Source organism: Lepus europaeus, chromosome 10 (assembly GCF_033115175.1).
Source record: "Lepus europaeus isolate LE1 chromosome 10, mLepTim1.pri, whole genome shotgun sequence".
Lineage (NCBI taxonomy): Eukaryota > Metazoa > Chordata > Mammalia > Lagomorpha > Leporidae > Lepus > Lepus europaeus.
Genome location: NC_084836.1, coordinates 98,929,445 through 98,983,787, shown reverse-complemented (window position 1 = coordinate 98,983,787; position 54,343 = coordinate 98,929,445). Strand labels below are relative to the sequence as shown.

Below are 54,343 nucleotides of genomic sequence, written 5' to 3'. Positions count from 1 at the left end.
AGGCGTGTGCCAGCTCTGTAAGGTAGACGTGGTCACAGAGACTTTGGTCAAGCATCTGTCCTGGTCTTCCAACTCTGGAGGGACAGGCAATCCCAGAGGAAGAGTTCGTTACTCACTCAGCTTCAGGTGTTAGCAGGAAACTTCAGAACCAGGCTGTCGTAGCTGAGAGCACATTTGAAAATCTCCCAAGGGTCGCCAAATGTCTCCCGAGGGTCACCAAAAATCTCCTGAGGGTCACCACAAATTTCTTGCAAGTCGCTACTTTGGTCTTGCACAATCAGAACAAGGAGGAGAGCCCACGATGACAGAAAGGGGATAAGCAAGAGGCCGCACCGAGGGCCCCCAGGGGTCTGCGAAGTGCTGTGACTGTGACCAGGCAGGACACCGCGAGATGGAGTGTCCACACCCCGGTCAGCAGAGACACCGCCGAGGCCCTGTCCTGCTTGCAGTGGGGGGCCCTGGAGGGCCGACTGCTCCCAGAGACCCCAGCCTCCAGGTTGGGCTCCTCCTCAGATGACCCAATGGCACTGAAGGGGCCCGGGGCTTCTCCTACAACCTCCTGTCACCCAGACCTTTCTGTGCTTCTTTGAAATCCATGCGAGGCCTCTCAGCTGTTCCACCCAGGCGCTCATCTGCACCTGGGATATCAGAAACAAAACCCACTCTGCAGTAGCTCTGGGCTAACGTGCTACAAAAGGTGTTCCCTTAAGTCAGAGGTTAGAGGACTGTTTCAGGATATGAATTAAAGGAAGCAGTAGTGGGGGAAGTTGTAGAAAAAGCTCTACGCATGAGAATTCTTGTTGAAAAAGAAGGGTAAGAAAGAAAACTGGGGGCCAGTGCTGTGGTGTAGCAGACCAAGCTGGCACCTGCAGTGCTGGCACCTATATGGGCACTGACTCATGTCCTGGCTGCTCCACTTCTGATCCAGCTCCCTGCTACTGCCGGGGAAGGCAGCAGAAGTGCCTGGGTCACTGCCGCCCACACAGGAGACCCATAAGAAGCTTCTGGCTTCAACCTGGCCCAGCCCTGGCTGTTGTGGCCATTTGGGGAGTGAGCCAGCCAGTGGCAGATCTCTCTCTCTCTCAGATTCTGCCTGTCAAATAAATATTTAAAAAAGAAAGAAAACTCATAAAATGAAGGAACAAGTATGTTGTGAGAGGTTTATGGAAGCTAAATGCTATGGATGGTTAGGAGGATGAGAGTAAAAAAAATAAAGATCAATGGTCTTAAAATTAGTTTTTGTACCTAAAAACGTCTGGAAAATGAGATGGCCTGCTTCTCTGTCTTTGTTCCATGAGCAACGGGAGAATCACTACAGCAACCGGCACCCCTGGTCCCTAACGGCAGTTAGCAATACTGCTTCAGGGAGGGGACCGACAGAGACAGGAGACAGCTGAGATGTAACTCAGGTTACCAAGGGCTCAGATGACTCGCACAGACTGATGTGCAGAGGGAGACTCCTGGAACAAGATGAACCGAAGACAAAACAGGGTGTGTTCACGGCTGGACCGGTCCAGCTGCAGGAGCTGATGCCCCAGCCGCGAGGAGGTCTTTGGTTCCTGACGTGTTTGCAAGACCCTGCACAGCCTCCCCCGCCTCAAGGGCTGTAAACCCCTGGGCAACTTCCCCTGACGGATTCCTGCTCAGGGACCCTTCCATGGTGGGGAGGGGAGCTCTCCTTTGCTTTCTCTTTGCTCAATAAACTGTCCTTCCTGCTTACCCTTCCTTCGTCTGTCTTGGTCATGGGGCACAAACTCGAGCGGCTGGAACCACAGATCCCTGCAACTTTACTTAGCCGTGCTCCATGCTGGGGCTTTGTGTACTTCCTGCCCTTGGTGGGGGGGGGGGCAGGGTGCTCGGCCTTCATCTGCAGGTGCAGAAATGGAGGGCCTGCGGGGCAAATGACGCGCCCAAGGTCAAGCGGCTGGCTGGGTGAGGAGCTGGGATGCAGCCCTGGCTCCATAGGACTTGCTGGCGGGTTTCAGCACCCCCACGCTGGGGCGGAGCTAGGAGCCCCAGAGAGCTCAGGGACGGTTTACCTCTGAGTCTGGCCGTCGGAATGATGGCTCAGCCAGATTTCACACCAGCTGTGCCCAGGGGCGGAGATGGAAGCTGTGCAGAGGCAGCACACAGGATCTCACCTCCACAGCAGGAGGTGCCGTGGCTCAGGCAGCCAGGGCACCACACCTGGGGGCCGCGGAGGGGGCGGGGGGCTCGAGGATGCCTCTCCAAGATGCTAGGTGAAAAAGGCTTCATCCTTATGCAGGGTGTCTACTGCCAGCCTGCAAAATGTCCCGAAAGGATTGCATCTTAACCTTTTCGGGACTTGGTAATCCCTGCCCTGCCGTGGCTTAACACTGAGAAGGCACGAGAAAGCAGCCTGGTGCCCCTTCCTCCCTCGCTACCCCAGGCAGCTCCCCGCCAGCGCTGACCCTGGCTTCCGGTGTGTTTTGCACACACTTGGACCACACGCACGCGTGTGTGCTTTCTCATCCCGACTCCCCCCTCCCCCGGCACCTTCCTGTGCTCTGTTCTCAACCTAACCTTCCCACTAAGGACGCAGCAGCTGCACGGCGTGAGGGTTCTGAGACTGCGTGGGAGCAGACGGCCTCCAGATGGCTTGGCTGTCGCCAGCCCTTTGTGCTTGCATGCGAGGAACAGCCGTAGCCATGGAGCCAGGTACACGTGTCATTGTGCACGTGGGCCAGGCTAAGTGGACAATAAATCCCCAGGCGTAGACTGCTGGGGTGGGAACGTAACTCTGATGGATGTCCCCAGCTCACGTCTGCAGAGACAGCACCGGGTGGCCAGGGGAGAGCACGGCCCAGGCCCCGGGCTTCAAGCTTTGGGCTCTTCGCCAGTGAGACAGGGGAGAGATGGCCGTGCTGTGTGGTGTCGCTGTGGTTTCGCCTGGGTGAGGCTACCGGGCAGGGTTCGAGGCCGCGTGGAGCTCCTCTGCTGGACGAATCATGCTTGCCCTGCAGCAGGGGCTCTGTGCCGGCCCGGACGTCATGTGGTGCGGAGCGGGACGTGCCTCTGGGTACCTGCTCTGGGCGTGGCTGCTCCATGGGGGCAAGGCTTGGGCTCCTGCTCCACCACTTGCCTTCTGAGCTTTGGATTCCTGGTCCATAAAAACTGAGACTAACAATAGGACCCACTTCAGAGGGCTGAACTTCATTTTAAAACGGATTTATTTATTTACTTGAAAGGCAGAGTTACAGATGAGAGAGAGAGAGAGAGAGAGAGAGAGAGGTCTGCTAGCTTACACCTGCTAGTTTACTCCCCAGATGGCCAAAACGGATGGCTAGGGCTGAGCTAGGCTGAAGACAGGAGCCTGGGACTCTATCCAGGCCTCCCATGTGGATAGCAGGGGCCCAAGCACTTGGGCCATCTCCTGCTGCTTTCTCAGGTGCATTGGCAGGGAGATGGACTGGAAGTGGGGCAACCAGGACTCAAACTGGCGCTTCCATACAGGCTGCTGGCATGGCAGGCAGCGTCTTAACCTGTGACACAGTGCTGGCACTTTTTTACACTCGATCTTAGCCAAAAGGCCCAGAAGCGGTGCTGGCAGTTTTTTTTTAATGATAATGCCTGGTACAGTTCCTGGTTCAGACCTAGTCCTTTGGAAGTGTTTGTTGCATGAATAAGTGACATGCATGTAATAATTTTAAAAACCCTTGAGCATTTACTAAGTATCTAAGCCCTTTCTTATGTAGTAACTTCCTTAAACTTTGCAGCAATGCCACTCAGAAAGCTCTTGTGCCTCTTTCTTAGAAGAGGGAAGCTAGGCACTGAGAGAAGTGTGGCATCTGGCCCATCAGCCCTCCCCAGTCTCACAGGTGTAAAACAGCAGCCACTGTAGTCTGCTCGTGGTTTCTTTTTTCTTTCTTTCTTTTTTTTTTTGACAGGTGGAGTGGACAGTGAGAGAGAGAGAGAGACAGAGAGAAAGGTCTTCCTTTTTCCATTGGGTCACCCCCCAGTGGCCGCTGCGGCCAGCGCGCTTCGGCCAGCGCACAGCGCTGATCCGAAGCCAGGAGCCAGGTGCTTCTCCTGGTCTCCCATGTGGGTGCAGGGCCCAAGCACTTGGGCCATCCTCCACTGCCCTCCCGGGCCACAGCAGAGAGCTGGTCTGGAAGAGGAGCAACTGGGACAGAATCCGGTGCCCCGACCGGGACTAGAACCCGGGGTGCTGGCGCCACAGGCGGAGGATTAGCCAAGTGAGCCGTGGTGCCAGCCTGCTCATGGTTTCTGAGGGTCAGGACTTCAGATGGGATGGAGTGGGGAGCCCAGCTCCCAGGCAGCCTTAGCAGGGCAGAGCAGCCGGGACTGTGGCCTCACTTCCCACATGATGAGAATCCACTCACCTCACAGGTGGAAAGGCGGGAGGCGTGGAGCAGGGTTGGGGAGCCAGCAGGCCCCAGGGCCGGTCCCCACTTGGAAGCTGCAGGGTGGGCGCTCACATGGGCAGCCTCCCCTCTGTCTCAGCTCATCGACGCCGCCTCGCCCTTCTGCTCTCAGGGAGCTCCCTGGCCCCTGGAGGCTGCGGCCAGACCTGCTGTCCCTCCTCAAGGGTCCTGTCCCCTCGGGAAGGCCTGTCACACCACTGGGATTGCCCTGTCCACAGAGCAAAGGCTTGGGGTCAGGCCGGGGCCTCATCACCAGCACCCTGCACAGCCCCAGGCGCCCAGCAGACGCCTGGTGTGTGTTTATTGAATGGGCGAGACTGTTGGTTTTCTCGATGGCTTTAACTGGAACTTCAGTCTCTTCTTTTTTTTTTTTTTTTTTTTTTTTTTTGACAGGCAGAGTGGACAGTGAGAGAGAGACAGAGAGAAAGGTCTTCCTTTTTGCCGTTGGTTCACCCTCCAATGGCCACCACGGTAGCGCGCTGCGGCCGGCGCACCGCGCTGATCCAATGGCAGGAGCCAGGTGCTTCTCCTGGTCTCCCATGGGGTGCAGGGCCCAAGCACTTGGGCCATCCTCCACTGCCCTCCCTGGCCACAGCAGAGAGCTGGCCTGGAAGAGGGGCAACCGGGACAGAATCCGGTGCCCCGACCGGGGCGCCCCGACCGGGGCGCGCCGGCCGGAACTTCATTCTCTTCTACAAGGTCGCTGGCGGGAGCCAGAGGAGGTGAAGACGGGGGCAGGTGGGAGGAAGTCGGGAAAGTGTGCACGGAGAACAGCGAAGCCAACAGGATGCCGCCCCCGAGGCTCTGGGCAGTGCCTGGCACCTGCAGGGGCTCCCCAGTGAGCTGACCACAGGGCGCGGCCGTGCCACGCGGAATGAGACATTCCGCAACCCATGCAAGCTTTGTCCGTGCATTTTCCACGGGAACTTTTCGAAGCTCTCCTATTTTCTCGCCATCGCCACCACTGTTTTTGTTATTAGTAGCAGGCACATTTCCTGAGGCCGCGGGACCACCCAGGATGCCGTGACATTTTCTCAAGGGCAAAATGAAGAATGTGATGTCTGCAGAGCTGGGTGAGAAGCCGTTTCCTGGTGACTGGCAGGTTTCCGGTCTGGGCAAGGAAGGGCCTGGCCCCCATCGCCACTGTTGTCACTCAGCCAGAGGCGGGAGACAGCCTCTCCCCAGGTCTCAGCAGTCCCTCTGTTTCAGAAACCATAAGGGACCGGCCTGGCTGCTGCTTGTTCCTGAGTGAGCAGCGCCCTCTGGGGTCTGGATGTGGTAATAACAAGCCAGGCAGTGGCCAGGGTTCAGGCAAGGATGGGGAGAGTGGGGTGTGGTGGTGGGTGGTCTACAGAGAGGACCCTGGTGTGGCCCAGCTGGAAAGGGAGGGAGCAGGAATTCCACCACTGGGGGCAGAATCGTTGTTCTGTCCTCTGGAATAGCATCCAGAGGGCCAGAGCTACTGCAGCCTTCCTCCGGGCTTAGCTCTAATTGTGCAAAAGCTGTGTGACCCCAGCTAGTATCTGAGCTTGTGAACCTCTCTGAGCTCTGCCTGTAAGAGGCAAATAGGTGGTGACCACTGGTCCTCCGGTGAAAGTGGGAGATCCTGGGACTGGGAAGGCTTAGGAACTGGGGAGGCAGCGCCTATGGTCCAAAGCTGAGAGGAGGGGCTTGCATGCTGAGACAATGTTGCCTTTTTTTTTTTTTTAAGATTAATTTTTATTTACTTGAAAGAGTTACAGAGAGAGGAGGGAGGTAGAGACAGAGAGAGGTTTTCCATCTGCTGGTTCACTCCCCAGATGGCCGCAATGGCCAGAGCTGTGCTGATCTGAAGCCAGGAGCCAGAAGCTTCTTCCTGGTCTCCCACGTGGGTGCAGGGGCCCAAGGACTCAGGCCGTCTTCCATTACTTTCCCAGGCCATAGCAGAGAGCTGGATCAGAGGTGGAGCAGCTGGGACTTGAACCAGTGCCGATATGGGATGCTGGCACTGCAGGCCAGGGCTTTAACCTGCTGCGCCACAGCACTGGCCCCTGCAATGTTGTCTTCTAATTTGAAAACGTTAAGAAATCTGTTCACAGCCCCCAGCTGGGGGCAGAAGACCAGGCCTGGAAGGGAAAAAACGTGGCCAGGGAACTGAAGGACTAGAAACTTCTACAGTTACCTTTTAGAAGTGTGGGATCAGAACACCCAGCATCGTGGGATTTGATTCTTAGCAGCGCGCGCGCGCACACACACACACACACACAGCCTTTAAAACTGCATGGCCAATGCATCCTGTGAAAAAACTAAGCACGGGTTGCAAATTTGTTTTTTGCGCCAAAATAAAGCTATCTTTTAATTCTGTTTTCCACGCACTTTTGCAAGTAGCTTCATTTGAAAGGATTGTTGAGCCTTGAGGTCTGAATCAAAATTTAGACTCTGAGATTGGGGGACTGGGAGCCACCAGAGTGCCTTTCCCCCAGCCACTCCTGGCACAAGGGACTCTGTCCTCACCACCAGTCCCCAAACCTGTCCACAACTCACAGGTCTGAGATGGGGCCCTGGAGTTCCCCAGGAGATGCTCTGGGTGGGTCCCAGATTTGGGAGGTGGAGTTCATCCAGCCACGCCTCTTCTTCATCCATCAGATGGAAAAACTTCCATCCAGGACGGGGAAACGGCTGGGCTCAGGTTTCCCAGACACTGCCCAGCAGGCTGGGACTCAAACCTGTGCCTCCCAACACTGGACGACTCTCACTAGAGTTGGGTTCTAGGGTCCCGTGGGACATCCCCGTGGGCTCCTGGCCACTTCCGGGGCCACTTCTGGAGGGGCCTCGGGGCAGGGAGGTGTCCTCTCTGCTTCTGGCAGAGCCCCCTGCTTGAGAGGGGCCTGGATGGGCTGGTGCCCACCCCCTGAGCTGGAGCCCTGCCCGGTTCCTCCGGGGACCCTGCACCTGCTCAGCCCTCACCCTAGATTCTGCTGCTCCAAACTCATCACTGCTCGCATGATGCCCAAAAAGCATTTCCAAGTTTCTTTGTTCTTTTCTCTTTATTAAAAAAACAATTGGGTCAGCAGTGCCTCTCAGAGGCACTAGGCTGGCAGGAGAGAAGCTGGCTCTGCTGTCCTCGGGAGCCGTGGGTGTGCGGACAAGGAGGGGGCCTGGGGGTCACAAGGACTCCCGATGGTCTGCCCAGAAGCAGTGCTGGGGGTCCCCATTTGTCTGGTGTCAGTAGGTTTGAGGGGCCATTCTCTTGGGGGGTGAGGATGGGGTGTTGTACCTCCAGCCCCTCCCCTAGCCTGCGGCCCCTTCAGCCCAAACCACCCTCCTCCTCGGGGCTCAGACTCCTGCCTCTCCTGCTCACTCTGGCTCCGAGTTGCACCTGCAAACCCGGAGGGCCCCTCCTAGGACTTCGGGGAGCAAAGGAAGAAGGGGGTGCTACCATGGTGATGGCTGAGTGACAGGCACCGAGCACCAACCACTTATGCGTCTAAGCTGGAGACTCCTCCCTGTGCTCTCCCTCCCGGGAGGGGGAGGAAGGCTGCAAGGAAACAGGCTGGGGGCGTGGGGGTCGCCTCCCTCTCCTCCCCGTGCAGGTGCAGAACAGGGCAGCCTTCAGAGGGGAGCAGATCTCCAGGCTCCCGGTGTGGCCTTAGGTGAGTCCCTGCCTTCCCATGCCTCAGTTTCCCCATGAGTACAATGGACAGGAGGAGCCCAGGAGGAGACAGAGGGGCCGGAGTCACCCCAGAGTTCCTGTCAGCCTTGATAGCCTCTTTGGGGCTGAGCCACTGGTTTCAGCAGTGGGGAGAGCCCCACCTGAGCCAGCACCTGGGTTGGGGCACAGTTGGGTGGGGCGGCTGGCATGGACAGGTGCACTCATGGGGGCAGCTCCGGGAGTCAGGTCTGGGGGGTTCTCCAGCTAGGGGCCCCTGGTCGCCCCTGTCCTGTGGTTCTAGGAAGCAGGGGGCAGACAAGGTGCTCCGGGCAGGTGCTGGGGTCTCCTGGGGAGAGTGAGGGGCTCACCTGTGCCCTGGCCTTGGGGAACCCCTCTCCTGCAAGGGTCAGGGAAAGGTCTACTTTCTTGAGAGAGAGAGAGAGAGAGAGAGAGAGAGAGAGAGAGAGATCTGTAGGGAGGTCACACACTCACAGTATCTCTTTTTTTATGATTTATTTTATTTATTTGAAAGACAGAGTTACATAGAGAGGTAGAGATGAGAGGTCTTCCATCCACTGGTTCACTCCCCAGATGGCCGCAATGGCCGGAGCTGAGCCGATTTGAAGCCAGGAGCCAGTAGCTTCTTCCTGAGGTCTCCCACGTGGGTGCAGGGGCCATCTTCCACTACTTTCCCAGGCCAGAGCAGAGAGCTGGATCGGAAGAGGAGCAGCCGGGACTCGAACTGGCGCCCATATGCCTGCGGCGCCGGCTTTACCCGCTGCACCACTGCGCAGCCCCTCACAATCTCTCTTAAAGGGTGTGTTGGGGGGCGGCGGAGAACACAGTGAAGAACAGGGTGAGAACAGGAGGGAAGGAAAAGCGAGGGGCAGAGGGAAGGGAAAGAGGAGGGGGCAGAGGAGGGAGGAGTGGAGAACAGAGATGGAAGAAATACCGGGAACACAGGAGGAAGATGGACAGGGCAGACAGGAAGGGGCGGGTGGACGGGAGAGGAGGTGGCGGAGCGCTCGGTCACGGTGGCTGCGGGGCCTCCATCGGCCGCTCTGTCGGCTGCGGCCGGCGGCCCGACTTCTAGTCCGGCCCTCACTTCCGGGCCAGGTACAGGCGCGGCCTTCTGCGGCCCTTCTTCGGGCGGTGACTTTTCCCTGCAAGGAGAGAGCAGACTGTGTCCTCTGAGGCCGGCGGGACAGCTGTGCTGGCCAAGGGTGGCCGCAGGGTCAGCTGCCCCAAGCTGAGCCTTTCTCTTCACTTCTTAGAGTTCCCCTGGGCTGGGCACCTGCTACCGGGGCCCCTGCGGCAGCCTGCCCACCCTGCGCCAGCACCCCAGAGCTTCGGTGCAGGCAGGCGGTGCCTACCCACGCAACCACCTCCTTAGGTGATTTTTTCATCGCGCGAACATCACAGAGGCGGCGTCTCCAGGCTGTATAGTCTTCCGGGACCCACGGTGTGCAGGGGTCGTCATGAGGCTGAGCAGTGGGCGCAGCCCCGTGGCCCGCATTGGACAGGCACAGAGGAGCTCTGGCCTCACCAGCTGCCCTGTTGGGGAGGGGGCTGGGCTTCGAACCCACGGCTAACTCTGACCCTTGGCCCTGCCTGGACCTCAACCATGTGTCTCTCCACCCATCATCACCCTCAGTGGAGCTGCGGTGAATTGTTTTTCAAGAAAGTATTTAGTTATTTCAGAGGCAGAGAGAGAGCGAGAGAGCACACGTGACAGACATCCCATGCTCTGGCTCATCCCCAATTGCCTGCAATGGCCAGGGCTGGGCCAAAGCCAAAGCCAGAATTCGACCCAGACCTCCCATGTGGGTGGCAGGAAACCAATTACTTGGGCCATTAGCACAGCCTCCCAGGGTGTGCACTAGCAGGAAGCTGGAGTCAGGAGCCAGAGCTGGGAATGGAACCCCGGCACCCCAGTGTGGGCCAAACACCCGCCCCTGGACGGAATGCCCAACCCAACACCTGATTAGTCCCATTTCTCTGAGCGGCTGACTGAGGCCCTTCCAGGGGAGCCACCTGCCCAGGGGCACAGCCTGAACTGGGGTTTCTGGAGGGCACTCCTGTGCTTTCTCGTCCAGGAAGCAAAGCTGGAACCGAGGGATGGCGCCAGTGACCGGAATCACGTGGCTGGGAGGGGTGCAGAGTCCCAGCACGCCCTGTGCGGAAGCAGACAAGCCCTGGTGGTCCCCGTGCCCAAACTCCTCTGCCGCCTGGGGCCTCTCCCGGCCTGGCCAACCTCACCTCAGCACCTCCTGTGGCTCATGCCTCGCCCCCACCTCCCCGTCGCAGGACTGGCTGTGCTTGGCCCCGAACCTTAGAGCTCCTCCCAGCTGTCCTCCGTCACCATTATTCACAGGGAAGAAGGCTGGGAGCACGCCAGCCCCACATTTCCACATTACAGGGCGTGTACACAGCGAGGCCCCCATTCGGTCCTCCGCAGCGTCCCGCGCCCGCCCACAGAGCCTCAGCCAGCTGCTGTCCGGGCCACAGTGGGCACGCGGAGGTCTGAGCCCGCCTCCGCAGGGTCCACGGTGCTGTGTCCTGGGAGTCGGCTCCGCTCCTCCCCCAGCTATGCAGACTCAGGCTCATCCCTTAGGCCAGGCTGCCGCCTTGGGGGTTCCCCACGTCCACACCAAGCCTTAAGTGGGCACTGAAGCCAGGTTGGTTCTCTATGCTCAGCAGCTCTATGGCAGGGCAGCCCTCGGGCAAGGACAGCATCTTGGGCCAGGGCCTGGGCCGGGTGCAGCCTGAGAGGCCCTTGGCTTTTTGGAAGGCGGGATGTGGGGGTGGGTGGCTTCGTGTCCCTATCCCCGCCCTACACCTGCCTGGTAACTGCCCATGCACTCATCCGTTTACCCACCCAGACACCCAGCCACCCTCCCGCCCACTATACCCTGGGGCATCCCTCTGAAAGAAGTCAGAGGTTTCTAATAGCCCCAGGGGCACATCTGAGTAGTGGTCTTGGTTGTCAGTGCCCAGGGACAATCCTCTACAAAGAGGGGCTAGCTCCAGTTTACCCAAGACTCTCCGGGCCTGCATTGCCCTCAGGGAACTTGCTCAGAGCGGCACCTGTCTCAGCTCGGAAGGCCAAGTGCTGGTGACCACTTCTGTCCTCCAGCTACTCGTGGTTATCCCTGTGGCATCCATCAGGAGATCAGTTTGGCTGCACTCATTACTGGCCACCATTTGGAAATGGCATCTCGGGTTGGCCACACGGCCGTGTACTGTGCTGCTGACCATGGCCACCGCCTTCGCAGTGACGTCACCTCCTTGGTGCCCTGTGTGTGCAGGGCAGTGACGGTGCCCACGGGTTTCATCTCAGAGCAGTAAGCGGTACGGGGTCACAGGAAGGGGGCTGCGCCACTGGAAGCCGAGAGCTCAGGCTTGCCTGTGTGTCTGGGGCTGGCCCCAGCCAGGACAACCCTCCTCAGCACGACACCAGGCTGTGGCTCATGGGGGACTTTACAGGTGCCGTATTTGGGGCCGAGGCCCGAGGCCCCCGAGAGTCACCCATGGGCCCTGCTTGCTGCGGCCCCGATGCCTGCCTGGCACTCACCTGCAGGACAGGACCTCTGCATGGAACATTTCTTCCATTCGGTCAGCACCTTGCAGGTGGTCACCTCTTGCTCATCCCGGCCGGCCTCTCGTACCCGCGTCTTCAGGCCCCAGCCTGAGCCGCAGGTCTTCCCCTTGCGTGTGCAGCGGCTCCAGCTGCCCCACGACCCATGTTCACACTCCTCTGCGGGGTGAAGGGAGAGCAGACAGACGGGGTCAGCTGGTGGTGCGGGCCCTTCGGCTCCCAGGGCCAGGCGTGAGGAGTTCAGTCCCCTGATGACACCAGCTCCACCTGCCAGGGACTCAGTCTATCACCAGGAGCAGCGAGGAGACCCCTCCAACGCTGACTGCGAGAGCTACACGAAAGCCACAGTGACCACTATGAGCCAGAAGCCAGAGCAAGGGCTTCCTGGAGGAGGTGGCGTGCCAGCCACAGGGGCAAGCACACGCTTGGCAGGTGTGAAAGGCCTGGCTGACAGTGTTCGGGAGGCGGGGGCTGGGGTGGGACGTGAAGGTTCAGGAGAGAGGTACGGATAAGGCTGGAAGGTCGGCAGGGAAGCCTTCAAGACCGGACACAGGTTTTGAACCTGACCGTGCACCTTGATCAAGGCAGAAACCATCCAGTGCAGCTGTAAGGAAAAAGGAGCCCTGCTCAGAGGAGCTCCTAGCAGGCTGGGGCATGTGGCCCGCAGTCAGGACGCCTACGTAACATACGGCAGCGCCAGGCTTCAGTACCCAGACCCTGGTCCCAGCTTCCTGCTAACACAGACCCTGGGAGGCAGCAGAGACGGCTCCGGTAACTGGGTTCCTGCCATCCATGGGAGAGACCCGGATTGAGTCCCAGGTTCCCGGCTTTGGCCTGGGCCAATCCTGGCTGTTGTGGGCATTTGGGGAGGGAACCAGTGGATGGTAGATCTCTCTAATTGTCTCTCTGCTTCTTAAACAAATAAATAAAATTAAAAATAAATTTAAAATAAAAATTCCTTAGGAATAGTTTTTTTAAATTTTTAAAAAGATTTATTTGAAGCCTCTGTGTGAGAGAGAAAGAGAGAGAGGGAGAGAGAGAAACAGAGAGAGAGAGGGAGAGAGAGAGAGAGAGAGAGAGAGAGAGGATCTTCCAACTACTGGTTCACTCCCCAAATGGCCAGATGGGTTTGGGCCAGGTTGAAGCCAGGAGCTGTGACCTCCACCCTGGTCTCCCACATGGGTGTCAGGGCCCCAAGGACTTAGGCCAGTTTCTGCTGCCTTCCCAGGTGCAGCAGCAAGGAGCTGGATGGAAACAGAGCAGCCAGGACCCAAACCACAGAGGTGGCACCACACGCCAGCCCCAGCATCAGGTCATTTTAGAATCTACAATGGTACTTAAATGTTCACGGAGAATGGAATGAAAGGATGCGTTTATTTTGGTGCAAATATATATATATATATGTATATATGCATAGTTTTTTCATAATAATGCATTTCCATGAACTTTAAAAAGACCATGTGTATATACTTTTTTTCCCCATATTTGACCCTTTTAACAGTAGAATAGAGGTAGCTGTGAACACCCCCCTGTCGCAGATCAGGACACTGAGGCCTGCAGCAGCTGAGGGATTTGCTAAGGGAACACAGGAAGGGGCTCGCACAGTGTACACAGCAAGTTCAAGATGCAGGGGCCCAGGATGGAGCTCTCCAGGCCGTGGGGGATCTGGGTGCACTCATCTGCAGGTCAAGGCTGAGCACCTACTGTGTGCCAGGCCTGCCTCCAGGGGTATCCCCTGGAGGTGTCAGGCCGGAGGGCAGGGGCGGAGTGCTTCATGTGGTATTGGGGCAAACACAGGCAGCCGTGGGAGCCCAGAGAAGGCACAGGCCGCAGCCGGGATGACCAGGAAGGCTTCCTGGAGGAGGGGACTCCTGAAGTGAACCTTGAAGTGGGGGGAGGGGCGAGCGAGGGGAGTTAGCCAGGCTCAAAGAGGCGCAGGAGGTGCTCCAGGTGGAAGACATAAAATAACTCCAGCAGAGTTCCCGGGACTCTCAGAGCTGAGCAGGCTGGAGCCTGAACTCACACAGGAGGACACCAATAGTGGGGTGGAGGGACCGGCAGGTGGGGGCCGGGACCTGGGCGGGCGCTGCTGCCCGAGTGGGCAACGGGAGCCACAGCGGCCACAGAAGGGCCCTGAGCAGCAGAGAAAGCAGAGCTCACTGTCACCTGGAAATGATCCCCCTGGCTGCAGGGAGGCCTGGGCCGCAGAGGCCGAGACGGGAGGCAGGGAGAGGGGCAGGAGGCGGCAGTGACGGGCGGGGGAGGCGCGGCTTCATTTTGGCCCCCGTGGTCGGAGGATGCACTACAAATCTACTCTCTGTCTCCTCCGCCTCCCACTGTGCTGTCTGTCTGCGAGAGACAGGGACTTTGTTCACTGCCCCACACCGCAGGGGCACCGCACCGCAGGGCAGCCGCTCTCCCAAGTGCTTGTGGCTGAATGGAGGACGGGTTGCATACAAAGGACAGGGCCGCTGCAGGAAGCTGCGAGGAAGCGCAGGGCTGGGGCTGGGGCTGGGGCTGGGGCAGTGGTGGCTGGAGACAGCGGCCATCCGTGGCCCGGTGCCTATGTCTGGGCGCCCAGAGGGAATGTGTGGGTGGAGACCGTGGCTCAGGTGAACAGGCCAAGGAGCAGCCGACGATCCAGGGCCAGACCGTGGAGAAGGACCTCGGCCAGGGGCAACTGGAAGCGCCGAGCAGGCAGTGCCAGTGGCCGCGTCCGAGCAGCTATAGCGCCAGGGGCTGAGTTAAGCACTTCAAATTGCAGAAATTCATTTAAATCTCATAATAACTTCTCCCCAGGAGATAAGGGAGTCTTGTGTTCTATTGTAACTTGTTTCTGATTTATTAAATTCTTTTTTTTAATTTTTAATTTGAGAGAGAGGAAGAGACAGAGACACAGAGATACAGAGAGGACTTCCTTCCGCTGGGTCTCTCTCCAAACACCTGCCACAGCCAAGTCTGGGCCAGGCTGAAACCAGGAGCCTGGAACTCCATGCAGGTCTCCTGCGTGGGTGACGTCCCCTGCTGCCTCCCAGGGTGACATTAGCAGGAAGCTGGGACTGGAAGAGCCGGTCTCAAGCACAGGCACTTGAGTAGGGAGGTGTGCAGCCCAAGCGGCAGCTTAAGCACCTGGCCAAACGCCTGCCCTGTAACTTTGTGCGCACTTGGAGAAACTGAGGCACAGAGAGGGTGAGTGACTCGCTGAAGGTCACACGTGGGTGAGTTCTAGAGCTGGGACTGGGTCCTGGGAGTGCCTCACTCCCGACCAGGGCTCTGTGCGCCCTGCTGCCTCCCTTGGCCATGACAATGATGCCAGCATCGGTGGTGACAGCGATCACCATTCTGGGATTGCGCTGGCTGTGGCGCACTGAAGGGCTGCTCTGTGCAGGCGCCTGCTGTACCTGGCGTGCGGGGCCTGGGCCGCCCATCCCCCCGTGACGTTCTACCATGAGTTCTTCCGGGTCTCCCACCTCTCGCCAGGAGGGCGAGGAGGCCCCCACTCACCCTTGCACTCCTGTGAGCTCTTCTGGGTCAGGGTGCCAGGCGGGCAGGTGGACAGGCATTTTCCCTTGTGCAGGTAAAAATTGCTTTTGCACTGGATGCAGAAGTCCCGGCTGAAGCAGTTCTCACACGTGGACCGACATTCTGTAATAGAGCCAGTGACAGCCCAGCTGAGGCACTTGCCAGGGAGGGGGTACTGAGGTGGCAAGGGGGGTGGGGCTGAGCTCTGAGCAGTCCCCGGCTCTGTAGCATTGGGTTCAGGCCTCCATCAACACCAAACTGGGCTGCATATGCAGAGAACTCCCTTTTGCATGGGAGTTGAGGCTCAGAGAGAGCAAGTGACCTGCCTGAAGTCACACAGCAAATTTGGGCTGGGAGTGAGGACTTCCTGCTCCTTTTCCATCAGGGCTCAGAGATAGTATGATTTGTCCCAGGTGACAGTGAAAATAGAGGTGGAGTTGGGACTCCTTTCCCATCTGGCCCAGGCCCAGAGAAGGTGAGTAACATGGTCCCGGCTGCACAGCAGACTGCGGCCAAGGTGCAGGTTCCCGGCCCAGGGCTGCACGGCCACCCTGGGACCAAGTGGATATGAGAGTCCTGGCTCAGGCACACACCCGCTTCCTTTCTGGCTGCACTGGGTGAGAGGGTGGGCTGTGGGCCGGCCGAGCCCAGGAGTCCAGGCCAGCACGGGACAAGGGGGAGCCACGTACTTCTGCACTGGTTCAAGTCCTGGCTGCGGACGCCGAAGAAGCCGGGTGGGCAGTCGTGCAGGCACTTGCCGTACTGGCGCATTCCCTCCCGTCTGATGAACAGGAAGAGCCGATGCTGGCAGCTGGAGCAGCCGTTCACCTCGGAGCAGGCGATGCAGCCCGTGCAGTTGCCGAAGCCAGTGTCCACTGCCAGCCAGAGCAGGGTGCGGGGAAGGGAGAGAGAAACGGTCAAAATGTGTGTGAGCAGCTGCACTGTCTCGTGGGGTCAGTAACTGGGCACATGACCACCCAAGAAAGACTACATTTCCCAGCTTCCCTTGCACCTAGGTAGTCATGTGACTGAAATCTGACCAATGGATGCAAAGCAGCATGTGCAACTTCTAGAAGTTTCCTTAAAGACTAGGAGTATGCCCTTTGTCATCCTCATATATATATAAAGAAGGAGAGGGCGGGGCGGTGGGGGGACAGCGAGCTCTCATTCACTGATTCACTGTTCACTTTTCTTGCAATTACAGGGGCTGGGTCATGTCAAAGCTGCAACCAGGAGCTCAAGCCAGATCTCACATGAGTGGCAGGGACCCAACTACTCAAGCCATCACCTGCTGCCTCCCAGAGTGGACATTAGCAGGAAGCTGGAATCTAGAGCACAGCAGGGACTTGGACCCAAGCACTGACACAGGATGCAGGTGACACTGTGGTGTCACATGGCCACCCTACCTCCCATTTTTCTTTTGGGTGGAACGTGCATATGATGGTTGGAGCAGAAGCAGTCATTTTTTATCATGAAGCAGAAACCATGTCCTGGGATGGTGGAATAATAGGACTAAGAAGAACCTGGGTCCCTGCGGAAGGCAGGCCTGCTGTGTGGACTGTTGACACGTGCCAGAAATCGAGGTCTATGGTGCTTGAATCACTGTTCTTTGGAGCTTTCTATCACTCACAGGCAAACTTCATCGTTCCCAAAGCAGTGTGTGTTTTTGGGCATGTGTGGGGTGCCCCCGCAGTAGGGGGAGGGCGAGACTCTGGCCCTCCTGCTGGGTTTCCAGGCTCTCTCCACCCCTTGCTGTCACCTTTGTCGAGGGCTCCCATCACCATGAGACTTCAGCTGAGAGGAGGAACTTCCTGCTCTCCCCGAGCTGGGAAACAGAACCCAGAGCTGGGGAGAAAGAGGCAGACCATGCCGCAGAGTCGGAGCAAGGCCCCCGGCTTCTCCACAGCCCTGACCTCAGGGTCCCTGCTCAAGCCCAAGGGGTGGAGGAGGGAATCGAGGGGTTAGGACTGGCCAGCCGGGGCTGCAGGAACGGGGCTGTGGCTTTTTCCCCATCCCCGCCAACTGAGGCCATGTCAGGGGACCCCCACCCCTTGCAAAGATGGGGGTGCCTACAGGACGGCGCCAGCACTCCGGCTCAGTCTGGACGTGAACTTGTGCCCCTGAAGAGCTGTCAGCTTCCCACATCTCTCCGAGCAGAGGAAGGAAGGACAGCAGGAGCAATCAGGCAAGGCCAGAAGGGGAGACCGCGCCCAAGAGCCCCCGTCTCGGCATGGCGACACAAGGGCGCTCTCGGGGCCATGGCGCTGGTAGGAGGAGCCGGGCCCAGGGGATATTGCTGCTGCCTTTGCCCACGGGAAGGCTGGTCGTTGGCAGGTGTCCCGGCGGGAGGCAGCAGCAGGGCAGAACCACTACAGGTGGGAGGTGGGCAGAGTCAGAAAGTGGCCAGGGGTGGGTGTGGGCACTGTGGCGAAGCGGGTTAAGCTGCCACTTGGGATGCTGGTCTCCCACATCAGAGCGCCAGTTCGTGTCCTAACCACTCTTGCTTCTGATCCAGCTCCCTGCCTGTGTGCCTTGGGAGCAGCAATGGCCAAAGTGCTTGTGACCCTGCCACTCACGTGGGAGACCAGGATGGAGTTCCTGGCTGCTGGCTTCCACCTGGCCCAGCCCTGGCTGTTGCAGGCATCTGGGGAGTGAACCACTGGATGGAAGATCTGCCTCCCACTCTGTCTCTCTGTCTCTCCATCTCTCCCTCTCTCTACCACTCTGTCTTTTAAATAAATAAATATTAAAAGAAAACAACAGAGGACACGACCAGGAGTCACTAAGTGGTGGGCAAGTGCAGGGTAGCTTCTCAGAGATGGCAGCTGAGTTAGGGAAACTGCTTCCTGCTCCCACCCTCATCGGGGTCAGAGTGCAGTGAGCTGGTGACGCCCGTGGCTCCCCTGTTCCTAGCGGGGCCCCGTCGCCCTTGGAGAGGAAGTCTCCATTGTGTGAGCTCCTGGCCTTTCCGCCTGGAACAGAAGCCAAGGAGGCCCATCCCTTCTGCAAGCCCTGGGCACGGCACACAGACACACAGAGGTCGTGGGGGAGGCGGGGCAGGCTTGCCCAGCCCTGGCTGGGGCCTTTCTGTCCCCCTGCTGTCACTTCCCTTAATCTGGATTCTGGGAGCCCCTGTCCCCTCTTGTCGCAGACTTTGGAGGAGGCTCTGTTCCAGGCAGGCCCACGTGGAGGCCCGCAGCAGCTACCACGTGTCCTGGGAGCTTGCCCCCACGTGGTGAGCCAGGACGGCTGTGGCCTGGATTCTCCACAGCAGGAACGAGGGGAAAGGCTTCTGTGTTTGCAAAGTGCTACAGCAGGCAGGGGCTGGAAGGCAAGGAGGAGGCGTGATGGCGGAGGAGGGGTCCCAGGGTGGAGAGAGCAGCGACAGAGGACGGAACAGGGCCCAGACATCTCGCCCACTGGGTAGAAACGTGTAGATTCCCGCCATGCCAAAGGACAAAAGGCATGAGGAGGCACTCACTTTGGATGAATGCACACTTTGGAGAACAACCTAGAAGAATCTAGAAAATTCGAGGGGGTGTCTTTTCTAGACAGCAGTCTGGCTTCTGGTATTGACCTCAGAACAGCAGTTCTCCAGCTCTAGCGCACGTCAGCAGCCCCTGGGGCTCAGCACAGTGCACACCCCTGGGCTCCACCCCATGCCTCTGGGGCCCGAGAATCTGCATTTCTAACCGGCTCTCAGGGGACACTGATGCTGCTGGTCCAGGGACACTTTGAGGGTCACTGGCTTAGAGAAACTCCTGCATGTGGGCTGCTTACTGCATAAGCTTACAGCCGCATAAAGCTAACCTCACAAAAGGAGAGATAAATACATGGGGCAGGCACTTAGTCTAACAGTTACGACGCTCGTTAAGATGTCCATGTCCCATATTGAAAGGTTTGAATTTCATGCTTAGCTCTGTCTCCTGACTCCAGCTACCCCCCAGAGCAGACCCGGGGAGACGGCGCTGATGGCTGAAGTCGCTGGGTTCCTGCCACCCCCGTGGGAGACCTGGCTTTGACTCCAGCCTGTGCCACCCTGACCATCACAGGCATTAGGGGAGTGAACCAGTAGATGGGAGCTCTCTGCCTGTCTTTCTCTCTGATTCTGAGTCTATGTCTGTCTGTCTCGCTCTGCCTCTGATATAGATAGAAATGGATAAACAAATACATTGTGATTTAGTCACATGCCACAGCCATGATAAATGACATAGGCAGAGTTACAGTTGTCATTGTGGATACATCCCAGACTCATGCTGAGTGGAAAAAGCAAGATACACAATGCATCAGAGGTGTACTATGAGCCATTTGCATCAATTTCAAAAGCCTGCAGAACCACAGCTTGCAACACTTATGACACATGCGTGTGTATTAAGAGGAAAGGCCAAGTAAGGGATCGCACACACTGGACTCTGGATGGTGGACTCACCGGGGCCACAGGGTGGGTGAGGGACTGGGGAAGTATCTCTAATACTTAATTTCTTAAAATCTAAAGTAAATATTACAAGGGCAAGATCTGATGGCTGGTGGGCACACACATGCTCAGGATGCTACTGCCAACTTGAGGCAGATCTGAAACAGCTCACAGTGAGAGCAAAGACGGGGTTCACCTCCACTGTGCCCTGGGGTGGGGGACGATGTCCAGCTCCCCTCCCCAGGACTCTGCTTTCCCCAAAGTGAGGTCTTGGGCAGGGAAGCTGAGAAATTCTGGAGACATGGGAGGGGGTTCTGACAGCAGTGGAGACCCATGGCCCTAAGCACCGGGCTGGAAGTACCCGTGTGCATTTACCACTTCATCCTCCATAGTGGAGCCCTGATATTTAGTGGACTTCAGGTGTTCTAAGAAAAGACTACATTTCCCATACTCCTTTGCAGCAACATGTAGTCACATGCACTAGTCTGGCCAATGGGATGTGAGTGGGAGTATCCAGCTCTATTCTCTCTACCTTCCACAGGATGGACTGCAGACTTGTTAGCTGGAGTCATGGCAGATTGAGGTGGCAGCGGGATCTTACATGTGGACAACATGTGCGGCCATGGAGACCGAGGAGTGCCTACCATGGAGTCTTTCACACGAGAGGGAGGAAAACATTGCCCATCTCACTGAGGGTGCTCACACAGGCATGATGGGTGATACTGGGTTTTCAGCCACCCAGGTCAGCACCAGGTGGTATCTGGAGACCAGAGTGCTTTCTGTGTGCCTCCCCACCACATGAGCCTGCTGGCCAGGGACGCAGCCCCACGAAGAGCATTGGGACCCTCCAAGGGCTTGAGGTGTTCTCTGTCACAGGGCAGAATGAGTTCAAATGACGAATTCTGCCCAATGTTAGAAAAATAAAGTGACATTTCCTACAGACCGAGTCTGTGGGCCCAGGCTCACGTCCTGACTGCCTGGGGTTGTCCACTCAGCAGCTGAGGAAGCTGCGGCTCAGGCAGTGGCATGCCATGCCCAGGGCCGACACAACAGGCAGGGGTGGGCGCCCCACTCTGCCTTTCCAGCGCATGCCCCAGGGCCTCTTCTGTGTCAGCCAGCTGGGGCTTCCTCGCAGCTTGGTGGAGGGACTGAAGCCCTCAGAAGTGACAGCAAAGCAGGGTAAGATAAGGCTTCCAAGATGGGGACAAAGCAAGGCTCTGGTAAGGGCCTGACCCCTGCAGTTTTCTGGGAGATCCCAGAACCAGAAGGGGTGGAGTCTTCCCCAAGGTCAGGCAACCAAACCCCAAAGAAGGCCGCGTTAGAGCTACAACACTACGGGTAGAATGATGACTCCACACTCTGGAGGCAAAATAACCCAACAGGGGCCTTCCCCAGACCTGGGGAGCCCCTGCGGACGCCCACGTGAGGGATGCAGGGTGGAAGCAGGATGGAGAGAGGCTTCGCCTACCGCATCCCTGTCCTCAGATGTTAGCTAGGGTGCCCTCTAGTGTCCGTATCTGGTAATGGCACCTCCATCTGGCATTTCATTACATCTCTGTAACTCATTAGAAAGAGCGACGCTATCTCCCCTCCCCCACTAACTCCAAGATCACGGGTGTAGGGACTTGGACGTTTACATTATGAATAATAAGTGATGACAATTAGAGTTTGTACAGAACTACTCTAAAAAGATCGAAACTTACTGGTTCTTAAACTTGACTCTGCATCAGAACCCAGGCAGGCTATAAAGTGTCTGGTTTGGACCCAAGGATGTGAATTCTAAGAAGCCCAAAAATACATGTAGGAGGATTTCAGAAGTGTCTTCCCCAATGACAGTTTCTTTTCCCTGAGAAATGGCGCTGGCAACCACACCGGTACTGTACAACATGGTCCTGGCTGATGGTGGGACTGTCACACCATCTCTCTGGAGAAGTTTGCCTCCGTACTGGCAGAGAATGGGATGGGACGGCCTTTGCCCTAAGGACTCCTGCAGGTGGGGGCCGTGGCGTGAGAAGTCCTGGGGAGGGTGATGAACACGCACAGTCCCTCTTTGCTTACACACACACACACACACACACTGCCCCCTCCCAACTTGCAGGGTCATGTACAGTCCTCTCACCCAGGTGCACTTGACTTGCCGTTGGCCAGTCAGAGCCTCAGTGGGTGCTGGTTCGGAGGCAGAGAGGCAGGCACGCATCCCCATGGCAAGTCTCTGGATTTCTGCTTAAGTCAGTGGACGCCTAGTGTGTGTCCTTGCCCTCTCTTTGGATCCAGGAGGATGCACACCAGAGAGGGTGGGCACCACCGTAGGAAAGAGGAGACCAGACGCATCCCACAGGAGCTGCCTGCACACCTGGATCTACTCCAGGGAGCCATCAATTCTTTCCTCAAGCCACTGTGAGTTAGGTTTTCATCATTTGCAACCGAATGATTCCTGACTCATACAGAAACAGAAAGAGGGAAGAAGGGAGGAAGGGAGGGAGGGAGGGAGAGAGAGAGAGAGAGAGAGAGAGAGAGAGAGAGAGAGAGAATATAAATCATATGCAGACAGGCAGCAACCAGAAACCTCATGGGCTCCAAAATACAGACAGAGTTTCTGACTGCCTTCCAGCCCCCCAAGGCCTGGCTAGTCCCGTAACTCCAGAGAAAGTCACTTTTCCATTTTAGTAAGCTCTCCTCCGCTAACTAACAGATGGGTACAGCTCGCGAGATAGGGCAAAGACCGCAGTGCAGCAGCTCTACTTCAGCCTGGCGCATCTCCTACCCAGCCTGACCTCCACGGTGCCCCAGGGGCCCTGGGCTTCCAGAGAGCGCACTTTGAGAACTCCTGGGTCCTCCACACCACGTGGACCCGGCTGCCGTGGCTCTCGCTCAGCTCAGGCGTGTGTTTCCAACCAGGCATCTGAGCTCTGACTGCAGCTTTCCTGGGGTTTCCTGAAGCATCAGAGCACAAGGTACCCCACGTAAATCCTTTAACAACTACCCCCCGCCATCAAGACCATCCTCCCCTACTCAAGTGCCAGTTGACCCCGGAAATGTGGCCCCAGGTTGCCCCAGTAGCTGGAAAGGCTTGAATGACATCTAAGTCACTTGTCTTTCCCCAGGCACCAGGGGGATGGGCTGACACTTGGATGTCCGTTTACTGAGAATGACAGTGGAATTCATCATGCCAGTCTTGATGGTTTACAAAGCAATACGGGCTTGTGACAACTCTGAATTCACAGGCCAACCCAGGGTTAGTGATCCCTCCTTTTGTTCCCTTGAAATAATTACCAGTCCCTGCTCTGTGTCAGTCCACTAGGGGCTCAGCGTCTGTGAGCTTCCGGGGCAGCTGTGTGACCTGGGCTGCCGGATGCTATCACCCTGGAGCTGCCGCGCACGGGCCGACCTCCCTCGTTCACATGGAAGACAACGAGGGCTCGTGAGAAGCACAGACTGCAGGAACTCCCCCCTGGGGCTGCGCCAGAGCAGGTGCGGTGGTGCCCGAGAATCCCCACCGTTCACCTCACCGATTCCCAGGCAATGCCAACGCGGCTGGCTCTGGGACCACACTTTCATAGCCACCAGTGTGGAGCAGGGCTCCGAGCTAAGCTGCTTGGGTTCAAGTCCCAGTTCTAACTCTTGTCCTTGGCCGTGCGACCTTGAACTAGTGCCCGAACCTCTCTGCACATCCGACTGCCCCTCCTACGGCTCTCACCACCTGCCCTGCCTCCTTCGGTGTTTTGTGATCCTGGACACTGGTTCTGACAACCAGTAAAGAGCTTTTCATTTCAAGGCCAACATTTAGGGGGTAGAATTTCTTCACAACTGGTGTGTGCCCAGGGAATTCAGTCTTGCGTGAGAACATCATTTGTCACGGTGGACTACGGATTTAATGCAGCTGTCTTGGAGTCTCCCCAGGGGGTATGAAGCATGGGCAGGACAGAAGGAGGCCACTGTCCCTGCCCCCAAGACTCACAGACTGAGGGCGGCCTGGCCTGGCCCCGTCCCTGCTCTGTCTTTGGGAAGGTTCCAGAGGCTTGCAGGAGGGCCCCACACAGAGAGAGTTGGGCAGGGCATCTTCTGCCCACCCCCAGCAGTGGAGGACGCATTGTCACCGATGACCAATGGGCATAAACCACATTTGGAGGCCTGCCTGCCCGCTCAGGCCGTCACATATGGGAGGCAGTCGCCACCACTGGAGATTGGCTCTGGGAAGCCGCCGGCACATTCCTGCCTGGGGACAGACTGCACCATCCCCACGAAGCAGCAGGCCCTGGAGACGACTCCCAGCCTGGGGGCTCCCCAGGAGCGTAGAGCTGGAGTCTCCAGGCCACTGGCCCCTTCTCAGTACAGGAGAGGGAGGGCTCGGGACCCAGAGGGCTCCATGTTGAGCAGAACGTGGAGATGGTTTCTGCCTGGGTGCTTGACATGGCTGCTTCCTAGCTGGGGGATCTGAGGCAACCGGCGTCACCACTCTGAGCCTCAGTCTTCCCTTCCACACAATGGGGACAATTGTAGCAACCGCCTCCCGGGCACTGGACGTGACGCCCAGCGTGGTCGGAAGGACCAGGCCCACAGGAATGTGGACAATGCTGGTTCCTGGAGACAGAGGGATGGTGTCAGTGTGTGGGGCGCACCTGAGGTCAAGGGCTGGAAGTGGAGCCTGGGGCCAGGCTGGTGCAAGGTTTCTGAGGGAGGTGAGACCAGGGGGAGCGAGGTTGGGAGCAAGGAGGAAGCCCTGGCAAGCAGCAGATAGCAAGTGCAGCTGGGCGCCAGCCCACGACACCCTCGGGTTACTGAAAACAGACTAATCGTAGGCACAGCATCCAAAACGGAGGTTCCACATCCCTTGCCCTCCAAACCTGTGCACCTTGGAGACTAATTCTCCACTCATGGCAAGAACCCTGAAGCCGGCCTGTCTCTTCTCTCTCCTCCTCTCACTCCCTCTATCGCACCCATCAGAAACCCGTCTGCCCCATTTCTGAGCTGTGTCCATGGTCTGACAGCCGCTGTCCACCTCCCCTGCTGCCCGAGCCCATCCTGGCCCGCCTCTCTAACCACTTGCCCTGCTCCAGCTACGCCAAGACCAAAGCCACCTCAGGGCCTTTGCACTCCCTCTTCAGTGTGCCCACATGCATCCATGGGGCTCCCTGTGTTGCCCTACTCAGATGCCTCCTCCTGTAAGACCCCTTGAGCTCTCACCTAAGGGAGCTACCCTGCCCCCAGCCTCCCCCAGCCCTCCCCCGCTCTGCTGTCTTTCACCACCGATTGCGCGCAGGCTGCTTTGTTTGCCTTCTGGGTGTCCTTTCCCCACCCGTTCCAGGAGAGCAGCAGGTGGCACCTTGCCACGCTCACCGATTAAGTCACCCTGGCGGACACTGCCCAGCGCGGCCTCTGTCCCTCTGACGGCTGCTGACCAGTCCACGAACAGAGACTGCAGAACTCATCTGGTGCTGCCATCATACCCGTTTGAGATGGGAGGAAACCGAGGGTCAGGGCAGTGAGGTTCGGCTGGGAGGAGACGCTTAGAAGCAGGCAGTGGAACTGGCGCCGCGGCTCACTTGGCTAATCCTCCACCTGTGGCACCAGCACCCAGGGTTCTAGTCCCGGTTGGGGCGCCGGTCCTGTCCTGGTTGCTCCTCTTCCAGGCCAGCTCTCTGCTGTGGCCTGGGAAGGCAGTGGAGGATGCCCAAGTGCTTGGGCCCTGCACCTTCATGAAAGACCAGGAGGAAGCACCTGGCTCCTGGCTTTCGATCGGCGCAGAGCGCCGGCCGTAGTGGCCATTTAGGGGGTGAACCAACGGAAGGAAGACCTTTCTCTCTGTCTCTCTCTCTCTCACTGTCTAACTCTGCCTGTCAAAAAAAAAAAAAAAAAGCAGGTGGTGGGACTGCAGACCCTGAAGGCTTGAGCTCCTGGCCACGCTGCCTCCTGGCTGCCCTGCACTTTGCCACGTGCCCCCCTTAATCCGTGCAGAGTAACACCCCTGGCCTAGTGAAGGCCTTGCTGAGTTCCCTGTGCTGTGCCATGGCCACTGCCTCCTCCAGTGTCCGCTCGACCTTAACTGAGACAGGAAACTGGCCACGCGGCTGCAGTGCAGGCTGCCCAGGACTGGGCTCACCCTCCTCCCTCGGTCCTCACCACCAGACACAAAGAGATCCATGGGTCTTCAAGAAGGGGCCAGAACGCCCACTTCCCTCTCTTGGGTCCCCGCCCAGCTCCCCATAAGGGAGTCTCTTGCTGACCCCTGGACCAGGGGAGGGGTGATGCGTGCTTAGTCTCTGCTGGACGATCTTGGGGGGAGTCCTCTTCATAGACGCTGGCTGAGACGGGCCGGGGTAGGTGGGGGTGGGTAGGGGTTCACACTTGCATCTGTCCATTTCATGGGCGGTGGGAACTTGGCATCAGAATCCCCCGAGGCTGCTTATTAAAAGCAAGAGGTGGCCCCGCCTTTCAATACGCACAGTTGGCATAGTGCTCGCACGGTGCCTGGTGTTATGGGCACTAACGCATGAGAGCTCCAGAAACTACTCCCGGAGCTCAGCTGGGGCTTCCCCAACTGTACCGGGCACGCAGAGTGCCCAGGGATGATCTAGGGCTAAACATACAGCTGTGCAGGCAGGAGGTCTGGCTGGGGCCCGAGACTCTGCTTTTCTTTTTTTTTTTTTTTTTGACAGGCAGAGTGGACAGTGAGAGAGACAGAGAGAAAGGTCTTTCTTTGCCGTTGGTTCACCCTCCAATGGCCGCTGCAGCCAGCGCACCGCGCTAATCTGAAGCCAGGAGCCAGGTGCTTCTTCTGGTCTCCCATGCAGGTGCAGGGCCCAAGGACTTGGGCCACCCTCCACTGCACTCCTGGGCCACAGCAGAGAGCTGGCCTGGAAGAAGGGCAACAGGGACAGAATCTGGCACCCCAACCAGGACTAGAACCCGGGGTGCCGGCACTGCAGGTGGAGGATTAGCCTAGTGAGCCGTGGCGCCAGCCAAGACTCTGCTTTTCTAACAAGCTCCCGGAGATGCCGACGGTGCTGGCCCCAGACCCACTGCGAGGAGCAAGGTGGTGGATGCTGCTATCCCTCCTCGACCGTGGCTGGGCAAGCCAAGGCTCACAGACCCACAGCTGTGGGTGCTGCAGCCAAACTGAAACCCATGGCTGATAGAGCCAGACTCTACTGGGCGACATGGCCTCGTCCTGATGATGGATGAGACAGGGAGGCAGTGGAGGTGACATTCGGAAGGGGCAGCCCGACTCTTGTCACCACTCACAGAAAGGGCATTTTCCCAAGTGGACCCCATGGAGACAGTCCCTGCCCTGCTTGACATGACCGGAAATGGAGGGGCGGGCCTTGTGTGTGCCTATCAAGTGTGTGTGCTGTGGGACAGTAGCAGGTGAGTGTGGATGGATGGATGAGGTATGGCTCTAAAGGGCTCTGGTGCCCCTGGGAGGAAGCATGGGGAAGACCCACGTCCCTGCCCTGTGCTGCCCCTGCCTGGCCCGTAGCTGCTGGGGGCACACAGCACAAAGCAGGCTGCAAACACCGGCCATCTCTCCCCACCGCATCCAAAGCTCAGCTTCCACCTCCCTCAAGGGCCTGCTCCAGACCCACCAGGCTCAATCAGCCTGTCACTGGCTCCTCGTAGAAGTCACATTTCCCCCCATGGTGGGAGCCCTGGGCAGCCTAGAGCAGCCACAAGTGACCTTCGAGAAAGAGCACATTTAATTTTTTTTAAAGGAAAGGATCATTCTTGGAGTCTTTATCATTCGACAAGCTGTGCTGGGGCTGGAGCAGCTGGCTGTCTGGAACAGGGGTGGAGCAGTCGGCCCTCCAGCTGGCTTCTCCAGACCCGACTGCCCAGAGCCCAGCACCCTATCACCTACAAACTCAGGGCTGTCTGGAGCCGAGTGTGGAACTGTCACCAAAAGATCTCCGGTGTGAAAGTGCCACAGTGTCGCCAAGTGTGTGAGACGGCGTGAGCAGCCATCTCGCCATTGTCCTACAGGTAAAACCCTCAAGCAATTGCTGGGGAGGTACAGTGGCCATGCATCTGAAGAAAAAAACACTGGGAAGACTGTGTCCTTTCTTTTCATGTAATGGGGGTGGATGTGCTGCATACCTGACCTTGACCGAGCTGCGGCAGTGCCCCATGCTACGTTTTCTGTAATATTAGTACCTGGTGCGGGCAGGTGCTCAACTCAGCCTTGTGGAACGAATCCTCGGGACTGCGGGCTGGTCCATCCCACGAACTATTTCAATACATTAGGCTTGAAACAGTGCCCGGCCTCACTGAGCAGGGCTTGGGAGAGCTCACAGCCTCCTTCCCTACCATACACACACGGTGTTGTACATGAGTGCAGTGGGCTCTCCGCGAGGCAGGACTGGATCTGGCTAGGCCCTGGCTCTAGTCCCACTATCTGGTGGACAGTAGCTGGTACACATTTGGTGCTTAATGAGTACCTGTTGAGCAACTCTTTGGGGCCGGGGTGGGGGGCTGGGGTCACACAGGTTCTGGCTCTTTTCCATGGTGGGGTGGTCTGGTGAAGTGACCTTGTGTGGGTCTCTGGCCTTTTGGACCCTCTAGGAATCTCCTGTTTGCCCTGAAAGGCCAGCTGCTGCTTCCTCTCCCTCCCTCGGGGGTCAGGACCCCTGCGCCTTCTTAATGCCAGGGAAGCCTCGTGCTTGTGGTTCTGGGGCTCTTAAGGAGGCTGGCAGCTGCAGTGGGAATCTTTTTTCCGCCAAGGGCAACTGAGATGTTTATAACATCATTCGTGGGCCTTCCAACGTGACCCACTTAAAAACTGCCTCCTAGATTTCCAGTCTCCTGACCAGCTGACTCCACGGCTCTATCCAGCCCACGGGACGCTTGCAGAGGTTAGGACCCTGCCGGGACATGTGCAGCCAGTTGTCGTGCTCAGTGACACAAGCTGGGATGTGTCCAAACCCATGAGGCCCACCACAAGCCAGGATCCTGGGGAAGGTGGGGGGACTTTCCATGGGGAACCAGGTTCCTGAGATGGCCCAGGTTGGCAGGTTCCTCACTTTCTCACACTGCAGCCCTGTGGCTAACAGCGCCCAGGACAAGGGATGAGGACCCTGCTTCCAGCCCTGGCTCGGCCCCACTCACTGGCTGGCCTTTGGCACAGCACTGCGTGACCCCATGCCTCATCCAAAAGCAAGATGATTGGTCTTAACACAAGGCTTTTGGGCTTTTTGTCAATGAGCGAAGCTTACCTACGGGGAGCTGTGATACGGGAACTCAACTGATGAAACAGATAAGGGCTGGGCCCTGGCTGAGGCCAGCGTCGGGGGTCATGATCCCGGCCTTCTGCCCGCTCTGCAGGGAGCTCCTGAGCCTCCACGCTCCCACCAAAGGCAGCAGGAGAAGAGGTGCAGTATGGGGAGCAGTCAGAGCACCGGCTCTGGGGCCCCACGGCCTCATTGCTCAAGCCTCAGCCTCTACCTGCCCGTGGAGGTGGCTCTGAAGGTTCCAGAAGCTAGGGTGCAACACGCTCAGAACAGGGCCTAGCTGAGGGCAGGTGCACAGGACTGGGATGACCACGGGCCCTCACGTAGGCAGACTACTGAAACGCCCCTACAAGGTGGGTATGTTGATCTTGCCTTCCAGATAAGGAAACTAAGGCACAGAGAAGGTGAGCAAGTGGCCCAGGTTAACACAGCTCTAAGTGGCAAGTGCAGTGACTGGAAGTTATGAAGTTCTAGGGAGGCCCTCGCCCCCAGAACAGGCTCAGCATGAATATCCCCACACCACAGAAAATGAAGACCCAAGGAAGCTGCGGGCTAGGATCGTGTCTCAGTACCAAGGGAACCTGGGACCTCCTGCTGCCAGTGAGCATCTTGGGGGGGGGGGGGAGGCCTCAACAACAGGCCCTGGGCTTTGGGCAGGTTTCAAGGGGTGACAGGGAGTCAGGAATCCAGTTTGGCTTCTAGTCACAGCAGGCAGGGAGTGGGCATCTTCAGGGGTCTCGTTCTGGGCCAGACTCTCCCTCCCCTTCCCAAGGCCTGGGTCAAGGGAGACGCCCCAGGTACGCAGCCTCGTCCAGTTCAGTGGTCCTCAGCAAGTCCCTCCTTGCCTCTGTTTCTCCGTATGACAAGTGAGCAGTTCAGCCAGTGTTCACAATTCCATAAATCCATCCATCCACCCAGCAGGTATTTTTTAACTGCCTACCATGCGCCAGGCTCTTTTCTCAACACCAGGAATAAAAGGGTAAAAAGAAACAAAAGCTTTGGAGTCAGCGCTATGGCACAGTGGGTTAATCCTGTGGCGCAGCGGGTAAAGCATCCCATATGGGTGCCGGTTCAAGTCCCGTCTGCTCCTCTTCCGATCTCTGCTGTGGCCTGGGGAAGCAGCAGAAGATGGCCCAAGAACTTGGGCCCCTGCACCCCCATGGGAGACCCAGAAGAAGCTCCTGGCTTCAGATCAGCTCCGCTCCAGCAGTTGCGGCCATCTGGGGAGTGAACCAGCGGATGGAAGACCTCTCTCTCTTTCTGTCTCTCCCTCTCACTGTCTGTAACTGTACCTCCCAAATAAATAAATAAAAATTTTTTTGGCCGGCGCCGTGGCTCAATAGGCTAATCCTCTGCCTTGCGGTGCCGGCATACTGGGTTCTAGTCCCGGTTGGGGCGCCAGATTCTGTCCTGGTTGCCCCTCTTCCAGGCCAGCCCTCTGCTATGGCCCGGGAGTGCAGTGGAGGATGGCCCAAGTGCTTGGGCCCTGCACCCCATGGGAGACCAGGAGAAGCACCTGGCTCCTGCCTTTGGATCAGCGCGGTGCGCCGGCCGCAGTGCACCGGCCGCGGCGGCCATTGAAGGGTGAACCAACGGCAAAAGAAGACCTTTCTCTCTCTCTCTCACTGTCCACTCTGCCTGTCAAAAAAAAAAAAAAAAAAAAAAGAAAGAAAAAAGAAAAAAAAATCTTTTTTTTTTTTAAAAAGCCTCTCATTTGTTTTCTATTGCATTTATTAAATAAACTGAAATGACAAATCACTGGCCTATAGAAAAATTCTAGAAAAAGCCATGAAATAATGCTAGATCCAAAATGCAGACTCCCTGGAGACAAGGGGAGAGGGGCCATTGCAGACGGTGAGGGGGCAGTGGATCAGAGGAAGCAGAGTGATAGCAGGGAGGGCTTGGGCCACCAAGAAGTCGCCCCCTGGATCCTCAGGGCTGCCTGACACCTCAGGCAGGCCTGAACTGAGAGGCCACCAAGCCTGTTTCACCCCCACCCAGACAGAGACGCTGATCACCCGGGCCTCAGGCCAACTCTGAAGGGAGCAGAAGGGCAAGCGGTGGAACCAGGCTAAGGGAGGCCGAGTGTCCGCAGCACGCCAGGCCCTGTGCTACCCAGGTCCCTGAGTTAAACCACCTGGCCCCCCTCCCGTCCCCCCACACCCCCATGGCTCACGGTCAGGGGCCACCTCTTATAAGACCCTCTCAGAAAGACTCTGCTTAAGACCAAAACCCAGAATATAAGGCGGAACAATCCCCTCTCCCCGCCCCCTCCACTGTACACCCCGCAAAAGAACCCCAACAGAGGTGACCACCTTCACGAGAGCCTAAGTAATGACTTCTGCTCTTCAAAGGCCATTCAGGTGGGTGTCACACCCAGGAGAGACATGCATGTCAGTCACCCGTGGGCAATGCAAGGGATCCCTTCAGCTGACAAGGAAAATTCAAGAAACTCAATAAAAAAACAAACAAAAATTAAAAAAGAAGGTAAAAATAAAATGAAATTTAAAATAAGATGAATTAAAAATAAATACAACTAAAATTAATACACAGTTCTAAGATAAAATAGCATTTATATAAAATATTATAAAATATATAAATACAATATTAATATTATATATTAAAATATAAAACATATTTATTTAAAATAGCATTCTAACAAAATTAGAAAAAATTTAAAAACGTAAGGACCTGGGGCCAGCATTCTGGCACAGCAGGTTAAGCTGCCGCCTACAATGCCGGCATCCCGTATCTGAGTGCCCGTTTGAGTTCAGCTGCTCCATTTCTGATCCAGCTCCCTGATAACGCACCTGGGAAGGCAGCGAAAAATGGCCCAAGTGTTTGGGCCCCTGCCACCCATATGGGAGACCAGAATGGAGTTCCAGGCTCCTGGCTTTGGCCAGGTCCACACCTGCCTGCTGGGGCCATTTAGAGGGTAAACCAGTGGATGGAAGATCTCTCTGTGTCTCTTTCACTCTCTGTCACTCAAATAAATAAATTAACAAATCTTGTAAAAATATACAAAAATCTAAATACAAAATGTTAACAATGTATTGTCTATTTCAAAAATACCTAGGAGCAAATCTTTTAATGCTCTCACGACAAAGAAAGGATAAATTTGAGGTGATGGATATGCCAATTACTCTGATTTGATCACTACACAGTGTATGCGTGTACATCAGATGATACCCCGTTAACACGTATGCATAACAGTCGATTAAAAATCTGAAAAATAAATTTGAATACTAACAAAAATCAAAACTTTAAAAATCAAAATGTTTAAAAAATAAAAATAATTAAAATGAGTGAAACACATTTTTTAAAATTTACGGGCACTCTAAACCATTACTTATATATTTGGGAGTCAGAGAGAGAGAATGAGCTCCCATCCCCTGGTTCACTCCCCAAATACCTGCAGTGGCTGGGGCTGGGTCAGGGCTGAGCCCAGGAGCTGGGAACTCAACACAGGTGTCTTCCCCGATCGGGGACAGGAACCCAGCCACCTGAGCCAACACTGCTGCCCCCCAGGTTCGCATCAGCAGGAAGCTGAGTCAGGAGTCAGAGCCGGAATCAAACCCTGGCAACTCTGCTGTGCGTCACCGGCATCTGTTAGGCCAAATGCCCACCCCTGGAGAAATAAATTTTAAGAGTAAACACCAACTCATCAATTTGTAACAAACAATCAAAAAACAAAGAAAAAGAAAATCAGACACAAAATAAGAGCAAGGTCCCACAGAAGCGATGATGATAACGTCCTGTGAATTAAGGAGTCCGATTGGCTCAAATGCCCGCAGGTGCAGGGGAGGAGGGGGGGGGGGAGGAAGGAAAAGCTCGTCTGAAAGTCAGCAGCTCTCTGGGTCTTTCTAGCCTACTGTGTACAGAGGGCAGGACGTAAGGCCCGCCGCAGCCTCCCTCACAGACAGACAACACATCATTTATACATTTGCAATGTGCCGGCCTCACACAGGCACGTAGATACACACATGCACACACACACATATACACAGGCATACACACAGACATATATTCACATACAGGCACACACATGCACACACATATTCATACACATACACATACCAACCACACATGTGCACACACACACACTATCATTCCATCTTCACCGTTGTCCCCATGGCCCATTCAATCAGAGGAGTCCACAGAGGCTCAGAGAGGGAGGCCCACTGTGCCACAGTCACACAGCGCTTTGGATCACCCTATCCTCTGAATTTGGCCCCCTCAAAACAACCGTCTTCAGATGAGTTGGCCTGCTGAGGACTTCCAGGCTCGGACCACGCCTACCATGAGCTCAGATGCTCTGCACACTGGAGAGAGCCAGCCTTCCACGCCGCACGGCCATCGGTACCACCACGGAGCGGCTGCCCTCTGCCAGCTGGGACCCGTGCACAGCCGTCCTGACCTTCCTGCCAGCGGCACCGTGTGGACGCCGTTATTGTCCCCGTCGTGCTGACAGACACCACGGAGGTTCAGGAGTGAAACTGCTTCACCCAAGCATGGCAGCGGCAGAGCTGGGAGCTGAGCCCAGGCCTGTCGCGGCCCACAGCCTGCGCTCCCTGCCCGGCACCAGACGCTCGAAGCAGCCGCAGACGGAGCGCTCCCTACGGGCTAGGAAAGGGAGTGTGTGCTTCACATGCCATTTTGCAAATGAACCAAAAGAGGCACAGACAGGAGCCGACCTGCCCGAGGTCCCTCCGCAAGTGAGCAGCAGAGCCCAGGGCCTTCAGCTGGACTTGGCCATCAGCAGAGCGGGCGCAGAAGGGTGGCTGTGACATTCCGCCTCTCTGCGTCCCCACCCTGGCGGATGTGGCACCACTGTCAGGCTCCAGGGAAAGTGGAGGCTTTGGGCGAAAGGGAGTGGTTTCCCCATGTGGTCTGGGTCCCCGGCTGTGGAATGCCTTTCTTTTGAGCTGGGGAAACAGAACCCCTCCCCACCCCCACCCCATCCACAAAAGCGCCAAGGGGCCCCCGCATGGCGGCGGAGCAGGGGCCTGTGAATCACGCCACATCACTACCAGCGCTCATTCCAGGGCAGGCCATGGCGGCACAGCCTGGGGCAGCAGGGCCCGGGAGGTGGCCTCACCCATCCTGACATGGGCACCAGACCATTCTCCGGGGGATCTGGAGAAATCCCCAAGGGCGGGCCGGGCTGCATGTGTACTGGGCGGTGCCGATTGTGTCATGGAGGCCCTGGCCCATGGAGACCTGGGGCCACATCCCAGGCTCTCCCCGTCCTGGCTGTGTGCCCTTGGCAAGTTAACTCCCCTCTCTGAGCGTGGAGGGCCTCATCTGTAGAGTAATAGAATAATAGGACCAGAGCGCCTCACGGAGCTATAATGTGGATGAGCTGGGAGAAGGCCTGGCGTGGCAGCTGTGAACCCAAGCTTGGGAAGCAATGGTCTGGATTTAATCTTGGTTTTGCCAAACTGAACTCAACATGAGGTAGCTATTGGGCTGTTTTCGATCTACAAGAACAGCAATGTTGTCCTCTCCCAGTGCTCCTCTCTCTGCAATCTCCTCTCTAACGTGGCTGCGAAGAGCCCCTTGCAGGGCGCTGTGAGGATACAATGGCGCTCAGGAGTCAGAGCCCGGCTATTGGAGCAAGCGGACTTTAAACCTTGGCTGTGTGACTTGGGCAAGCTGCTTAGCCTCTCTGTGCCTCAGTTTTCTCATCTGTAAGATAGGGATAATAATAATAATACCCACCTCACAGATTCATTATGAGAATTTAATCACTTAATACATATGAAATGCTTCGAACAGTATCTGACATTAAAAGTGAAACAATGCAGGTGACATCTGGCAAGGGGTAAATGCCTAACCCTAAAGCCACATCAGAAAGAGACTTTGTTCCGAGCCTTTGATGCCAGTGACTGCCAAGGGCAGTTGGTTCCTGGGGTTCGGATCCGCAAGGTCAGTCAGCTGTTCTGGGGCCGGCTGCTGTCCTCCACCATCTCAGCCGCCCTCGTCCCTGTCTCGCCTGCACGCCCAGGCGGCTGACCCCGGAGCCTCCAGTGTGACAAGACCTGCTCTCAGAGGCTCACGTGGCCTCTTCAGCCTTCGCACTTCATTATTCTAGAATGCTCCAGAACTCCAAGAACAGGAAGACAGGACTGCTTTGCACACGGAAAGTGCTGTACACACGAGAGCACGGCTGATAATGGCACTGGGTGGGTTTTCTGGGGAGGTCTACAGCAGGCAGGACTTGCTGCTGCTGCAGGCCTGGGGGATCCAGAGGACCCAGGCCACACACCAGGCCCTTTTTCAAACTGGCTCTCCTCTCTGTTGGAGGGGGGGCTGCAGTGAGGGTCAAGGTGAAAGGAGTATGCGGCTGACACGCCCTGGGGCTCAAGGCTGTCTGACACAGAATGTTAAGGCCCCTCACTCCACTCCACCTTCCAGGGGATAAAATGCTCATGGCACCAGACTCAGGGTGATTAGAAACAAGCATCTGGGGGCCAGTGCTATGGTGCAGTGGGGTAAAGCCCCAGCCTGCAGTGCCAGCATCCCATATGGGTTCCAGTTCGAGTCCCAGCAGCTCCACTTTCCCATCCAGCTCCCTGCTACTGTGCCTGGGAAAGCAGTAGAAGATGGCCCAAGTCCTTGGGCCCCTGCATGCACGTGGGAGACCCAGGAGGCTTTGGATTGGCTCAGCTCTGGCCATTGTGGCCAGTTGGGGAGTGAACCAGCAGATGGAAGACCTCTCTCTCTCTCTAATAAATAAAACAAATCTAATAAAAAGAAACAAGTATCTGAACCAAGGGCTGCTGCTTACCGAGGCAACTGGATGCAGCATTGGGAGCTCCCCGGCCAGACCCCCCGGGATCGCATCCCAGCTCCCTGCCTGCCGCTGTGAGCCGTGGGGTTCAGCGTCTTCATCTGTAAGGTGGGTATCAGAGCCCACCTCTGACTTCAGGAAAACCCACGTTAGGTCACGACTGAATGGGCCATGCACAAAAGCTGAGCTCAGCTGACAGAGCGGCCTCCACAACTTTCAGACAATGATTAAAAAAAAAAAAAACACCCTGCATTTTGGGGACCAGTGTTGTGGTGCAGTGAGTTAAGTTCCTGTGTGTGACGCTGGCATCCTGTATCAGAGAGCTGATTCAAGTCCTGGCTGCTCTGCTTCTGATCCAGCTCCTTGCTAATGCACCTGGGAAAGTAGTAGAAGATGGCCCAAGTGTTTGGGCCCTTGCACCCACGTGGGAACCCGGAAGAAGCTCCGGGGCCAGCCCCAGCCATTATGGCCATGTGAAGAGTGAATCAGCAGATGGAAGATTCTCTCTCTTTCTCTGCCTGTCCCCCTCTGTCATTCTGCCTTTCAAATAAGTAAATCTTTTTTAAAGATATATTTTATTTATTTGAAAGACAGCTATAAAGCGAGGTAGAGCCAGAGAGAGAGAGAGAGAGAGAGGTCGTCCATCTGCTGGTTCACTCTCCAAATGACCACAAAGGCCAGAGCTGAGCTGATCTGAAACCAGGAGCCAGGAGCTTCTTCTGGGTCTCCCATGTGGGTGCAGGGGCCCAAGGACTTGGGCCATCTTCTGTTGCTTTCTCAGGACATAGCAGAGAGCTGGATCAGAAGTGGAGCAGCTGGGACTTGAACCGGTGCCCCTATGGGATGTCAGAGCTGCAGGCCGCGGCTTTAACCCGCTGTGCCACAGCGCTGGCCCCCAAATAAAAAAATCTTTAAAAACACATTTTTATTTAAGTACACACACAATGCACAGAGCATATACGTTAGTACACACATATCCATCCACACATGCACACTCACTTGTGTACACGTTCAAACAGGTATGTGAACACTTGCAAGGCAAACCATAGCCCAAGGACCGAATCTGGCTGTTGGGTCATGCTGGTGAGCTTAGAGTGGTGAGAATGACAGAGCACGTGTAGCCCACAATGGCTGCAATATTTACCATCTGGCCCTTTACAAAAAAGCTGCTGACCCCCGGGCATTTTATTCTATTCAGTTTTGTTCCATTCTGTTCCATTCACAGACGCTCTGCAGGTTACTAACTCTGTTCCCTGATGGCTGATGGGTTACAAACCTCAGTTCAAAAACGTTTGAGTTAGTGTGGGCGTCTGTTTTGCACTACACAGAAGGATGGATGAATACACTGTAGCCAGGGGACATCTCAGCCAAGCCAGGTCCAGTCTTTGAGCCCTCAAAGTCTTTGAGTTCCTCACTTGGGCCCACGACCGCCGCCGCCCTCCTGCCTCTCAAGGCCATGCTAAGGAGCAGGGGGGGCCTGGCCACAGCCTTCTCAATGATAGAGCTCCTGGAGACGCTGGACCCGCTCATGGCAGGGGCAGTGGGATGCCCAAATCTGCTGTCCTTCTCAACACGGGGCCCTGGCCTGGCTAGGAAGAGCATCACAGCCAGATGGCACCCACGGCTCTGCAGGAGTCCCTCGGGCCCTTGCCACCTGGCTGGACCAGCCCTCCTCCTGCAGGAGTCCCTGCCGAGCCGCCTCCCTTCCTGATTAAGCCCTCGCCCTCTCCGAGGAGCCTCCTCTGAGATGCTACCACCTGCAGCCCTTGCTAAGTCCCTGGCACATCTTGTTTCCATTTCTATGCACACCCTGGGTCCACAACCCAGCCCCGCTGCTGTGAGTTCCTGGGCAGGGCATTGTCCCTTTCTGAGCCTCGACTCCCTGGTCTGGGGAATGGGTCCAACCTCGGCAGGGTCAGAAGGATTCACAACCCCACACGCAGAGTTCTCAGCACCTGCCCAGCCCTCCCTCAGTGCCCCCACAGTAGGAGGTGGGGGGTTTCCAACCACAGGGCACAGAGGGGTTCCCTGGGGGTGTGGGCAAGTGAGAGGGGGACACAGTGTCTCCTTTGTGGCTCTGCCTAGCTTCAGAGGGAGAGGGAGGTGGGCGGGGCCCGGCGACTGTGACCACTGACCCTGAGCCAAGGGCTGTGTTTTCCATTGCCCAAGAAGCCCCTGGGTTAGGAGGGAACCCAGGCCAATGGGCCAGAGTGACTCGGCCGAGGCGGCATCCGACTCAGACCCAGCACCATTCCCGCAGCCTCGCTGCCCAGCTGTACCCCCGATTCTGCCCCTGGGATCCCTCTTCCCCGCCGGAACTGCGCCCTGTGCATCTGAACCTGGTTCCACCCGGACCCCAGCGCTCCAGGGACCTTTTTCTGTGCCCAGCCACGGCCAACGTGGAGACCGGAAACGGGGTGCCCCCTGCCTGCCCAGCCTCGGCTCCTCTTCCTGGGCACAGGGAACGGCGCTGCCTGCCTGGTCCTCTCCACGGGGCTTTGCAGTCTGTGCTGGGTATTTATCCACGCCACAGCACAGGCCCTGGAGTGGGAACCACTGGGGCCTTGCTCCAATGCAGAAGGGGCTCCAAGAGGGAAGGAGGTTTGCTTGGGGTTGCAGCGCAAGCTAGAGGCAGAGCTGAGATTCAAACCATACGAGGCTCCCCTCCAGCTCGCCCAGGCGCACCCCGCCACTGTGCTGGAAAACGCGAGTGGGGGAATTCCTGTGAAGCCCTACTGTGTGCCTGTGGGGCTGTTCCCTCTGGGACTGGGGTCAGTCTCCTCCTCAGCCCACTGAGGTAGGTACAGTCATTCCCACTTCACAGATGTGGTCGCCGGGCGCCAGAGAAGGCACGCAGCCTGCCCCAGATCACGTATCTAGGGCAAGACGGGGTCCTGCACTCCAAGGCCCCACTCTGTGCCCCTTCCTGTCTCAGGTCCAGCAGGATCCAAAAGCCCAGGTGAATGAGGGCCCCTCCCCATCAGGCCCTGGATGTCAGGGGAAGTTGGTCACACGCTGGCTTCTGCCCAGAGCTGCGCAGCAGAGTCCCCTCACTCTGCCGGGGACGTCCCACTGCCAGGAAGGACACCCCAGTACACTTCAAGGGAAATGTCCCCATCTGGTTCTTATTCATTTATACTTAATTAATCAAAACGCTGTTTTGTAAGAGACACTTGAGATCCAAGAACCTTTCTCAAGCCCTTTCTTTGGTTCCTTCTTGTCTTAGGAACGCAGAAATTGGGTTTCACCAAACACCAGTGACGCTAGCGGGTGAGCAAGGCCAGGCCCGGAGGGGCCAGGCCCGGAGGGCAGAGGCTCAGACCGGGCTGTGGCCAGGCCCAGTAACCGGGTACCGGCCAGGGAAGGGCATGGAACGGTCACCCCTGCACACAGGGCAGGCCCAGGTCTGCCCACCTCGGCATCCCCATGGGGCCCAACCCAGAGCCTGGCACAGAGGCTGCCCTGTGGCACGTGTTGAATGAGCATGGGAACAAGTCAATGAATGAATTGGTGAATGAATGACGCACTGTCTCCTGCCAAGGGTAGATGAGAAGGCCAAAGCTGTGGGCCCCTCGGGGATTGCAAGCAGACGCCTTATGAGAAACGGTCTCCGATGTGTCAAAAACTCCAGAAGGGATGTCCCCTCCACCCACTTCTCCACCAGGCTCTGAGAAGTCACGCGGCCCAGAATCTGCTAAATCCAACACTGCCCAAACCTACAGCTGCCACAGAGAGCATCCATCTGCCCCTCCCCACCCCCACCAGTGACAGCGGGGAGCGCTGATGCTGTGAGCTGCAGGGGGAGAAACCCCCCACCCAAAGTCACCCAGCACCACCCAGCCAAGGAGTGGGACTGCAAGCCAAGGCCATTGCCATCGCATCAGACTAATAACAAGACCATGGCCTCTCAGAAGACGCTGGGCAGGTGTGTGTCCTGGAGGCGAGGGGCCAGCTACGGGCGGGAGCAGCTGCCGTCCTGACTGCTCACTGGGCGCCTGCCAGGTGGTGGCGAGCTGGGGATGAGGCGAGGGATTCAGAGTTGTCTTTTTGCTTTTCCATTTTTCCTTCTCTTTGTCCTCTTCCTTCTCTCTTCTTCCTTTTTTTTTTCTTTTCTTCTCTTTCTCCTTCTCTAGTCTTTTAGAACTGAGAAGCATCTTAAAGATCTTAGACCACAGCTTCTTCCCAGGTGGGGAAACTCGGGCTCTGAGCACACAGTTTTTTGTTTTGTTTTTTTTTAAGATTTTACTTATTTGAGTGGCAGAGTTACAGAGAGAGAGAGAGAGAGAGAGAGAGAGAGAGAGAGAGAGAGAGAGAGAGAGAGATGTTTTCCATCCACTGGTTCACTCCCCAATTGGCCGCAACGGCCAGAGCTGTGCCAGTCTGAAGCCAGGAGCCAGGAGCCTTCTCCCGGTCTCCCATGCAGGTGCAAAGGCCCAAGCACTTGGGCCATCTTCTACTGTTTTCTCAGGCCATAGCAGAGAGCTGGATCAGAAGTGGAGCAGCTGGGACTAGAACTGGTGCCCATATGGGTTGCTTGCAGAGTGCCCACCCCAGGAGACAGTGAGCAGTGCGGCAGACAGATTGGGATCACTGTACAACCTTGGACAAGTTTGTTTCCCCCTCTGAATCTGTTTCCTCATCCAGAAAATATGTCCCTCCTCCTTCCACTAGGCGGTCGTGCGTAACCACAGACATGAGGACAGAGACCCACGCCCGCTAGGAGCCTGGGTACTCAGCTGCTCATTTAACACACACACTAGCTCGGTTCACCACAACCTTCATTACCAGTGGGGCTACCAGTCCCATTTTAAAAATGAATCCGTGGGGCCGGCGCTGTGGTGCAGCAGGTTAAAGCCTTGGCCTTAAGTGCCAGCATCCCATATGGGCGCCAGTTCTAGTCCTGGCTGCTTCTCTTACAATCCAGCTCTCTTCTATGGCCTGGGAATGCAGTAGAAGATGGTCCAAATCCTTAGGCCTCTGCATCCACGTGGGAGACCTGGAATAAGCTCCTGGCTCCTGGCTTCGGATTGGTGCAGCCCTGGCCATTGCAGCCATCTGGGGAGTGAACCAGCAGATGGAAGACCTCTCTGTCTCTACCTTTCTCCGTAACTCTGTCTTGCAAATACATAAAAATATTTTTTAAAAAAAATGAATCTGTGAGTGGATGGTGTTTTGTTTTGCTTGTTGGTTGATTCTGTTTTCATCTTTTTTTAGGACTGAGAAAGCCCCTAGAGGTCTAAAGGACCCTGGGGAGGGGTCACCAGCAGGTAGGAGAGGCAGCTGGTAACTGGGATTTGGATCCAGGAAGGCTAACTTCAGAGTCACACTCTCAACCACTAACATGACCAATGACCACTCACAGAGGAAGGTGTGTCCTCCTGGAGCCCCAAAGCCCCCAGCTCACCTGAAGCCCACTTGCCTGTCCACCCTGCAGTCCCTCTGCAGCCAAATCAGGCTCCCCCATGCCCCACCCCCAGGTCTCCCACAGTCCCTCAGTGCTTCCTCCATCCCAGGCATGACTATGTCTACACGGGGCTTTCCCCAAATGGACCAGAAGTCCCCGGAGGACAGAGGGACACTGCATCTTCCACTCGCCCGCTGGACAACTCAGCAGTTACCTAACCTGTCTGCACCTCAGCACCCCAGCTTCATAAACCAGGACAACCCAGACGCCAGGAGGATTAGCGGGGTTCTGCCGAGACAGTGCTGGGGCACAGTGGCTGGCGCTGGGATGCTGACCCTCAGACTGGCTTCCCTAGGCTGAAAGGCTGCCCAGCACAGGCAGGGGACTTGCTCGCCAGCTCACTCTCCTCTGCCCAAACCGAAGACCTTCTGACCTGCAGCCAGGGGTTGCGGCACGGAACCCCGAGGAGTCCCTGGTCACCTATAGTCTGAACTTTGCTTGGTTCACCTTCCTAATGACCCTAGCAGGTTAGGAGAGAAAAGATGAGGCTCCCACAGGGGCTGAACTTCTCTTGGGTCATCCCCATACCAGTGAACCTGAACACAGACTTCAGTGTGGCTCAGCTCACCGCAGGCGAACCCTCTGCCAGGTGATGTGGCTGACACTCCGTCCAGGGCTCAGCATGGATGCTGGAGATGGCTTCTAAGCCACCAACTTTGTCTCCAAGTCCCTGGCTCCTCATTCCCCCAGGCTGCCACTTGAGGCTTCCTGACTCTGCACAGAGCCACCATCTTTCCAAACCGTCAGTGAAGTTGCTACAATGGTGGGTGGGGGGCAGAGAGGCTGTGAGACCCTTCTTTCCTTGGTGGCCTCCTTGGTCCAGCCTGCTCCACAGCTCTCTGACTGGGCACCCTGGAGCCTCAGTCTTCCCATCTGTGAAGTGGGACTGACACCTATTTGGAGAAGCCAATGGCTCAAACGCCACGAACCCGGCAGGTGCCCAAAGGGCCATCCTCGGGTCTTCCCTATCGCGCCTGTCTGGTCACCCAGCCCAGCCGCCCCTCGTACCTTGCTTCTTCCTTAGGGTCTGGGCCAGCATGTCCACGGCATGGGCGACGAGCAGCAGCCAGTAAAGTGGAGCCCGCATCTGGGCGACCTGAGTCGGGCGTGCGCGTTGGGGTTCTACTGGCGACCCGACGGCCCGGCAGCTGCGCGGGGGCTGCTCAGGAAGCGCCGTGCGCATCCGCGGGAGCGCGGGGTCGGTCCAGCCGCCAGGGACCTGCAGTCCGCCCAGGGGCCTGCCGCCAGGTCGAGTGAGGGCGCCAGTTAAACCCGGGCACTGCCCCTGCGGGGAGGAGCCGGCGCGGCGGGGGCGGCGCGTTAACCCGCTCCGGGCTGGGGCGCGCGCGGCGAGGGGCGGGGGTCTCCTGGACGCGGCACCAGAGGTCCGACGGCTACGCAGCCCGCGAGCGTGCGTCATTCCCGAGCCCTGCGCACGTGCAGTCTCCCCGGCGGCCAGGTAGCTGCAGGTACAGCCGTGGGTGCACGCCCGCAGGGCCATCGGGTAAGAGCCGCGCAGTCCCAGCTCTCCCCGCCCCCGCCCGCGGTTTTCTTTCTCTTCCCTCGCACCACACCCCTCTCCCTTCCTCCTCCAGGCCTGAGGACCATCCTTCGCCTCTTCTGGCTCCCCTGCTTTCTGCCTCACAGCTCCCTGCCCCTCTGTCTCTAGCCGTGGCTCCTCTCCGGTCCGCGCCTTTACTGCCCCTCTCCTGCCCGCGTTCCCTTCTCAGGTTCAAGGTCTCCGTCTGCACCTGGCTAGGGCTCCGGGTCTCCCTCCTGCCTGTCTCTCCCTTCGCCCCATCCCTCTTCTCCTGCAGGGTGGAGAGTGCGGGGCGGGGGCTGCACTGCCTGGCTCTGTTTTTCTCTCTGCTTTCTTTCTTCAAAAAAGTTCCTAAGCTCCCTCTGGCCCCCGACCCTGAATGTTTCCTGCCCCTCCTGGGGGGAGCCCCTGCTCTTTGGCTCAAAGTGACCAGCACCTCGTAAATTCGCTGGTGACAGGGCCGGGGACCTGCACTGTGTCTCCTCCAACCTTATCACCAGGATGAGGAGCAGCTGGGTGAATTTTAACCCTTTCGGGGCCGATTCCCTCCTCCATACCAGCAGCACACTTTCCCATTAGCGGCCAGGAGGACAGTGCTAGCTGTCAGTGTCAAGGCCCAGGGCTTGGTGTTGTGCTGGGCACGCTACAGATCCTTCACAACGACCCAGTGAGTTTCTGTTGTGGTGAACGGCGCTTTTCAGGGGGACAAAGGGCGGCTTGAAGAGGCCATGGGCCGTGCTCAAGGCCACACAGCAGACCTGCGGTGGTGTGGGTCCAGTGTCCAGAGAAATGTCCCCTCCACACTAGGGCCACAGCTCTTCCTTTGCCCTCCATGGCCTCTTCAGGGAATGGTGGCTGAAATCCCACCCTCCATCTCCAGTGACTCACTGAGGACCCAGGCTTGGCATGCCCCTCTGCCAGGAAGCCTGCCCTGATGCTCAGGGCCAAGTCCAGCACTCCCCTTATCAGATCTCTGCTCACAGGGGGTGACTGTGGGTGTGTCTGCCCCTCTCTGTAAACTGCCAATTTCAGGCCAGTGATGAAGTCTTACCTGGGCCCCTGGAGCCCAGCAGGTGCTAGGCGCAGAGCAGGTGTGTGGAATGTGCAGCGAATGGGTGAGCCGGCGAATGGGTCAATGCTCCGGGTGTGAGAGTCTCCCAGTCTGAACACAGAATGCAGACTCTTGGAGAAACGGGGTCACCCCAGAAGATGAAACCTTAGGAAAGTGAGAAGTTGCCTGCTATCCTCCCACCCCTAGTCCTGGAACCTCCAGAATCCACAGGGGCAGCTTTGGCATGAGCAGGGCTGGGGAGGAGCAGCGAGCACAGGGAGTCCTGCAGATCCCGGGGTGCAGCCCTGTGGGATGAAGCTTCTCACCCCATTCAACCCCACTCCCCACTTCCCACTCCCTCTGATCGAGCTACCCAGGCCCTTCCTCTCACCTCTCAAACATGTCTTCCCAAGGGCTTTTCCTTCTGCCTGGAAAACTCTCCCCAGATGTCCTCCGAACTTGTCTACACTCAATGTTGCCTCCTCAGAGAAGCCCTCTCTGACCACTCTCCATAAAATAGAGCACCCAGGGCTGGCATTGTGGCATCCCGTGTGGGTGCCAGTTCATGTTCCAGCTACTCTGCTTCCAATCCAACTCCCTGTTAATACGCCTGGGAAAGCAGCAGAAAATGGCCCAAGTGCTCGGGCCCCTGCACCCATATGGGAGACCTGGAAGCAGCTCCCAGTTCTTGGCTTCAGCCTGACCCACAGCCCTGGCCGTTGCAGCCCTCTAAGGAGTGAACCAGCAGATGGAAGTTCTGTCTCTCCCTCTGTCTGTAACTCTGCCTTTTAAATAAATACAGAGATTTCTTTCTTTCTTTTTTTCCTTCCTTCCTTCCTTCCTTCCTTCCTTCCTTCCTTCCTTTCTTTCTTTTTGAAAGCAGAACACCCATTCCCTCTATCCCCATGCCGTGCTTTATTCTCTAGAGGACCAAGCATCAGAGGGCTGCTTCTGTTTGTCATTTGCTTGCTGGTGAGTTCTACAAGCGTGGGAGTCTCCTTTGTTATTCCCGTGTGCCTGACACATAAAATGATTAATAAATACTTGTGAATGAAAGAATGACTGTCCGAATGAATGAGCACTCATCTATTCCCTGGTTCATTGTGGGTCCTCAACCACCAGACCTTGTCACAGTCACAAATAGATGGAGATATGCCAGGCTCCCAGCCCGCGTCCTCCCGGCTTCCGTCCGCTCTCTGCAGTACACTAGCACCTGCCTTGTCAGTCTCACTTCTCGGGGTTGCAGGCAACTACAGTCAACAGTGGGCTGGAGATATTAGAATGGGGATCCTAGAAAGAAACAATCCTGCAGTGTCACAACACACCCCTGTCTGCGTGTGGTGCGGTGATGAAATCTCACAGTGTCACTCTGTCCCCTTGGGCATCTGCTATCTAGAATCTCCTCACTGTACACGCCCATGTGGCCATCAGATCCACTGCTGCAAAAATGCAATGTTTGTGTTCAGGTAGCCTTGTTATACGTCAGAAGGGTACTAACAAGTTCAGATAAGCCAAAGAGACTGAATGTGCTTGCTTGAAGTGAAACAAAGAAATTATAATATTTTGAGAGAGAGAGAGAGAGGGAGAAGGAGACCCCATTCACATAACTTTTATTACAGCATATTGTCATAAGTGTTCTATGTTATTATTAGTCATTGTGGCTAATCTCTTACTGTATCTAATTTATAAATTAAACATCATAGATATGCATGTATAGGAAAAAATACATATTTAAGTCTTGGTACTATCTGCACTTTCAGTACTGAAGGTCCTGAAAGGTACTACTGAAGTCTTGGAACATACCCCACTATAAAAGGGACTGCTGGACAGGGCTAAAGCTCACTGAGAAGTCGGGGGTGGCGGCGTTGTGTGGTGCAGTGGGTTAAGCCTTGCTTGCAACACCGGCATCCCATAACAGAGTACCAGTTCAAGTCCTGGCTACTCTGCTTCTGATCCAGCTTCCTGCTAATGTGCCTGGGAAAGCAGCAGATGACCCAAGTGCTTGGCACCTTGCCACCCATATGGGAGACCCACATGGAGTTCCTGGCTCCTGGCTTTGGCCTGGCCCAGACCTGGCCACTGCAGACATTTGGGAAGTAAACCAGAATATGGAAGATCTCTCTCGCTCTCTTTCTCTTGTCCTCTCTTTCAAGCAAATAAATAAATAGTTTTTAAAGAAAATGCTCACTGAGAAGAGGAGGACTTATTGGAGGTATAGAGCTTGTCTACTCACATCCTATTGGCCAGAAATGTCAGATGACTACAGCTACCTGCAAGGGTGTCTGGGAAATACAGTCTAGCCATGCATTAGACTACCCCCGGGAGGGAAAGCAAAAGAGTGTGGTGACCATCTGGCCCACTGAGCACACTGGGTCATCTTCATTGCTTGCCTCAGGGGTGCAGTAGCTCCTGCCTCTGTCTGCCCTGGGCCCTATAAACTCTTCTTCCTAAGCAGCCAGAGGACCTGGATTTTTCACTCAGGGAAGTACCAATTCCTCCTGAGAATGGCGAGGGCTGTGGATGGCCCGTGGTCGGGTGCTCAGCGTCCTGGCTTGCTGGAGATTGAAAAGTTTCCTGGGATGCAGTCTCTGGATTACCACCACCAGTATGATCCCGAACTGCTTCATGCACCAGAGCCCCTCAGGGAGCCCCGTTATGGCTCCAGTCTCCCCTTTCTCCTGCAGCCCAATCCTCCAGCAACCGCGTCTCTGTAATTACGCTGCTACACAAATATTACAGACTGGAATCCTGCAGCTCAGATCCTTTTCGGATTGGCGTCCCCCACTCTGCATAACTTCCTTGAGATTCATCCAGTGACTTCATGTAGCCGTTAGTTGTTGTTCCTGGTGAGTTGTGTCCTACGGTACTGATGTGCTGCTTCCGGCTTTTGCTTGTTAAGAATAAAGCCTCCGTGCACGTTTGTGTATAAGTTTCTGTGTATCCTCTTTGGGTAACCATTTTTTCAATTTTTAATTAGATTTTTGGGTCACTAGTGTGTTCTAAGAGTTTCAGGCCAAAGTCTCCTGTTGGAGATATGACTTGCAAACATGATCTCCTGGGCTGTATCTATCTTTTCATCTTTTTTTTTTTAACCAAGATCTTTCCCAGGGCAGTTTTCAGTTTGATAAGGTTCCTTATATCGAGTTTTCATTTTCATGGGTCATGCTTTTGGTGTCAAGTCTAAGATCACTTTCCAGTCCCAAGGCTCGAGAATTTTCTATTTTTTCTCAAATGTGCTACAGCTTTATGTTGTACATTTCAGCCCATGATACATTTTGAAATACCTGTTGTATAAAAAGTGGAGCTCAGGCCAAGGTTCAGGTTTTTCCTATAAATGTCCAGCGGCTCCAGTCTGATTTGGTGGAAAGCCTCATCCACTCCACTGCTTTGCTTTTACTCTTTTTCCAAAAACAAATTGGGTGTGATTTTGCGGATCTACTCGGGGCTATCCCTTCTGTTCCCTGCACTGCGAACCTTCCTGTTTGCCATTAGCATGCTGCCTTCATTACTGTGGCTAGAAAATAATCTTGAAATTGGGTCCACTGCTCCCTCCCACTTTATTCTTATTTTTCAAAGTGATTTTAGTTCCCTTGCTTTTCCATATAAATTTTAGAGTAATCTTGTTTATACCTACAAAAAAGTCTTGCCAGGAGTGTGATCAGAAGTGCATTAAAAGTGTGTATCAGTTTGGGGAGCACTGTCATCTTTGCTAGGACAAGTCTTCCAAGCCATGAGCACGGTGTGTCTCTCCATTTATCTGACTTTTTTTGGCTTCTTAATCAGCGTGTTGTCATTTTTTTTCAGTTTTATTTATTTATTTTTTAATTTATTTCACAGGTAGAGTTATAGAGAGACAGAGAGAAAGGTCTTCCTTCTGTTGGTTCACTCCCCAAATGGCCGCTATGGCCTGCACTGTGCCAATCCGAAGCCAGGAATCAGGTGCTTCTTCCTGATCTCCCATGCGGGTGCAGGGCCCAAGCATTTGGGCCATCCTCCTCTGCACTCCTGGGCCACAGCAGAGAGCTGGACTGGAAGAGGAGCAACCGGGACTAGAACCCAGTGCCCATATGGGATGCCGGCGCCACAGGCGGAGGATTAACAAAGTGAGCCACGCTGCCGGCCCCGTGTGTTGTCATTTTCAGTGTACAAGTCTTGTACAAATTTGTTCATCTAAGTATTTCTTTTTTTCTCTTTTAGAAGTTGTAAATTACATTTTCTTAGCAATGACATCGTACTTTCCTCTATGTGTTCATTGCTACTATATAGAAATACAATTGATATAGAAATGCAATTGATATAGAAATACAATTGATTTTTGTGTGTCGATCCTATCTCCTGCCACTGTGCTGAACTCACTGATTAGTGTTAGAAGCATTTTTGTAGGTTTCTTGGCTTTAATGTAGTGAATTATGCCGTCTTCACACAGGGTACGTTTTGCCTCTTCTTTCTTATCTTTGTGCCTTTTCTTTCGTCTTCCTACCTCTTTTAACCAGCTACAACTTCCAATACTATGCTGAATAAGAGTGATGAGAATGGAATTCTTTGACTTGCCACAATCTTAGTGGGGGAAGCAGTCAGTTTTTCCCCACTGAGAATGATGTTAGCGCTGGTGTTTTTGTGATGCTGTTTACCAAGTTGAGGAAAATCTCTAGTGCATTTTTCTGAGTTATCATGAGGGGATGCTGAATTTTGTCAAATGATTTTCCTGCATATGAATATGACTATTTAATTTTTCTTCCTTAGCAGAAGAATAGTGTGTATTACATAGATTTATTTTCAAATATTGAACCAGCCTTCCCTTGATGGAATAAACCCTACTTGGTCATGGTGTACCATTCTTTTCTTGTATTGCTGAAGTCTATTTGCTAATATTTTGCACCTAGGCTCATGGAGGGCATTGATCTTTATTTTGGGTTTTTGTTCTATCTTCGTCTGATTTTGGTATCAGGGTAATACTAGTCCCAGGAGCACCAGAGAACAAAGCACACCAGGAGAGAATTGCAAGGATTCTGACGACTAAGCTACAGTTCTGCCACTAGACCTACAGCCCACAAAGCAGACGAGAACCTACGTGCTGCACCTCAACAGTGGCGCTGCCAGCTGAAATGGAAGATGAAGGGAGTGGGGTGGCATTTAGCCCAGAGGTCGGGGTGCTAGTGAAGACACTGTCCTGTATCCCAGCACCTGTACTCAGTGCCTGGTTCTGGCCCTGACTCCAGCACCCCGGCAGCACAGAGCGTGAGACACAGTGGTGATGGCTGCTGTAACCGGCTTCCCGCCACGCAGGTGAGAGGCCTGCATTGACTTGTTGGTTCCTGGCTTCCACCTGGCACAGTCCTGGCCACTATGGGCATTTGGAAGTGAACCAGTGAATGGGGACTCTATCTGTCTCTCTTCTCAAAGATAAAAGACGTTAACAGGACCTGAGGTTTCCTAACAAAATCCAAAATGCCCAGAACATATTGGAAAATTATGTGCCTTATCAGGAGCCAGGATAATCACAATTTTAACAAGAAAAGATAATCGCCTGATGCTAATACCAGCATGATTCAGATGCTGATATTATCTAACATAGATTTTAAAGCAGTAGCCATCATAAATACGCTTTGGCCAGAAGCTATGAATTCTCTTGAAACAAATAAAAACATGGAAAATCTCAGGAATGAAACAGAAGTTAGAAAAAAGAACCAAATAGGATATGAGGGCGATCTGGCTGCGACATCTGTCACCCCATTGATCGCCAGGGTTGATTCGGCTGATCTGGCTGGCTAGGCGGGTGTCCCCTTCCTCCCTCACCGCTCCATGTGCGTCCCTCCCAAAGCTGCACGCTCGGTCGAAGAGGATGACCTTCCCCGCTAGAGGAGGACCGGTCTTCGGTCAAGGGTATAGGAGTAGCTGCGCTCCCCTGCTAGAACCTCCAAACAAGCTCTCAAGAAAAAAGAACCAAATAGAAATTATAGACAGACGTTCCACCTCCCTCAGTCAATGGACAGGATGGCCCAAGACGTGTTCCACGCTGTCTCCCAGAGCTGCCCCGCGGGTGTGAGCTCCAGTTGCCCACGTGGTAATGGTCTGGATGATCCTGTCTTCATGGGCTGCGCTCCCTTCTGGTTTCGCTCTTTATGCCTCAGGCCATGTTTTGGGGGTCAGTTCCCAAATTAACTTCTTGAATGCAAATTTTTGTCTCAGGGTCTGTTTCTGGCAACCCCAAACTAAGAGAGTGCTGACAAGCCTCGTGACAACCTATCAGATATGCAGGCAAAACTCAGCATGCCGGGTTCTGGCTAATAACTGCCACTATATGCCCGTGCCATGGTCGACAGAACAGAGGTAGGAACCCCCTCCCTGCTCCCCTGGACTTCATCCTGCTCTTGTCTTCCCCCAGACCTCCTTGACCCCCATCACCATTCCTCACATCACCTGGTTCGTCCCCGGGAAGGCACTCCGCCTTGTCGATGTGGGCTGCACAGGCACACAAAGGAACTGCTTCAAGCCAGCTGCCCCTCCCTCACCAACCCCCGTGGAATCGCGGCCTTCATGGTGGGTTGGGTTGTTGTTGTTTTTTAATACCAGTGTGAAATAAATTGAAAAATTATCCATAAAATACAGGTTCTCCGCAGCTGGCTTGAAATTTCTTTCCATAAACAAGCCGTTTAAGGAGATGCCTTAATGCCACCCGCCAATCCCTTCCCTGGCCTTTTACGTCTCCATGTGGGAGTGGGGTCTGCTGGGAGCTGGCCTCCTGGGCCAGGGCAGGCTGCTGGGGGCCACGAGTCAGCCCCGGGCCTTGGGTCTCACTTGTACCTCCCAGCCCTGTTTGCTCCGGGAAGCATCCCTGAGACTCAGCCTCCAGCCCCCAACCCCACCCCGCCCCGGTTCCTACATTCAGCGCAGCCAAAGCGCTTGCATTTGTCTCCGGTTTCCCACTTACTCACTGTGACTTGAAGCAAGTTACCAACCCTCTCCCTGCTGCAGGGAGAAAACAGGGATGATGGTAGTACCTGCTGCATAGGGCTGTCTGAGGATTAAATAATGTACACGAAGCTCTTGGAACATGGCAGCGGGCCACGCTGTGTAACTGCTGGCTATTATTAGTTTTACAGGCGGAAGAGAAACTAGGATAGAAGATGCAACAGGAGGCTCGGTGACATTTGGACGTTTCCACAATGAGCCTTTTTTGGAGTTTCCTCCAGGGTGTTTACGTAAGTGTGTGCCCAACACTCTGCCATCTGCCGTCTCCGCTGCCTGACTGGAGCTACGGGAGCGTCCAGGACAGGGCTATCAGCAGCCCCAGCTGACAGAAGAGGAAACCAAGGCCTGCACAGTGAACTGATCCGCTCCTGGTCCCAGGCCACTGCAGCGTCAGCACTGCATCTTGGCGGTTTGGTGACTCAGGACACATCCTGATCCTGGTCACATACTGAGCCCTGTGCTGGTCTCAGATCCAGCCCTGATCCTGGATCACACTCTCAGGCTTGAACCTGATCCCAGACCAAATCATAGCTTTAGCCCCAGGTGGAGCTCTGACCCCACTCTTTTTTTTTTTTTTTTTTTTTAAGATTTATTTATTTGAAAGAGTTACACACAGAGAGGAGAGGCAGAGAGAGAGAAAAAGAGAGAGGTCTTCTATCCACTGCTTCACTCCTCAGTGGGCCACAATGGCTGGAGCTGTGCTGATCCAAAGCCAGGAGCCTGGAGCTTCTTCCAAAGTCTCCCACACGGGTACAGGGGCCCAACAACTTGGGCCATCTTCTACTGTTTTCCCAGGCCATAGCAGAGAGCTAGATTGGAAGTGGAGCAGCCGGGACTCGAACCGACACCCATATGGGATGCTGGCACTGCAGGCGGTGGCTTTATCCTCTACACCACAGCGCCGGCCCCAATGACCCCACTCTTGATCATAGACTGAGTCCCAGGCTAAGCTTCGACTTTGGTTTCAGTCAGAATCCTGATCCTGTGTTGCCAAGGCCCTAACTCCAGCCTCAGACTAAGCTCTGATCCTTGTGGCACACTGAGCCTTGATTCTCGTTACACATTGGTCCCATGCTGACAACGGTCTGGGCCCCAGACCGAGCACCCACGGAGCCTCTCGTGTGAAGCTGCACCTCTGACCCCATCCTGGGTCTGCTGGGTGAATGAGATTTCCATCTCCCCCAGTCTCAGTCCATCACCCAGGAAACACCAAGAACGTCGCAGCAGCCTCCAGTAAAGGCCCGGGCATCAGAATAGGATTTAGTTATTTTTTTATTTTATTTATTTTTTTTATTTTTGACAGGCAGGGTGGATAGTGAGAGAGAGAGATAGAGAGAAAGGTCTTCCTTTTTGCCGTTGGTTCACCCTCCAATGGCTGCCGTGGTAGGCGCGCTGCGGCCAGCGCACCGCGCTGATCCGATGGCAGGAGCCAGGTGCTTCTCCTGGTCTCCCATGGGGTGCAGGGCCCAAGGACTTGGGCCATCCTCCACTGCACTCCCTGGCCACAGCAGAGAGCTGGCCTGGAAGAAGGGCAACCGGGATAGGATCGGTGCCCCAACCGGGACTAGAACCTGGTGTGCCGGCGCCGCAAGGCGGAGGATTAGCCTATTGAGCCGCGGCGTCGGCCCAGAATAGGATTTATAGCCCTGTAGAGGCAAGGCCCCTCACCCCACACCAGGCGGGGCGGCCTCAGAGGCCCAGGTCTTCCCGGCGCCAGGACTCGGAGCAGCTCCGTTCTTGGGGTGGCTTTCCCGCCAGATTATTTAATACCATCCTTTCTGGTTTGACATTCGCAGCCTTGGGCAGCTTGGGGTAGAGCTTCTTCTCCCTGCGGTCGAAGTTGTAACACTCTTTCAAACAAAGGAAAATTTTTAAAAACAACAGTGAAAATATTTCCAAAATATGTTCGCAATCAAGCTGATCCCTTGGTAATTGACTGGGGAGAGAAGGGAAGAACAAAGAGAGGTTTCGCAGAGCGAAGGGAGAGTAGGTCTCTGGTGGGCTGTGGGGCCCAGCCCTGGCTCTCAGTCTACAGGGAGGTGGGGAGGGGCAGGTGGGTGGGTGGGAGGGGAGGTGGAGGAGAGAAGCCGAGGCCAGGCCTCCAAATGTTCCCACCCTGCAAGGAGCCAGGTGACCTGCTGGTGCCTGGAACTTTTTTCACTGTCACAGGGAGTCGACACCCGCTGCCTGAGGAGGGCTCTTAAGATTAAAGGACAGGTGGCTTTCAGTACCTAGCATGAGGCTGGACACAGAGCATAATGGTGTCTGTAGTAGTTGGTGTCATTGTTGTTAGAAGGGGACTTCAAGAAGTTCTTGGAAATTGATTTAAAAGATGAGTTTATGGGGCAGGCATTATGGTGCCATAGGTTAAAGCCAGGTCTTCCTCCCACAACAGGTGCTTGGGTTTGCGTCCTGCCTCCACTTCCAATCCAGCAGCAGATGATGCCTCAACTACTTGGGTTCCTGCCACCCATGTGGGTGACACAGATCCTGGACACAGAGTTCCTGAATCCTAGCTTAGGCCTGGCCCAGCCTCCACTGTTGCAGGCATTTGTGGGGGTCAACCAATGGATGGAAGAGCTCTCTCTCTCTCTCTCTGTTCCCCTCCCTGCCTTTCAAATAAATAAGCATTCTTTAAAAACTATGAAAAGCTAAATTAATTTTGGTGCAAAATAATTTCAAAATCTGCACACAGTTTTTTTCACAATACGCATTTTCCATAAATTTTTTTTTCCATATACTTATTTGCATACTGTCAGCTTCAAGGTATTGGCGCTGATGAGGAGGGACGCTATTTGGGACACCCAGATTCAGGTCCCAGCTCTGCCTGTTGCTATTTATGTGAGCTCAGGGAAGCTGCTAAACCCGTGAGCCTCGGCTTCCTCATCTGTAAAATGGGGACAGTAATTGAGTTGTGGGAGTTAAACGACTTAATACAGGCAAAGCGCTTAGGAAGGGGCCTGGCGCGTAGTCAGTGACTCAAAATGTTAGCTATGATCATCTGCTCAAAAACATTTCATGGTTTGGCATTATGGGGTAACAGGTAACGCCACTGATTGCAACTCAGGTATCCCATATGGTCACAAGTTCGTGTCCTGGCTGCTCCACTTCCAATCCAGCTCCCTGTTAATGGTCTGGGAAAGCAGCAGAAGATGACCCAAGTGCTTGGGTCCCTGCCACCCATGTGAGAAACCAGAAGAAGCTTCTCGTTCTTGGCTTTGGCTTGGCCTGGTGCTTGGCCATTACTGTCATTTGGGGAGTGAACCTGCAGATGGAGGATCTCTGTCTCTTCTCTTGCTCTTTCAAAAATAAATAAATCAATCTTAAAGAAACCCATTTCCTGCATACCTGCCATGTTGCAGACCGCAGCTTAACTGTATGAAGAAAGAAAGATTCCTTCACATGAGGTGCAGCCAAGGATACTGGGCCCCCAGCCTCTACTGCCACATATCTGGTGTTTCAGTTCCTGTCATCAGCAATTCATTCACTGACGGCATCACTCACTCATTACCAAGCACCCACTGCATGCCAGCGAGCGGTGAGAGTTAAAGGCACAGTAGCTGCTGTCAAGGTCCTCATGGCCTGGTGGGGAGAGAGCGAACTCTAAAAGAAGAGAAGTCGGAGGAACTCTAAAATCCAGGCTTGCCGGAGGGCCCCTGGGAGCCCAGTGGAGGTGCTGGAGAGGCCTGCTGGAACTGATGTCTGAGCAGGCTTGTTAAGGCTTGCAGGAG

General features: G+C 55.5%; 1 protein-coding gene across 1 annotated transcript; it reads right to left on the bottom strand.

Annotated features, from left to right (window-relative positions):
* Nucleotides 1–9,138: 9,138 nt before the first annotated feature.
* RSPO4 (R-spondin 4) lies at nt 9,139–42,136 on the bottom strand. Its single transcript, XM_062202531.1, has 5 exons — nt 42,058–42,136; nt 15,847–16,032; nt 15,140–15,280; nt 11,612–11,794; nt 9,139–9,200 (listed from the first exon to the last, which is right to left on the bottom strand). Exons 1-5 carry the CDS (start codon nt 42,134–42,136, stop codon nt 9,139–9,141), a joined length of 651 nt encoding a protein of 216 aa, XP_062058515.1.
* Between the last annotated feature and the right edge of the window lie 12,207 nt (nt 42,137–54,343).

What these genes read in the sequence shown, in the direction of transcription:
- RSPO4 (XM_062202531.1), bottom strand. Translation starts at nt 42,136, where the DNA reads ATGCGGGCTCCACTTTACTGGCTGCTGCTCGTCGCCCATGCCGTGGAC. An exon ending in GAGCTCACAGGAGTGCAAGG is followed by an intron (nt 11,795 to 15,139) that starts GTGAGTGGGGGC and finishes TTCACCCCGCAG; the next exon opens with AGGAGTGTGAACATGGGTCG. An exon ending in GCAGAGGTCCTGTCCTGCAG is followed by an intron (nt 9,201 to 11,611) that starts GTGAGTGCCAGG and finishes CTCTCCTTGCAG; the next exon opens with GGAAAAGTCACCGCCCGAAG.